The sequence below is a fragment of the Siphateles boraxobius genome, unplaced genomic scaffold, assembly GCF_051911475.1.
Source record: "Siphateles boraxobius isolate OS27281-9 unplaced genomic scaffold, OSU_SipBor_1 22, whole genome shotgun sequence".
Taxonomy (NCBI): Eukaryota; Metazoa; Chordata; class Actinopteri; order Cypriniformes; family Leuciscidae; genus Siphateles; species Siphateles boraxobius.
This window is the reverse complement of record NW_027508833.1, coordinates 32,018,744-32,090,832: the sequence shown is the minus strand read 5'-3', so window position 1 is coordinate 32,090,832 and position 72,089 is coordinate 32,018,744. Positions and strand designations below refer to the sequence as shown.

The following is a 72,089-nucleotide window of genomic DNA, read 5'->3' as shown; positions in this document are numbered from 1 at the left end:
TAACTGTTATACAAACATTATAAACTAGAATAAAGATCGATCGCTGGCTGGTTTCTGATGTTGAAATATAAATTTGGCTGTGATAAATACCATCTGCATTTGATCTTTCTGACAGCATAGGAAACTGTTGGAAGTTTTCTGATATGTGCATTTGATGAGGATCTGTCTTTGTTTTGTCTCGAACTATAAAGGGATTTTGTCAGATTGTCCTTTTTGTTAAATTAGGCAATATTTTTTTATTCTAGCTATTTCTATTGTGTTTGACAGTTAGTTTGATGAATCCACATGTTGAGTAGAGCAGGAGATGCATTGATCTGATGGTGCATTCAACTTTTACACATTAATGCCACCTCAAAGTTGTAATTGAGTGGGCATAATCTGGGAGTTGGGGAGGGGGCATCAGTGACACCCATCAGGAGGTAGCTGATGGTAAATCTGTTAATGTATATTTTATTTTTGTGCATTTACAATAAAACTAGCTAAATTGCCTGTACAAAATACAAAATGATTGTACAATTACAATATATAATAATTGAATTTATAGCACATTTAAAATTTGAATTAAAAAAATGCGAAACCACACCTGATGTGCATTATATTTATGAGTGTATTATTAAGTAATGTTAGAAAGGCTTGCTTTTTTGGAAAAGGTACTTTGGCATTTCGCTCTGACCAAAGTGATTTGAACGCACCTGATTTTGTAATTGGCTTCCCAACTTGTAAATACAAACTTCCCAGGAAGACTTGAACGCACTATGAATATTGTTCCTTGGGAAGCACTCAAGTTCCAAAATAAAATTTCCTTCCTCTCCTTGCTTTGGCTTACGCTTGTGTCCTTTTCATTAGGCTGCTGTAAAAAAGAAAAATTGTGGATGCTCTAACTTTCTGTATCTTTTGCTTTCCAGTGCAAAACGGAGCTGTTACCCAAAAGGATACTTTGAACGATGATGAGTTTGAGCCTTACCTGAACGCTCAGCCCAGACAGGTAGGTCTTGTTTCAGAGCTAAACAAAAGAACCAATAGAGACAAAGAGCAGGGCTATTGTTTTTGCTGCCTATTCTCTTGAGGGTTCGTTATGGCCTGTAATTGCATCCTGGTCTCTGTGCTTTGTTTTTTTTATTGGGGTGTCACCATGGCATTCTACACTACGGCCAAAGACTGTACGAGTGTTTGTTAATTAGGTGTGTGGACTTAGTCAAGTCATACATTATATTATTTACATAGGCAGATATTTAGTTGCAGCCTAAATCTTAGTGCACATTGACAAGTCATAGGAAATGGTGCCCAATACAGTAAAAGCTGTTTACCATGAAGTGATTAAGGAATTAGATAATTATCAAGTATTATGTTAGTTCCTGTCCAGAGGTTCCAGACATTCTATAATAGAATTTCTTTCAAATGAAAAATTCCCCAATTTATCAATCCTTGCACTAATGTATGCTGAAATAGTGGGTTTTCTGGCAATGGATGTCTTCACAGAAAAATGGGACACAAATGAATAAAGGGTCTAGTATTCTCTGTCAAAGGAATGCTGGGATCTTTTGTAGGGAATCTGTGCCACTGTTGCTCTAACAAAGCTGATTGCTGGTGTTGAAAATATGAGCATGCTGTGTACCTGGAGGGGATCTCGGTCCTTGACCAGTCCTAAATGATATTCTCAAAACATTTTCAGGGAGATGTTTTATTACAGATGTTAGTACAGTCTTATGTTATGGTTAGCAGAGCTCAACGATAAAGATGGCCTGATCACCCAAAGGCACTTTTTTTTTTCTTCATTCACATGCATTTTTATAGCAATTCATGCCATGTCAAAGCTGAATTTTCAGCATCATTACTCAAGTCTTCAGTGTCAAGTCTCTGTTGGTGCTTCAGAAATATCCTGATTTGGTGCACAAAAGGATACCTTATCAATGTTGAAAAGTTGTTCTGTTAAATTTTGTGGAAAAGAACAGCATTTATTTGAAATTGTGTATCTATAAATGTATTTACTGTCACTTTTGATATCAGTTGAATGCATCTGATAAATGTTTTTTTTTTTTTTTTAAATCTAACTGCCTCCTGTGAAAGTGTATATGTGAAACGATTGGAAGAAGTTTAGACATCTGTATTAAGTGTAAATTAATTTATACATTTTAAATTGTTGGCCAGTGAAATTGACGAGGCAAGTAGGAATCAGTACTACTGGCCTGATTGTACAAGCAGAATAAATTCGTATTGGTATTTAAGCCCTTGTTAGCCTCACTTCCTTTTATTTTTATTAAGCTTAACTTTTTTAAACCAGCAGTAATGTTAAGGGAAAGGGAAGAATATTTGGATGACAATGACTTAAATGGGCAGTACATATAATTGAAATGGTTGAAAATAGTTCCTTTTGCTGCTTTCACCCTAATGTCACTGGTCAATGTTTTGACTCCTGCTTTGACACTGCTTTTATATCATACTTGTTTGTATTTTCAGACTGCATCTCATGTTGATCAATATGAAGCTTATGTTTTCCTTCTTTTGCAGAGCAATGCTTATACGGCCATGTCCGACTCCTACATGCCAAGTTACTACAGCCCCTCAATAGGCTTCACCTATTCTCTGAATGAAGCAGCATGGTCTACAGGCGGTGATCCCCCGATGCCTTACCTGGCCTCTTATGGACAGCTTAGCAATGGGGAGCACCATTTTCTCCCAGATGCCATGTTCGGCCAGTCTGGGGCACTGGGAAGCAACCCTTTCCTGGGACAGCATGGCTTCAACTTCTTCCCCAGTGGGATTGACTTTCCTGCCTGGGGGAACAGCACCTCTCAGGGACAGTCCACACAGAGCTCAGGTTACAGCAGCAGCTACGCCTATGCTCCTAGCACACTAGGAGGCGCAATGATCGACGGACAGTCTCCCTTTGCAGCGAACGAGCCGCTCAACAAGGCTGTGGGAATGAATAGCTTGGATCAGGGCATGGCGGGGCTTAAAATTGGGACTGGGGACATGGCACCCAAAGTTGTTGGTTCTGGACTTCCTGGAGGGCCACTGAGTCAGGTGTCTGCAGCTCCCACCATGCCACCCGCCTCCATGGCTCCTGCAAAAGCTGCATCTTGGGCGGACATTGCCAGCAAGCCTGCCAAACCACAGCCTAAGCTGAAAACCAAGGGGGGTCTTGGCGGGACAAATCTGCCGCCACCTCCAATCAAACATAACATGGATATTGGGACTTGGGACAACAAGGGGACTATGCCTAAACCAGCAGCCCCACAACAGACTTCCCTGCCCACTAATGGACAGCCGTCCAATCAATCGTCTCCTCAACCGGGTGCTACTGCTGGCGGGGTGCCGCAGCTTCCCCTCAGCAATGGACAGCTAGGGCCTCATACTGGTCAACTCGGTCAGCACTCTCTTCCTCCAGGTGGCCAGCCGGGTGCTGTCCCACCTCCACTATCCCAGGGCCCTCCCGCTCCCCAACCCTCCCAGCCAACCCGCTGGGTGCCTCCACGTAACCGTGCTAATGGCTTTGGGGACGCAGCGGGTGGACCTGGCCAATCCCCTCCAAATTCAGGCATGGGTGGCGTTGCTGTGCCAGCAGAGCCCCACCCAGTTCTGGAGAAACTGCGCATGGTGAACAACTACAATCCCAAGGACTTTGACTGGAACCCTAAGCACGGTCGTGTCTTCATCATCAAGAGCTACTCTGAGGACGACATCCATCGCTCCATTAAGTACAATATCTGGTGCAGCACGGAACACGGCAATAAACGCCTGGACGCTGCGTACCGTTCTCTGGCCAACAAAGGGCCTCTCTACCTGCTCTTCAGCGTGAACGGCAGCGGGCACTTCTGTGGCGTGGCTGAGATGCGATCGCCCGTGGACTACAACACTTGTGCAGGTGTGTGGTCGCAGGACAAGTGGAAGGGCCGTTTCGATGTGCGTTGGATCTTTGTGAAGGACGTTCCCAACAGTCAACTGAGGCACATTCGTCTGGAAAACAATGAGAATAAGCCGGTGACCAACTCCCGTGACACACAGGAGGTTCCCCTGGACAAGGCGCGTCAAGTGTTGAAGATCATCGCAAGTTACAAGCACACCACCTCCATTTTTGACGACTTCTCACACTACGAGAAACGTCAGGAAGAGGAGGAGAGTGTGAAAAAGGTAACTTGCCATGGCCTTGCTCCATCAGGAATATAAAGCTGATTTTTTTTATCCAGTTCTTCACAAAGTTCTTTTGCTGATGTCAATTTCAAAATGTTACATGTCAATTTTGTCCTTTTGATATTTTCCATCTAAAACCATACCTTCATGCCCTTAGAAATTGAGTTGTTTCTTTTATCCAATTCAGAAGAAGATTAAGATGGTTTCCTCTGTCTCACACCCATTTATATAAGAAACACTTTTAAGTCTTGAAAATGCAACCTCAAATGTGGCATGTTGCTACAGGTCAATGAAATGCAGATTTGTGGTTTGATGCACAAATTACTGAACAACAAAAAAGAGCTAAATTATAAGTAGAGGTCGACTTCATCGGTTTTGCCGATATATCGGTACCAATAGTGTATTGGTGGAGCTATCGTTATCGGCAAAAATCCACACCGATAGTTTTTCTGGTTTGCGTCCGTTGCTGGAGCGGCTGAGAAGAGTGCTGTCATTACACCGTAGAGACTGCTGGCATTATACAGAGCGAGAGCGGCCTCTAGAGGACACATAAAAACTATCTCTGGCTGAGTTGTTTGTTAACACGTGATGCTGCGCGAGTGCACACACAGCACAGAGAGCGCTGACACTTCAGATGCGCATTTGTTAATTTGTTGACTAGATGCTGCATTAGCATAGAAAAAACACCAGTATGTTTAGACTAACATTAGTAGTGGCTACCTCAAGCGATTTAAAGCAATTTGACAAAAACACGCAAACCTGACCCAAATGTTTAATGTCGCAATTGTTACCGTCTATTTCCATTAGTTTGTATCCAGCTAGTCACTTTTATGCATTCAATAGCCCGATAAGTTGCATATTTAAAGCTAGTGTCGGGATTGCTTTCTCTACATTGGTATGTTTGTGCAGCCATCAGAAACGCGTTCATTTACAGTTCTTTTTTTTTATCGCTACAATACATATTTTGATTAAATAATCAATTGTTCTAAAATAGAAGCAAATAAAGTGAGAGACTATACATGTAATATAGGCCTACATATATGTAATTTTAATGCCCTGGCCTTTGCAGATATTTAAATATGGCCATCTTTAAGCATGACTCTTTGACATTTATATTAAATGGTAACACTTACAATAAGAATATATTTTTAACATTAACTAGGGTTAACACTTCGGAGTCTTGGGCTATTTTGGCCGCTTTTGAGTACTTTTTCTTTTTTTTCTTTTGCGACATAAACAAATGTTTACCATACCAATTGGGGGGGGGGGGGGGGGGGCTATATTTAAGGCATTGCATTCCCAGAGTACGAGGGTTCCCAAATAGTGCAAATACAACATAAAAAATGAAATTGCGATAAAATCAAACTATATACAGCAAAAAGCAGATGTGACAATAGGCATTTTTTTTCTTTTCTTTTTTGCTTAGAAACTACAAAACACTTCATGTATAATTACACAGATAGCTACATTACAGGGCTTTCATTCCTTGAGTAAGAGGGGTTCCTCAATAGTGCAAATATACCATACAAAAGGTAAAATGGACACAAAATCAAACTATGCATGCTACTTGTTTACAAGTAACTATTTACAACAAATATCAGGTGTTTTTTTATTTTATTTTTTATCTGTGCCACTCCTCAAAACAGTTTATCTAAATCTACTCCTAAACTATCTACAGTACTCCTAAACTACTCTCAAAACATCCTCAAACTTTCAAAAACTAGCAATAATCTCTCTCTCTCTCTCTATATATATATAACATATGTCTCTCTTTGTCTACTCCGTAAATCCTCTGCCTTTCAATTTCGCTTCTTTGCTCAGTTGGCTCCTCCTCCATTCCCTAAAATGTGCAGCCTGAAGAGCAGAGTTAGCAGATTCACACATTTTTCTTTGTCTTGTTTTATGTCAAAAACCGACGAAGTTATTAGAATAAATTCAACGCCTGTCGCATCCCATCTTGCGTTCTTTTACGAACGCGTCAATATTTTTTATATAACGTTTAAATGATCATATCTCCGTTTTTACTTGGTCTATCAAAACAAAAAGTAAAATAGAATTTCAAGCCAGCACTTTCGGCAGAAGTGCACGGCAGCGCTCAACGTGACTTTATTTTTATGCTTCGACGTCTTAAACTGGTCATGTAACTTGATCACGCCGGCGTGATCGGCGACCCCGAAGAGTTAATAAATGTAGAAGTATTATTCATTGTTAGTTTGTTAATTTCAACATTTAGTAATATATTTTAAATTGATTTCATTTTTATTTTATCTGTTATTACCTTAATGTACTATGAACTAACATGAATGATCAAGGTACTATTGTATTGCTCAAATGTTAATACATGCAGTAAAAACGTAAATTGCATTTAGTTCAGCTAATACATACTTGTTAACAAATGGGACTTGCAAAGTGTTACCTATGAAATCTACATAGCTATGTTTCTAGGTTATAGCTAAAGAAACATATTTGACCTGTAATATTTTATTTGTTTAAATTATATTATAGAACCGCTACAATATATTCTGTAGAACTTCTCATTTAAATATATTCATATTTATATATTGATTTCATTTAGCACATTTCAGTTCAGCACTGTTTTACTTGGGAGTATTATGTTTGTTTTTAATCCAGTTTCAATTCAAAAAAATATAGGTTGAATAATTGGTTATCGGCATGTACGGTCAAGCCTAGTTATCGGTATAGGTAAAATCCACCATCGGTCGACCTCTAATTATAAGTATACATAAAACAATTGTTTCCCTCCCATCATTTGCAGTTAGTAAAAGGGAACAAGCTCACTGTTTGCGATTTGCAAAATATTAGAAAAAATATATAAATATTGATTTGGGGTCGGGTGTTTATATGAATGTATTTCTAAAGGGAACTGACTGTCCAGAAAAGTCTTGATGGCATGTTCTTTTCCTCTTACCTCCCATAATGCCTGTTTGTAAGCGGTAACCAAGGAAATGCTAGCCTATATTGCTACTGATATATAAGTGCCACCTACTGTTTGAAAGTGAATTTGCCTTTACAGTCTGTCTGCTGTTTTTGGTTTAAGTTGTCTTATGTAGCATTATTAACAGATCTAAAGTTGGACCTTTCTGGTTTTGAAATTAAAGGTCAGTTTGGCTTGTTATAGAGCAAATAAACAACAAACAAAGTTGCTTAATGAAAATCGGCCTAGCCTATCTGCTTGTAAAAAGAAAGAAAAAGTATCGCTGCATCACTGTCATTCCAAACTTGGATGAATTTCTGCTGAACAGTTTTGTCCATGCAATCAAAGGTTGAGGTTCAATCATGGTATGTACAAATAATTTAAATATTCTGGTTTCCAGAAGATAGTCATACAGGTTTGAAATTAATTTTGGGGTGAATTGACCCTTTTAACTCATGCTGTGGAGCTCATGCAGTTTAAATCTTTAGAATTAAATCTGTTTTTTTTTTTTATCTCAATTTATCTCTCAGCTGAGTTTCTTGTTAGTGGGACAAGCTTGAATCCCTATAACCTCTCTTGTTTGACCAGAATGTTAGTATGTCAGATGACAAACTTTCGGTTAAGCCCACCTTAAAAACTCCCAACCACAGGTAGCACAGCTCTTGCAGTTACTTCTGCATTTGCAAGAGAACATCAAGTTACTTGATAAACATTTTGCTGCCCATATTTCAGATCTGCATACTACATTTATTTTTTTGCCACAGTCAAAACCGTGTGAGACCCAGGTTTAAAATGGCACATAAAGACTAACGTAATATATTGGTGTGATCACTTTTATTCTGTTTTATTGAATATTTATTGATTTATGATTCTACTTTGCTGTGTCTGTTTAATACAGTATATTTTTGGCTTGGTGTTAGTTTGTGGTGACCACTGACCAGCATTTATAGTTACCTGACAGCCCATAATTGTTAAAACAAATATAAGCCAAGCCCAGCCCAGATATCCATTGTTCTCTTTCATATGGTGTTTACACTTATGCTTTTTCTGCCACGTGTGTGTGTGTGGTGCTGTTGCATCAGTAATTTTTAGAGAATTCATTTCTTTACCGGGGTTATATGGATGACATGAATTATGGCTCTAAGATCCCGAATAGAGTTCTTATTACAGTTTTTTAGTAGTTATTCGGTTTTATAAGATGCAATTGCTTTGTGAAGTATTGCTTACTTAAATAATACATTATAAAGAGAACACATTCAAGTGAAATATTATGTGCAATTACATCTTTCTTTACTTTTGTCTCTTTTTTTCCTGAGAGATGCTAGCACTGTGGTTCCCCCTCACCTCCTTACACTCGATATAAACTTGTTTGACATTGGCTTAGAAAGTAGAATTTCCATTGTCATTTTTAGTGTATAATGACTATCAGAATAAACCAAATGTATACTGCTATTTTTTTATTTTGGTGTACGCACAGTCAAACGAGTAGCCTTTCAAAGTATACTTCATTTAATAGCATGAGGCGGGTCTTTGTCCAGTGTCTGCACTATTTTTCTCCAGAAGTTATTACCCATAAAAATGTCTGTTCTTTTAAACTAAAATTGTGACTATCATAACCCCCTCACACAAACTCTCGTCAATGCAGGTGCCTGATGTTGTGGCAATCTCCGGTATTTTGTATTTCTCTCTTAGTTTTGTTTTCTACTGTGAAACAAAGGCTCTGTTAAGTGTTGCCACCTTGTTGAACAACTGATTAATGGTAAATAAATGAAATGCACATGTGCAACCTGCACTTACAAAGAACTATTTTCCAGACCCTCACATGCGCGCAAAAAACAAAGTATGCTTTGGGCTTAAAAGAGCACAATTTCAGCATTTATTCTTCTGCACTTATCACTCTCCAGTAGAGTGGCACAATCAGTCGTTAAAAGATTGCAATCTCTATTCAAATGCTATTTAAAATGTTTCATTTGAAAGAATAATTTTTTTCTCGGTTTGAATAAATGATTCAATGATGCACTCATTCTTGTTTCATTAATGGACGAATCAGTGTTTTTAAACTAATCTCTTGAATGAATTATTCAGTGGCAAATACTTTTGTCACTTGTTGCCACTTAGTTGCGTAACAATTATTATTTATTTATTTATTTAAAGTGCCACGTTACTTTCAAAAAGGTGATTTGCTCCATTTTGATCGCTACCATTGACATCAGTGTTTATAAATGAACTAAACTTTTATCCCAGTTCTTTTGTGATAATTTTAATATTTGTAACACAAGTAATGATTAACCATGTGTTTTAAAAGACGGAAGCGGTTTCATATTTATACAACTGTTTTCTCTGCAGGGTTCGTACGGGTGCTTGAAATCCTTGAAAATGCTTGAATTTTGATGTTTCAAGGTTTGAAAAGTGCTTAAATTTTGGATTTAAAATGCTTAAATCCTTGAAATTGTAACTGTATTTCTCTCACAACAAATACCTATCTTACTGAATAGTTTGTTTATTAAATGGAAAAATAAAATATAGCCCTTCAGATACAGAGCGATTTGCGCTACGCTGGCCAGAGCAAAAGTAGGCCGTGTTTTCATTTTGATTTCTGCGCTTGTTTGGATGCCCCGTTTTTATTGGCCGCGCATGTAATCGTCACAGAGCGCAACGCCAAAAGTTGAACTATATTTAATTTTGACCGTGGCGTGTGCTCGAGCTCGCCAATGCTGACTCTGCAACAAAACGTCCATTAGTGACAAAGTACTTGATGTGATAATGTAATGTTAGCCCAGTGTATAACAATCGTTGATTGCTGAACAGAAATCTTGTTAGATGGAGTGTCAAGTAGCCTACTGTAAGTTTGAGGATGGCCTTATGCAATATTTACACTGCTCTATTCCAGTAGATAAATGTATAGCCAATGTATGTCTTGGCAATGAAATACTTTTTTCTTTCTTTTTTCAATTAATATAGGCTATTTATCAGGCAGGTGTCTGTGCACTGTCCAAGTCTTCTGGGTTAAAATTGAATTACAGGTGGTTGTTGCATTATCTCAGATTTTGTTCAAACCTTGTCTTGGCTATTTCAAGAATGTGTCCCAAAACCAAGGGATCCTGTCTTCATATTTTCAGCCCTTCAAATTTCTTCAGTTTTACAGCCTGAAAATCATATTATCTGGGAAGCAATATTTGGACATTTAATATAATGAAGAGTATTATTCATAGGCATTATCTACTTAGACAGTGATACATTTTGAAAAATAAAACTTGTGATTTGCTTAAATATCTGATCCTTCTGCTATTACGAAACACAATTTTGCCTGTTTATAGCATTATCTCTTTTAATGTGATAAAAACACTAAATAATTTTGACTATGTATTGGTATGTAATTTACGGTGGTGTAAGGTGCTGGAAAAAGCTTAAAAATGTACCTTGAATGTGCTTGAATTTGACCTTGGAAAAGGTGTATGAACCCTGTCTCTGGGTCAGTGGCAGAGCAAACGCAGATTTGAATGTTTCGGTGTGATTTGTAAAAGGTTTAATAGTTGTCATTAAGGAATGAGATTGCGTGGGTGTTTGATTAATCGTTAAAAGACCACGTTCTCGATTCATTCAACTATTTGAAAGTAACATGCCGCTTCAAATAACTATGGAATCGATTACATCTTTTACTCCAGCAGGTGGCGACAAGTGACTGTTGAAAAATGTCTGTCATTGAATCATTCATTCAAGAGATTTTTATTTATTAATTTAGCAAATTCTTGTCCTGTGATGTGTAACTGGACATTTCAATTGTTTGCTCCAAAATGATTGATATATTAAGGAATGGTCATTTTCAAATTAATCAATATTAGGCCTGGTATACAAATATTGTTCTCTGTAATTTGCATTTGAATGGTGTAATTTGGCATTCCAAAAGGATTTGACTAAACTATTTCTCTCTTGGACAGGTGGAGGTTCAGGGGAGTGACCCGTACTCCAGTAACTCCAGTCGGAGCCACTACAGAATGCAGGTGATGCATCTTGCAGATTCACCACTCATTCATACTTTCCTCTATATGTCAGCATGCTTGTAAATTATAGTTTATGTGAGCTTGTAAGTAATAGATTTAATCTTTTAGTTTTGGCAGCAGGCCGTGCCATTAGACACGTTTGTCAACCTGAATGTGCTTAAACAAGTCTTTTTGGGCTTGTCAGTTGACGCATTAGTAAAATATGCTCTGATAACATTGTTAAATGGATTCATGGCATTAAGTTATTATATACATATATATATATATATATATATATATATTATATATATATATACATAGTGCTGTAGCGGCGCTTCGACGTCAAAATTACGTCGACGCCATATTTTTGCGTCGACACTTTATTTATTTTTTGCACCGTTTCCGGCGGTACAGCTCGCCACCACACGTGGAAGACCAAAACATTGCAGAAGGGGGGACGAAGACAACTAGAAGTGAATGCGCTTTTACAAAAGAAGCCGTCCACACAGCCAAGCGAAATGGGGTCTTGCCGGTCTTCCGCACCCAACGCGTCATTTTTGCCACCCGCACCTTTGCGCTCGTGCGGACGCATAGTTTAAACAAGGCTTTACTCAGTGTCAGCGCACGCTCTGATCGGTACAGGGGCAGAGACCTCTCCCGAATCATCTCCAGCAGTAGCAGCCTCCGAAGCACCACTAACTCCGCCTACGTTTCCCTCGTAAGCTGATATTAGCATTTAAACATTCTCTATGATAAAAAAATATAAACAAAAATATTTTAATAATGTTTTTGGCGGTTATAGAGTTCTAATGACGGTGTTCAAATACATAACATTAGACTAACGTTAGCCAGCTTATAGTATCATGATCAAGGATTAAAGTTCTCCGTCGCTACGACGGATTTCCGTTAATTGCAGCGAGTCTATTGGTTCCCGTCTGTCCTTAATGTCTTAAATTCACTTTTCATAATGTTAAGGCCGTAAATAGGCTTTCATTTATCAAATAGTGTGATAAATGTCTTAATTTTAGTTTGAATAGGTCTTAAATTAAGGAAAGACGAGGTGTATTCACCTTGCTGAGGGGGATGTGATAAAGCCTGGATTGGAGCGAAAGCACGTTCCTCTCTCCACTCTAACATTCTGTAATCGCTTATGGTCCACTCCGGGTTTTCAATTCCCGCTCACGGAAAAACTGCTCCGTGTTCACTTAGATTTGGAGAAGTGCATGTAAGGCTACAGCTGGTTTTCTGCGGTCCGAATCCGAGCGCGTTTGTTCCCTGCGCCCCCCGCAGCGTTGGATTCTATCGAACCCTGGTGCGTTTGCGTGCATATTACGTCATCGCAAACGTGCACGGCGCATGATAGAAAACCAAACGCGGGTCAATATTGGCCGTTTCTCAATACCAATACGCAAACTTCGGACTTGTGTCCTTGATAGTTCGGACTTGCCAAGTTCGACTCAGGAGAAGGAACTCCCGAGGACGAGAGGACGCGAGTCCGGTTATTCTGCAAACGGAACCGCGGCGTTCTTGATCGCGTCACTCAGCTCCCTCTGGGTACGGTTATCTCTTTATGTAGGCTATATTTTAAGCAACAATAAAACGAAATATGGTATAAAATACAACTTTGCCTCTTTTAATCAACAATAAAACGAAATGTATACAAAACACCTCTTTTCATTTATAAATGAACATATTATCATAAACATATTAATGGCCACACAAATGTGGTTCAGACAACGCACATTGATTATCTTCACTCCATATATTTATAACAACACGACATATAAAACACAACCCTGATTCTTTTTGTTTTCATTTTAAAAATATGAAACATTATTGATCATGGGTTGTATCGTTTTATTTTATGCATGTACACATACAAGAGAATGCATAGTAAAATATATAAAGAATATTTTATATATTTTAGAATATATAACATTACACAACCCTGTCTCTTTTTGTTAAATGTCAGTTTTAATGATCAATAATATCCAGTATAAAAGTATAAGTAGCCTAATATAAGAAGCTATACAGCAAACAATTCAGTCAAACATAAGTCACCTCTCTAATAGGCTAAAAAGTTCAAGTTAAATAGCCTAAATATATAGTTATGAAACTTCACTTTGCCCTCAGCCATCTCCCCTAAAACGCTATTGGTCTCGACTATTTAAATAAAGTTAAAGGAATATGACTTGAAAAGAAATTTCAGTCAGAAGAATTTTTTTCACTTTAATCCCTGCATGATTCAGTACACTAGTTAGTATTTATTTGAGATACATTGTTTTTTTATTAATCGAGCAGCAGAAAAATTAGTCATTAGATTAGTCGACTAATCGATAAAATAATCGCCCAACTAATCGTTTAGTTAATAATCGTTTACCCCAGCCCTATATATATATATTACACACACACTAAATTTAGGGTCAGGTTTGTCAGATTTTAGTAATTTTTTTATATTGATTCAAACTTACAGTAAAGACACTTATGTTACAAAAAAATATTTTAGATAAATGCTGTTCTTTTGAACTTTCTATTCAAAGAATCCTAAAAAAAAAGAAATTATCACTGTTTCCACAAAAAATATTAAGTAACACCGCTATTGTTAACATTGATGTTGATGATGATAATAATAATGTTTCTTGAGCACCCAATCAGCATATTAGAATGATTTCTGAAGGATCATGTGACACTGAAGTAATGATGTTGAAAATTCAGCTTTGCCATCACATGAATTACATTTTAAAATCATTTATTTAATCAAAAATACTGTAAAAAAAAAACTCAGCATTGATTAGCATAAAAGAACTTTCAAAACATTAAACATTAAAAAAAATGTTCCCGACCCCAAACTTTGCTAGTGTACTTTAAAAATAGATCTGCAAGTAAAATGTATAATCTAGACTTTTTGATGTCATTTTTCTAATAATGGTAGGGCTGGTTTAATTAATAATATTGATTTCTCCATTTTAATTGAGTCACATTTTGAAGAACTAATATTGATTCTAGGGATTTAAGAATCAATCTTTTAGTCTATCCTATTTTCAGTTGATGAATGAATAAATCTTTGTAGCGTACCTACCATCCAACAATCGTTACAAGGTAGTTTGTGATGTCAGAAACGCCAGCGATTTCGAACCGTTTTTTTTTTTTAAGATTGTCTTTGGTTCACTGTAGCTTTAAAGAGAAAATACTAAGGCAATAGTGTTGACATGAATTTGCACATGTTTTTTTCTTAAAGCATATTAAAAACGCCACAGACATATTAACAACATTAAAAGATTGATTTTCACCACAGGGGGACTTTCACTTGATTACAAAAAGCACAACATATTTACCATTTTGGCGCTCTTTCATGTGGCGTGACAAACCACTCTAGTGCCTCAGTTCAAGCAAAAAGCGCACATGAACGGATCCTCTCTTCCACTTTACTACTAGTTACAGCATGAAATAAACATGAATAAACATCAGAAGGTATGTTGAAAGATACAGTAGAATTTACCGATATCCGTATCATGTCTCGTGTAATCGCTCAATCAGTGTTTCAACCATAGAAAGGTGCCAATAAAGCTGCTTGTAAACAATGTCAGGTAATTTTATTTACCTCAGAAAAGCCATCCAATGTCTATAAACTTGATAGTCAGCTAGAAAAATGAACTCTAGAGGACTATATTGCATATAGGGATGGGCATTTTTCAAAAAATATTGTATTGGAATATTTGAGCTCATAAAAATCGAATATTTGTTTATTTAAATGACGTTTAACAAGAAAGCAGATATTTAAAAAACAAAATACGCAATATACACCAAGCTTACTATATATTTTAAGGTTTTCTTTTAGTTGAAAACATTAAACAAAAAAAATATAAAGAACAAAAGCATTTAAGTTCAAGCAGAGCGAACGGGAAAAACGCAAATAAAGCAGACTGCGCAGTTCCTTGTGTGTTATTTAAATACCTAATAATTTAGGTACGCTTCATATTAGTTACTTTTAACGTTTGATTATTATAGTAATATTCCAACTGGGGTTCCTTTTATAGTTTGCAGCATTAGAGTTTTTATTTATTTTTCTGCAGGAAATTTGCCATGTACTGTACCTGATAGGCTCCAATTAATCTATATCGAATATAATAGCAAGCTTGTGAATCAAAATTGTATCGTGACATTTGTCAATGCCCAGCCCTATAAGAGTTTAAAATGTAATCTTTATAGAATTTGCTGTCAGTGACCTCTCAGCAGCCATTGTTCACAGTTGTGTGTTTATTCTCTCTTCCAGGATCGTCAAGGACGTGTGAAGTAATAGACACCGCTTTGGGCAAAAGACTGACAGGCCCCATTTTCTCTCCCCAATCTTACAACCAGATATTTTCAGAAATTATTTTGGGGAAGATTTAACCAAGGATTCAAAAAGAGGAAAAAAAGAAACTCGATGAAGACTCTGATTTCTGTTGACCTAAAAGACTTACTTCGAACTTGTAGTAAAAGAAAATGACACGATTATTCATAGGACTACAACTTAATTCTATAGGATTCTAATAGTGAACCCAGTACTTCCCACTTTTTTGGTCCCATTTTTGTTCTGCTGCCTCTTTTCTCCCAAAAAAATCTTTTCATTGTTTTTACAGTCCAAGCACATGGCTTTGCTTCTCTTACAATCTTGAGGTTTTTCTTTTTTTTTTAAACAAACGGAGTTCTAGTGTTCTATTATGTCATTTCTCTGTTAGCTTCTCCTCGTTATCGGAGCTGAAACCATCCAGTCAGGACTGATCGTCGCCTTCTCAGTGGATGTTCCATTGTTGGTTAATTGGCCACTAGTCCAGTACAAGTCTCATTACCTTCTGAGGGGAAAAAAAGAAAGTTTACCAAGATTATAAAATGGAAAAATGTAATTAAAAAAAAAAAATCTAATGAATGTTCAGGAATGTCCTGTTTTTTTGTTCCTTTTTTTTTTTTTGTAATAGAGGGTGTTTGGCAGGGTACGGTAAATGGACTAGCCAATTTGTTGAGTTAAGGCTTTTGCTCATTGGATCAGTTTTATAGTGTACAAAAGGGGGCCGTGTTTGAGAGTTATCAGCTTATTTTCCATTTACTCCTTTTCTTCTGCAAGTTAAAGAAATTTGTTGCTATGGGCTGCTCTCCTCCCGTCTTTTTTTTTCTTCTTTTTTTCGTCTTTTCAGTTTAAGTCTGCATTGAGGTGGGCCTTGCACCCTCTCTTTCTCATAATCAGTTCATTAAAAATAAATGTGGTATACTCGGCAGAACTTGTGTGTTGCATTTTCCCCTTGTTTGACTAAATACATCATCATGCACTAACCTATGTCCCAAACAGCCTGGTCCGCCCTCCACCCAGCACCCACACTCCTCTCCTACACTAGCTGCCTGCGCACTTCACCCCTTCTTCTACTTTGTTCATGTCAGTGCATTAAACAACTGCGGAACTGCTGGCATTTAGCAGTGTCAGAATAAAGATGCTGCACAAAACTTCAAGTGTGTTTGCTTTCTGAAGAATTGAATTGATAGTATGATCAGAATTTGGTGTAATGCTACCTTGTAATGGCACACTGTATTCATGGCCATCTGCTTAATTGTCATTTGTCAAACACAAAGTGTTTCTTTTCAGGAAGCAATGGCGAACCTTGAGGGTTTGCCACCTTAAAGAATCAATAGTTGGGTTAAGTATTGTGAACATACTTTTTAACTTTACATTTAAATTAATTCACAATAACCCCTTAACTTGGTGGTTAGCCAGGTCTCAAAGAAAAAAATGCTTGATTTGCAATTAAAAAGCTTTTTTTCTGTGGGGTAACCAGCTTTTCTCATGATCTCGATGTAATAAAAAATAGGCTACTTTTTGAAAAAAAAAAATTTTAAATTAATTTTCTTTATATAATAACGAGAGTGATTGTATGGTTTGGCCTTTCGATGGCGTTCTTTACACGCCCAATCTGAACGTGGATGTTGTGCCTCGAGTGTGTAAAAGCTTGTATGTTTTAAATCAAAAAATTCTTTAAAAAAAAAAACTACTCTATTTTCAGAAAATGATTATTGAAGTTGCATGTCTGTAACGGGATGCGCTGGGTATCCTTTTATAGCGCTAAAGTTGATAGGAGTTGTAGCATCCCGTTACATCTGTATCCTAAAATCACAGTAGGCTGACGGGTAAATCCTAAAATGGCGGCACCATAGAATTGAACATGCTTGTCCAACAGGGGGCGGTACAGATTCATTTTTCATGTGCATCCCTAAACTTTTCTGAACGACACGTTTGATTGAAGAAAAAGAAATCGCACTTATGACATTAATTGTTAATTTGATGTTTAAAATAATGTATTTATTTTATTCCCTTAGTCTGTGATCCAGGCCTACTTCTTTCAGCAAAACATTTTCTTCTTTTTTGTCGTCTTCTGTGGAATATAACAATTTGAGAAATATATCAGCTTTTTGTCTATACAATGATGAATGTCAGGAGTAAGCAAAACTGTTTCGTTACCAACATTCTTCAAAACATCTTTTTGTGTGTGTGTTCAACAGAAGAAAGAAAACAGGTTTGACATTATATCAGGGTGAGAATGATGACAGAATTTTAGGGTGAACTGCATGTCCCTTTAAAAACCTCCAACGTTTCCTAATGAATTCTCAGAACAGATACATTTAATATTAGGGAATGCATGTAAGAAAGACACAGCATGTTTGTTTCTGTATTAGCATTTATTTCTGTCTAATCTGACTTTACAACCATAAGTCAAAGAATATCACATTGGCCTACACACACTCCCAATCAGCCTATATTTTGAAGGTTTTGTGGTTTGTATTTCAGTGTGCAACATCACCAAACCTTTCACTTTGTTTTATAAGGTTAAATTACCAGAGACATTTCACACTGAGTATGAGACAATATAACTATCCCAACGGTTTTGAGCTTGGGTAATTTGTCAAAGGCTGCAGTGTCAGTGTGGTCACAACCATCAATCAATTAAACCCTTTAATTTGTGACAGCGCAGTAGAGCTCTGCCTCTTTAAGTGCAAAAAACAAATGTTTACAAGAAGCCTTATGTGCATCTGAATCAGTTTGGGTATAATGTGTGTCTTAAGTGCATTAAAAATATTAGCCTGCCTATTTGGTGTGTGTGTGTGTGTGTGTGTGTGTGTGTGTGTGTGTGTGTGTGTGTGTGTGTGTGTGTGTGTGTGTGTGTGTGTGTGTGTGTGTGTGTGTGTGTGTGTGTGTGTGTGAGAGAGAGAGAGAGAGAGAGAGAGAGAGAGAGAGAGAGAGAGAGAGAGAGAGAGAGAGAGAGAGAGAGAGAGAGAGAGAGAGAGAGAGATAGGTTTGGCTATACTTGTGAGGGCCAAATGTCCTCACCTATATAGTGAAATATTATGACAACCGACTAGTGAGGACATTTTACTGGTCGTCACTAGTTCAAACGATTTATAAATCGGCCAAAATGTGTTTTTATTTATATGTTTTGAATGATTCTGTGATGGGTAGTCTTAAAGAGGTAGGGGTTGGGTTAGAAAAATTAAAATATAATTAACCTAATATAAAATAAGAGGAAGTCTATGCAATGTCCTCACTAATATAGTGAAACAAACGTGAGTGTGACAGTGCACGGATGATATTGGGGGTGTTTTATGTATGAGGGGGAATAAGATACAGCACATGGCTCAACCTCCCGTCTGTCTATATCATGCAGCCTGAGGGGCCCTTCTCTGACCTCAGCCTCTCTCTCCCCAGGGACCCCAAAACCTCTTGGGATCCCCAGACAACATAAAGGTGGGGAGGGGGTGGCACGTGTCTCTGAGACCGTTAATGCTGTGTGCTTAAGACAGATGCAGTCTAGTCTGTCCCTGTGTCTAACGCTCTCTGAAAATAAAGTCTGCTTAGCTTCATAGCAAATCAGATAGTGGTCATCCCTGCTGATGTTTACACTATGATCTACATTCTGTGGAATAAAAACAGTGGGGTGCCTTAGGTTTTGAAGAAAATCACAACCTCAAAAATTATTTCTTGGGAAAATTCTTAAACTTGTGGACGAATAAAGCTAATGTATTTGTTTATATTGCATAGTTATATTGCAAGAAAATCACAACCTCAAAAATTATTTCTTGGGAAAATTCTTAAACTTGTGGACGAATAAAGCTAATGCATTTGTTTATATTGCATAGTTATATTGCAAGAAAATCACAACCTCAAAAATTATTTCTTGGGAATATTCTTAAACTTGTGGACGAATAAAGCTAATGTATTTGTTTATATTGCATAGTTTTTATATTGCATACAACCTCAAAAATTATTTCTTGGGAAAATTCTTAAACTTGTGGACGAATAAAGCTAATGTATTTGTTTATATTGCATAGTTTTGGATCAATCGCTATAACAGAGTAGGCTACAGGAAAATCTGCAGAGATTTTCAGGGTTTTGGACAAAATCCGTGTAGCGGCCGATAACAGGCAGTAGGCTACCTGAATAACAAAGAGATGCAGGCCTGAACACAATCAGTCTCGGTTTTAAGAGCAATAGATGTTGTGCATTTCCGATTTGGGTTCTTCTTGTATTCTAGACAGTATTATCGCTTTTTATCCTGCTGCCGTTGCCGTCCGGATTGTGTGCGGGGTGAGGGGCGAGGAGGAGCGCGCGCTGCGTTTATCAGTGTGTTGACAGTCGAGCAGCCGCATGCGTTCAGCGCATTATCAAGAGCGCGCGCGTGTATTTTTGCCATTAGTAACGCCTGGCCATGTCTGCAAAATATGCAATTTACATAATAAAATAATTTCTGTACTACATTGACGGACCAATTTATTTCAAACGAATATGTATACATATGGAGGCCGAACGAAAATATGAAAGGGGCCATTTAAATGTCCTTTCAATTGCATAACATATATTTAACTCAAGTTCGAAATAAAACAGATAAATAACACTATTTTAATTAAAAAAAGAAAAAAATCTGAATTTAGGATAATTATTATGCAAAGCCTTGCTCGTTTATAGTTCTCTGTTTTTCTAGATTTAAATAGGCTAATAAATTATCTCATAAACATCGGTCGTTTTCTTATGTTTTTAAATGACAAAGAAATTATCCAAATTAATTCATTCAGAATATTCATGATTTGTAATTTAACTCTTAATTGTTTCAAAATTACGTTAAGGTAGCCTATCCTATCATAATCTGACGCTAGGCCTATATTTGTCATGTCTGTGTTTTTCCTCTGTAGGATTTTGAAAGAATAGGGCTAAATAAAACTAATAATAAAAATATATAGGCCTATATTATTTAATAATTTTTTTTGGATATCTTTGATTGTATCTTGTCCAGAGACCGAATATTAGACATAGCCTGATGTATTTGACATTTTATCGAAACGTTTTCATTCAAATGCTTCTTTGTCAGAATTTGGATTATTCTTTGATCCAAAATAAAATTATTTTAACATTTATTTATTTTACTTAGCCTATTCGATGTGGTCGTTAAAGGTTTGTGGAATTCGACATGATTAAAGTGCAAGTTAACGTTCCTCTCAACCTACGTTCATAACTCCAATAATAAAATATTTATATGATTTTAAACAAGAAAAAAATGATATAGGCCTAGGCCACTGATTTGCAAAAGCGTCTTTGGTAACGTTAGTGATCGCGCAATTGTTTTTAATTTGAAGTCGTCAAGAGGACAAATCTGAAGTGTGGGGAAAAAATAGTGGGTCTTAAAGGTTTGTAAGTTGTACTAACTAAAACAAAATACTCTTGTGTAAATGTATAAAAGCGTAAAATGCAACACCAGCAACATCACGTGCGGTCTGAATGACTGTCAGAGTGATTAATATTTGCTTTTATTGTCTTCACAGTTGTGTGTTCTTTCGACAGAATTCTAGCCTGAGGGGCAGAGTCTCATCCCAGACCCTGTTTGCCTTTCTTTTGTGAGTAAAATTCATCATTAGTCATAAATAAATACTTAAACTTTAACCCTTCTAAACATCTGCGCCACGTGCCAAGAGCAGATAGGTGATTTATTACTGGCAGTTTGAAGGGGCATTATTTGAATGGCAGAAGCTGGACAGTTGGCCTCATATGTGTGGTGTTTGTGCTGTACTCCTGTTTAATATCTGCAGTAGCAGGTTGCAACAAACTCTAATAATACTTCGCTTAGGCTTTTCTTAACTTAAAGGGTTTGTTGCAACGGGCCCCTGATCTTACTCTAAATTCACTGCGTCACAGATTTGGATAATGCTGTCAGAAATGACAGAATTGTGAAATATTCTAGTATTTAAAAAGAATTGCACAATATATAGGTACATTTAAAAAGCCCTTAATCCCATGCTCACTACACTCCATTTGCATACTGCACTCCAGTGCTTGTAATGATAACTTTTGTTGAGAAATGTAGCCTAGGTCATAACGCAACCTTTGCAGTTTTTGCCTTCGAGCCTTTCTCAGAGCATTGTCACTTAATATAATCTAATGGTTTGGGAAAGTTACAGCCATGCCTTTCGTAAATCATTATATCCGTATTAGGCCCTGTGTTCATGTGTGGGGTTTTGTTTTTCAATGTGATGAATGTTCGTTGTGTTTGCGATGCAAGGGGAGCTGCTTTCATGATATTGCTGTGATTCAGGTAGGGGATGGCAGTGGGATGATGCAGTATATTATTTTATTGTGTACATATGATGTCTAATATGAAACCACAGTTGTAGTGACCGTACACAACATGACTCGGTCGCGTAGATCGGTCGCTCAGGTGAGTGCTGCTGTTGGCTTCTCTCTTGGCATTCACCGCGTGCCTTAATTGTATTGAAATTAAATCAAGGTCCACTGTGAACACAAAGAGCAAAAACCCAGGTTTCCGAACGTCGTCCACTTTGTCGTTTCATACAAACTCTCTCTGTTCCTCTTCATCCCTGCAGTCTGGTCTGTACTCACGGCTAACGGTTCGGTCGTGCACTTCAGCTTCCCTGTCGGTTCTCTCGTTGTCTGTATTTGGTCCCTATGCGGTCTGCACATCCTGTTCTCGTCCTTCAGGACAATACTGCGTTTCTGTACTGATCTAAAATCTATTTCTTCTCACCTGTCCTCCTCCTCTTGCATCTGATGTGGGCTTTGCTGGTGTTAGTGCAGTCGAAACAAGAAGTCCTAATCTCGCACACACACACACACACACACACACTTACACACACACACACACACACACACACACACACACACACACACACACACACACACACACACACACACACACACACACTCACACTCACACTCACAGACACTTACAAACGCACCATCGCACATCTTTCCGAGGATTCTCCCTGTGTGTGCAGTTTTAAATCGCATAATTCCCGTCTTCGATCGGCCTAGATGTGTGGTAAGAACAAAACATACATGACAATGCAACACAATGTTTCTCATGGTCATATTTTACACACATATGCACAAAAACATTCCAGTCAAATACATTCAGACCTCTTTTAGCTATGCTCTATACCGAATGCATGACCTGAGAAATTACAAGAGAGAGAGAGAGAGACAGTGTAAGAGATAGAGGGGAGATAAAGAGGATCTACCTTTTGTTGTACCAATTCTGCATGAAGCCCTGGCACCTGCTTTCTGTTTCATTCCAGCAGACCTTTTTCCACTCTCGGCCAAACAAAGAGGACCAGTTAATCTGTGCGTGAGGGATGTGCGAAGATGCAAAGCTATGCACTGCTCTTCCTCTCGTCCATTCAGCACGTCCACCGCCATGATGAGACGGCTGCCAGCATCGCAATGTAAAGCTAGCGCTTCCCTATGACAGTCTGTTCTCTCCCTCTCTCCCCCCACCTCTCTCTCTCTCTGTCTTTTTATTTCTCTCACTCTCTCTCAGCATAAGCGCACCTATACGGCAAGCAAAAACAAGTACGGTTAAAATCACATCACATAAATGAGTTGAAGCTGACGATGACAGTTGAAATAAATGCATACATATGCATACAGAAGATGTAAAGGTATTTAGGAAAATAACAATATTCCAAAACACATCAGTTACAGCCACAAGCATCAAATCACACAAGAATTACCCAGAAGCACCATCAATTGCTGCAAAACTACTGACATTAAGCAGCAAATTATCTTTAGATTGGTTCTTTCTCCTCGCATTCTCGCTCTAACGGAGAAAACAGAAGCGTATATCCTGGTTTTTCCCGTTCTCATAGTTCCGTCAGTTCTCGCTATTCTCCATCCAAGGGTGAACGGGGGGTCCTGCCGAAGCTCTCTCCTTTTTCTGGGGGCTGGAGAGCAGGGTAGCAAGGGGAGATGCTCTGGGGGGGTGGGGTGGAGGGGTAGGGTAGAGGTAGGCAGGTAGGAAGGTTTTCACGCATGCAGGAAGGGAAAATCAGGTGCTGGGATGCCGCAGTTGTTTAAAAACCAAAAAAAAATAAAAGAGGAGTATTCTCCCCCGTGCCATCAGCCTGAGAAAATCCAGCAGTGCGTGCCACTAAAAAAAACACAATTTTTTTATAAAAGGAAAAGAAAAGTAGAAAATGCGCATATACATATATAAGCACATCATATATGTATACATATCCAGAGGAAGAGGGAAGGAGCAGGTATGCAAGGGATAAGCGGTTCACACACATGGACACACACACACTGCGCTGCGCACACGCTCTGGCTCCAATTTATGCTCTCCGTTTGACACCACCCCCACCTCCCTGGGCACATACATACGCGCACACACACACACACACACACGTGCGTGTAACGTCCCAGCTGATCGTGGTAGAGAGATTAGATTGTGGGGACAGCTGGCAGGGATTACACACGCAGGGGGTTGACTGAGCAAGGGAGGGGAGACCCTCTCTGACCAAGATATATACACACACACATACATCAACACACAATAAATTGCACATAAATGCAGGACGAAAGTGTGCAGCATCATGTTTGCCTAGAAATATACTGATATCACATAAATGGCTGCTATATTTGGAAATAGGTGAGCACACACACATGAACTGAATGCAAGGTGCACCTAGTATCTAGACGTTGAGGGTTAATGTATGGTAATACATACTGACTGCTAGGGGGTGGTGGGGTGACACAGTTGACCTTTGACCCTGGACCACTCCATCTTTTCAGGGTGATCAGCTGATTGCAAAAGGGGGGCCGAGGGGAGGCAACCCAATATGCTCCTCTGACACGCACGCACACACATACACGCAGACGATACATCATGCATGATATAACACACGAGCGACTACTTCGCTAATGCGCAGCATCACTGCGAAACAGTAGGACGAGAGCTTCAAATGCAAAAGAAATTTTTATTGTAAATCGTTTTTTCTTAGTTCGTCCAAATCACACATGGTGTTAAATCTGGAAGCCTTTCAAAGCGTGAAACCCCAGCGTACGAGTTGTACAGAGGAGATCAATACTGTTTAGTCTTGGATTTTGAGCAGCGTTTGAACTATATTTGACATTTAAATCAATTCTATGCTTCAGCATTTTCTGATCTAGAAAGCTGCAAAAACATTCTGTTCTTTGATAAATCATCATCTTAAAATTGTATGCAAAATATGCACGGCTATTTAACAAATACTAATTTTTTTAATGCCTTATTTTTCTCTATTATCCTCTGATTTATTGTAATTAAAATATATATATTTTTTAATTTAAATATATTTAAATATTATGAATATATATATATTTTTTTATAATAAATATTTAAATATCATCAAACAGTGACAGACAGAATGTTTTTTTTTAAAGGAGCTAAAACATAAAAGGGAATATTGTGGGCGCGTTAACATCCACAACGTCTTTAAAACTGTGTGTTTGCGTGTAGCACTATGAAAATGTGTCCTCGCTCTATTTATGTCTCATTATTGTATATTTTTTGCATTGTATGTGTGTACGCCCCAGGCAAATCAAACAGAAATTAAGTGTATATGGAAGAGATTAGGACCAGTGTGTGTGTGTGTGTGTGTGTAGCACTAGCCTAGCCTGCATTCCTCCTAGCAATAGCGTCCTCTGAGTGCACTTTAATCTGTAATCTGACAGATTAGCAAATAGGAGCGTTTGAGCTGGATTATCGCCTCATTACAAATGACGAGCATCCTAGGACCTGCTCCTTCTGTGTGTGTGTGTGTGTGTGTGTGTGTGTGTGTGTGTGTGTGTGTGTGTGTGTGTGTGTGTGTGTGTGTGTGTGTGTGTGTGTGTGTGTGTGTGTGTCTCTCAGCATATTTTGTATTTTTGTGTTTTGTGTCTGTGTGTGCGAGTGCTTTTGTGCGGTGAGAGCTTAATTTAAATACACTCCCATGATAGTGTGGGTGTCTTCATTTATTGATAATAAATGTATATATTTATTGCATTATATTCAAATCTGAAAGTTAAATGGTTAAAACAGAACAGAATTTAATTGGTTTAATTTTGTGTTAAAATTCTGTCCTTCAAAAATGTCTAATTTTCAGCCTTCATTGAAAGATTTATTTGTTTTTTATTTTTTACTTTAATCCCAGAGTTTATATCTTGTATGTCAGGATCAGATTAAAATTTCCATCAAAAAATAAATAAACAAAAGCAAAGCAACCAGATGTTCTGTTGAAGCGGACGGTCTTTGCGCTGCATCATTTTAAAGAGGTCACATAACAGATGGGTCGCTAAAACGTCCTCAACGATGAGCTGAAACGGGACATTTAGAAGATTACAAAGACTAAAGCTAAATGAGTTTAAAACCTAAACCTGCAGTATTTAAGGGTGAAAGATCACTATTTCAAACTAATGCAAGCTACAGCATGCAAGTGGAAATAATGAGAGCAGTGCACGTTAAGTTGTGTGTATTGTGTTTCTTAGTTTTTGTGTGTCCCTGCTTTAAAGGTATGGTTATAATGCTGAGTTGGCCATTATATGTGTCTCAGGAGTGTGTGTGCCTATGGGCTATGCACATATGTGTATGTGAGCGAGCACTAATGCATGTGTGTCTGTACAGAATGCTTGGTAGGACATTTGGTAAATCCGGCAGCATGTGCTATTGTGTTCGCCTCTGCACTAAAATGCATGCACACATATAAAAAGAAAGCATGAAATGCACAGATGAATGCAACAAAAAGTACAATTTGTTGTTAAATCAATAAAGGAATAGCTCGCCTGAAAATGAAAATCCTCTCGCCGTTTAATCACCCTCGCGTTGTTCCCTTTTGTTTTTTTGTTGATTACAAAAGAAGATTTTTGAACTGTCTTGCAAAAGAGATTTTTCTAAATATCTGCAACAAAATGTACAATTTGTTGTTAAATCAACACCTGAACAAAACATTATAGGGATAGTTCACTTAAAAATAAAAATCCTGTTGCCATTTATTCACCCTCATGTTGTTCCAAACCTGTATGACTTTCGTTCTTCTGCGGTCCATAAAAGAGATATTTCGAAGAATGTTGCAACTGTTTTTCAAAATATCTTCTTATGTGTCCCACAGAAGAAAGAACGTTTTAGAATAACATGATGGTCCCGGAATTTTCATTTAATGGGTGAACTGTGCCTTTAACACAATAACTACGTATATATCACAGTCAGAGGATGCTCAGTTATTTCTATAAAATATTATCCCATAGATGCAAAAGGAACATGCAGTTTTAATTTGTCATTTAGTAGGCTACATGAATGTTGCATTCAAGGTAAACCGTTGGCATACAGTACAGGATGTGATACTAGTTATGGCAGTGCGCAGTGTGGTCTCCAGTGTACAGCTGAAAGCGTGAGCTCTTGGTCATGAGCACTTCATTGTGGATGGATCGATGCCCTGCTCTCCCCCTGGGTCACTGGTGTCCTCCAGTGTCCTTAATATTAGTGGCAATTTCATTAGCTCTGACCATATCACTCTGATAGAGAGGGCGGCTGATTAAGTAGAAGTGCATAATTGTTTTTGTCCCATTGAAATGACATCCAATGGTGCTCCATTTTGCATTTATTCATATCTCAGATCATTATTAGTTCTCTTTGTAGTCGAAACTCTGGAATACTGCATTTGGAATGGGATCTAGCGTCTTCGGTTGCTTCTTGAAATAATGATGCTCCTAGACCCTACAACATGACTAATTCCAAAAATAAAGAAAAAAAGAAAAGAAAGCAAGGATGGGAACTTCTCTTTCTGTCTCTCCCTCCCTCTTTTCTCAATACGCCCCAATAGTCAGCCCAGCAACAGCACACAGAAGCTCCCAAAAGCAACCCCCCTCTCACCGCCTCTGCATCCAAGTGACCCAGTTTCCACCCCCTCTCTAAAACAAATCACTCCATGACCCACTTCTTCATTTCGCACCACTTTAGCATGCGCATGTGCTTTGCAAAATTATGCATCTGTCTTCGCTCTGAGGTTCAGAGGCATTTCATCTGTGCGTTTGGTTACAGAGAAATACTGCTGGCAGAATAAAATCCCCTACATTAATAATAAACGCACTGAAGACTGGAGATTTTTCTGCCTTTTGTATGTAGCATCAGTATGTCTGATTGTGTTAAAGACAGTCCTTCAAGGTCAGCATTGCCTCCTGTCCTGACAATCTCTAAACAGGATTTTTGCAATCACAATTATTTTAATCTGCCGCTTTTTGTGGTTCCTCGTTGGATAAGTGCGTGATTTGTAATTAAAGTACTCCATCAACAGCTGAATTCTTTTCTGATTAATGTATGTGATAATGCTCGTACTGTTGATAATAAGAACATGTCAGTGAGACAGCAACAGGAAGGCAAATCAATTTTGCGGCCTATTTAAGCAGAGAGACAAATGGTAATTTTTAATAATCAGCTACGCTCAGACGATAGGCCACACATACAAACAGACTCAGTTTATAAGGATTAATAGGTAAACATTTGTAATATTTAATCGTTGTGTTTTTATGTAATGACAGCTGCATGCTGTCAGACGGTGGGGTAGAATTGATTCAGGTTTTTTTTTAATGAGCAGTGGGCCACACAGTCACCCATACAATCTCTGACTGAAAGGTGCATCATTTAGAAAAAACATGTGGAAAATGTGCATTATTAATTAATGCATCTGCGTAAGTGTGTGCGTGCCCTGCAGTAAATGAATGGCAGTGATTGACCCTGACTGACTGGTGACAGGATCCACATAACAGCAATTAATTGTCCTTAGTTAACTTCCTCCACACCTTTTTCTTCCGATTTCTTTGGCACTTCACATTTAGATTTACTGTACATCTGGCAACTAGTAGAGATGCATGCAGGCATGTTTACTGCCTTAAATATCAGTATTTAAACATTTTCATGTTATTAGCTAAGCTGTTATAGCTACTATGTATACCCAAATTATAAATGATCAAAATAAATTATGTTTATCCTATCCCATCACAGACTTTGCATTGGAATCGGCCTTTCATGAGCTGATGGGTAAATCTCCCATGACACAATCACATTATGCGCAGATGAGGGGAAAATACTGCGTCTATTGTTTTGTCTTGGTTTATAATGTCTTTCTGAGCTCAATGCATTCATTCAGGAAGTTGCAGATGGATTCTGGGATTGAAGAAGGTTTATTTTATTAATAAACTGCATTTACATTATACAGTTTGTTTTCAATATTTGTATTATATTCAAAACATTTATGAATATAAAATACTCACATTTAATAATATATTATATAATACAATGTATTATAAATGTTAAAAAAAAAGAAGTGCATTATGGTTTCCACAAAAATAATACGCAACACAACATTGTTCCACATTGATAACATTTGATTTCACCAAATCAGCATATCAGAATGATTTCTGAAGGATCATGTGACACTAAAGGCTTTTGAAAATTCAGCTTTTCCATCACAGGAATAAATTACATTTTAAGATATATTACAATAGAAGACAGTTATCTAAAATTGTTTATAATATTTCACAATGTTACTGTTATTACTGTATTTTTGATCAAATATATGCAGCCTTTGTGATCATAAGATTTGTTTTGTACAATACATACACATACATGTATTCAATGTGAGAGAGTAGATTATAAAAAAGCATGCTTGTGTGAATTTGGCTATATTTCTATAAATATTATTTATGCGTTTCATAGCGTCTCCCCTTTTTTCCTTGTGAATTTTGCTTGGAGTAAAATGCCTATAAGAGACACTAAAAGCCTACAGCCACAGATTTCTGCACAAGAGCGGGGTGGAAAAGAAGGACTACGAGGGGGAGGGAGGGAGGCCCGTGGCACGTGTCCAGATTAAACATAATCCCAGCACAGGATGCCAAACAAGGCTTCAGGTGAGAGAGGAGCTCCAACGGGACAAGAGAAGGGTGGGAGGAAAGACAGGTGGCCAGGAAGACAAGACGAGAGAAAGAGAGGGGGAGCTGTGTGCGTGGATTTACCCTACAACATAATAATGCCCACTAGAATTGTTGTTGCTTGGGAGTTAGAATCTGTATGTATAATATGTATTTACCTTCTTGGTTGTGCATAATATGGGAAAGAATGGGCATGAAAAAATCAAATGAATAAACGAGGGGAAACAGAAGCTGTGTTCCGAAGGTCCCTAAGCAGTGTTCACCATGCACACTGAGCTGCGGACATCTGTGGAACTTCACTTTATAAAGACAGACTTTATATAAGACTTAATATAAATAATATTTATATAATATATATTTATTTGTGTAATATATATTTGTATAATTATAATATATTTTTGTATAATAATTATATATATATATATATATATATATATATATATATATATATATATATATATATATATATTTGTGTGCATATTATAATATTAGTATTAATTACAATATAGTTGTCACGATTCCTGTCTTATGTTTTCCTTGTCTTGTGTGGACTTTTGTTAATTCCTGTTCTGTGCCATGTTTTGTAGTCCTTTGTAGTTTTTCTTGTTTATTAGTCTCTCCAGGTGTTTCTATTTAGCCCCGCCCCCTTGTTATCTTGTTTAGCTTGTTTGCCTGTGTATTTAAACCCCTGTGCTTCAGTTGTTGTTTGTCGGTCGTTGTTTTGCTGTTGCTTGTAGCTGTCTCCTTGTTCTTGTTCTGAGTTCCTGTTCTGAGTTTCTTTGTTTACCCTAGATTACCTTTTTTGTATTATTATTAAAATAGTGCTTGCATTTTGATTCGCTCTCCGCTTCATTCCTGCTCCCACGTTACAGAACGACGACCTACAAATGAATCCAGTAGCACAAATTAGCCGACCCAGAGACTGTTCACGTCACTTCTGCCGACCCAGAGACTCTTCACGTCACTTCTGCCGACCCAGAGACTGTTCACGTCACATCTGTCGACCCAGAGACTGTTCACGTCACTTCTGTCGACCCAGAGACTGTTCACGTCACTTCTGCCAGCCCAGAGCCCTCACCGCTGGCGCCGTCCAGCCCAGAGCCCTCACCGCTGGCGCCGTCCAGCCCAGAGCCCTCACCGCTGGCGCCGTCCAGCCCAGAGCCCTCACCGCTGGCGCCGTCCAGCCCAGAAGCCTCACCGCTGGCGCCGTCCAGCCCAGAGCCTTCACCGCTGGCGCCGTCCAGCCCTGAGCCCTCACCGCTGGCGCCGTCCAGCCCAGAGCCATCACCGCTGGCCCCGTCCAGCCCAGCACCCTCTCGGAGACGGAGGAGGAGGAAGAGGACTTCCTGCATCCTGCAATGCCCGGAGGCCCTTCCTGAGCCTCCGGTCAGTCCAGAGGCTGTCTCCATACTCCTGGCCCTGCCGGCACCGCCCAAGCTGCTGGCCCTGCCGGCGCCGCCGAAGCTCCTTGCCCTACCGGCACCACCCATTCCACCTATCAGGGCCAATACTGCCCAGCCTGAGCCGGTGTCTGTTCCGGTGCCTGAGCCGGTGTCTGTTCCTGTTCCTGAGCCTGAGCCGGTGTCTGTTCCTGAGCCTGAGTCGGTGTCTGTTCCTGAGCCTGAGCCGGTGCCACCCATTCCACCTATCAGGGCCAATACTTCCCAGCCTGAGCCGGTGTCTGTTCCGGTGCCTGAGCCGGTGTCTGTTCCTGTTCCTGAGCCTGAGCCGGTGTCTGTTCCTGTTCCTGAGCCTGAGCCGGTGTCTGTTCCTGAGCCTGAGCCGGTGTCTGTTCCTGAGCCTGAGCCGGTGTCTGTTCCTGAGCCTGAGCCGGTGTCTGTTCCTGAGCCTGAGCCGGTGTCTGTTCCTGAGCCTGAGCCGGTGTCTGTTCCTGAGCCTGAGCCGGTGCCTGTTCCTGAGCCTGAGCCGGTGCCTGTTCCTGAGCCGGCGTCTGTGCCTGTTCCTGAGCAGGCGTCTGTGCCTGTTCCTGAGCCGGCGTCTGTGCCTGTTCCTGAGCCAGGGTTTGTTCCTGTTCCACCGCCCTGGCCGCCCGAAGGGTCTTCACCGCCCTGGCCGCCCGAAGGGTCTTCACCGCCCTGGCCGCCCGAGGGACCTTCACCGCCCTGGCCGCCCTGATGGACTTTGTTTCGCCCTGGCCGCCCGACGGGTCGTCTGCTTCGCCTTGGTCGCCTGCTCCACCCGACCGCAGTCTTCAGGTCCTCTTCCGCTCCACGGGCCTGGCCCTCCATCCCGCCCCCGTGTCCGCCTCTGCTCCACCTCCCTCCTGGACTGTTCATGAGGAGCGTCTGGAATCCGCTCCTTAAGTGGGGGCTATGTCACGATTCCTGTCTTATGTTTTCCTTGTCTTGTGTGGACTTTTGTTAATTCCTGTTCTGTGCCATGTTTTGTAGTCCTTTGTAGTTTTTCTTGTTTATTAGTCTCTCCAGGTGTTTCTATTTAGCCCCGCCCCTTTGTTATCTTGTTTGCCTGTGTATTTAAACCCCTGTGCTTCAGTTGTTGTTTGTCGGTCGTTGTTTTGCTGTTGCTTGTAGCTGTCTCCTTGTTCTTGTTCTGAGTTCCTGTTCTGAGTTTCTTTGTTTACCCTAGATTACCTTTTTTGTATTATTATTAAAATAGTGCTTGCATTTGGATTCGCTCTCCGCTTCATTCCTGCTCCCACGTTACAATAGTGGTTGGGTAGGTAAGATTTTTTTATATTCTAAAATAAGTTTCTTATGCTCACCATGGCTGCATTTATTTGATCAAAAACACAGTAAAAACAGTAATATTGTAATTTATTAATATACAATATATTGTATTGACCCATTACTCAAGTCTTGTTGCATGATCCTTCAGGAATCAATCTAATAGGCTGATTTGGTGCTCAAGAAACATTTAATAATATTATAACAGTTGTATTGCTTTATTTTTTTTTGTGGAAACCATGATTAAGTTTTTCAGGAGTCTTTAATAAATATAAAGTTTAAAAGAACATTTCTTGTAAAAAAAAAAAAAAGTTTTTAAAGGTCTTTAATGCATTAAAAATATATTCTAAATTTAATATCATTACTTATATTCCAGACCCCTAAATTTAATGATGACAATATTAAAATAAAAGTAAAATGATTTGGTTATTTTGTATGTCTTCTAAACTGCTCTTGATTATGGCTTTGTTAGGGTTGCATCTCATGCACTTCATACCTACAAACACCTGCATTAAAATAAACTAAATGCTGGGCCATTTTTTATCACGTCTGTTTGAACTAAACGATGTGTAGAACTGAAGTAGTGCACAATGACTAAGGTAAGTTTCCCTGTCCACTTCCTGTGCCATGATACATTATTCCACAATTGTTTTGTTTCCAATGCTGTTCTGAATATTCACACCATGCAAATTGAAATATCTCTTAATAGGGTCGAAAAATCAAGCGTAGCATTAGTGGCAGTCAGTCAAGCTCGCAACTGCTAACTCTCATCTGATCCACGTCTACCTATAGGAATACGACGCCTAGCACAGCATTCCAGTATATAAGTTCCATTCAGTATTAAAGCAGATTAATCACGTTGCTCAAGAGCTAATTACACTCCTGCATCCCCAGCTCCTCCTCTCGTCAAGTCAGGACTTGGCCTCTGATATTCCTCTTCTAATCCAGTGTTGGGTAAATTACTCAAAAAAAGTAATCCGCTACAAATTACTAATTACTACTTTAAAATTGTAATTTGATTACATTACTGATTACTGCATGTAAAGAGTTATCAGATTACTAATTACTTTACTTTCAAGTTACTTTTACCTATTAAAAACCGATTAAAACTACAAGAATACACTACAAAGTGAAACTCAGTTCTCTCCGTAATTAAATATTGCAGACATCCCAAGTCTCCCGCATAGCGGCTCACTGATGCCCGCAAATTAGTTAAAATCTCCCGGAATCTAGAGCGAGTGAGCAATATTAGCACGCAGGGTTACTTTGTAACACGTTATACCCAACTCTGTTCTAATCAGATTAATTTTTCTAATTATGATGTACATTAAATTATTAAACATTAAATATATCTGCAATTGGGGGGGGGTATCGCTGCTCTCCCTGCTCTTGTCCATGCTAGGCTGCATGATGGATGGGCATGGAGTTCTTGCCCAGTGCAGAACCATACCGCCAATCCAAACTGTATGCTAACTGTCAATCATCCTTGACAATAGTGGTCCTGACAGAACCCTCTGTCTACTGCATGGGACACTTTTGAGCGATTCAAGCGTATCCAGAGATAGAAACAGAGAGAGAAAGAGATGCAGAGATGTAGTCTGTGCATGGAGGATTATGGGGAAGCTGTAATCTGACCATCCCATGTGGGGTAAGAGTGTCTTACTCAAGGCTGCTCCAGGGTAAAAACAGCAAGGGTGGTGGGGGAGGGGAGGATGATATCTGCTAACCAGTTAACGAGTTCACCAGCTAATCCTGAAGTGGGATTGGGTGGATGCGGGTGGCCCTGGATTGGACGCAGTGGTTGCAGTGTGACCTTCACCGACACACTGGCGATTCGTTTTGAGTGAGTGAGGGGGCAAAGAAAAAAAGGATTTCTTTAGTGGTGACGCAGAAGTGTGATTTATTATTTTAATTAAGCATCTCACTCGAGTGAGACCAGCAAAGCCACAATTATGCTAAAACACCCAACAGTCGACTGCCTATTTTCTTTTTCATGTTAATCAGAAATAAATGTGTGTGTATGCCGTAAGCAGTCAAAGCTTAACAACACTCTCAAACTTTGACGTAAATGCCTTCACAAAACAAATCAATGTTTAAAACTAACCCATCAAACCTGCTGCCAATAACACTATAAGCAAACCCCTTTAGAAATGGCCTTAATTAATCTCTGATTAACTCTGTAAATCCATTTATCACTTGCGCTCACCTTTTCTCTCTTTGAATGCATACCTATTTTAAATTTTCTCTCCGTTCTCAACCTGTATTTCTGCATCATATCAGACTCCTTGGATCTGAAGTGGTACAAGAAGCATCTGCAAAGAGCATAAATGTTAACGAACAGTCGTAAATGGCCCTCTTACGGTAACAAGGAGAAGGCAAATAACTGCAAATCTACCCCCTCACTCCTTTTGAGAGACCTTTTTTCTTTTTTGCTCAATCCACGAGCCATCTTCCTAAGAACAGTTCTGTTGCCATTCAGAAACACCAGTTAAGCATCCCGCCACCCACTAAGAATTTACAGAGCTCAGGATAAGAATCACAAATACCAAAACCACAGAGAGAGATTTCTTAAAAAATAAAGTTGTAAAGTTTATTACAATCTATTTTGACAATATGTTGCACCAAAACTCCTCTACAGATAATGGAAACACAATTTGTTGAATATATTAATATTTGCTGAGAAAAGCCTTAACATAAAAAAATATCTAGAAAAGAGAAGTATAAGAAATATAAGAAAAGAGAGTGATAAGACTTCACTGAATATGTATGGGAATCGTTTTCATTTCATGACTCTTGGTATTTAACTGTTTCACGGCTTCCATGAACCAGTGATTTTTCCCTCAGGTTTTATTTTAGCACTGCATGCTGCTCTTGCCTGCCCGCTGCCCGCATTTAGTAATTATATCTAATTTGCAAGGTGATTTCAAAGCTACAGGTGCACCAAACCTACTGTTTTGCTTAGATAAGAGGCTGTAAGTGAACATAATAAGCAAAAAATGCCCACCTTTGTCTTTGATTCATTCCTCCAGTTTGAGCATAGGCTATATGAAGAAGCCTAATGTTTATTTACTTTCGAAAAACTGAATAATTCCACATCTTTTACAAATGTTCTTGATGTTTACACTATGCATGTATGTAGGCTACTAAGGCTAGGCCTACCTACTGTATCTATCCATCCATAGTTAAAATATGGTTGAAACAACCCTGTTGAGGAGTATTCAAACACACAGAAAAGAAAGGCTACACATGCCGACATTAGCCTACAGCTCAGCTACAAATCTTGAGCTTATGGGATTCTGTGGATCACTGGTGGTCTGTGTTAACCTTGTTTAATATTTTAAAGCAGGGAATATATTTGGATTGAAGGTTAATCACAGCATACATACAGTGAATTAAAAGGTTAGACAATGACCTAAATTGACAATTTCGTGTTATACTTATTTTTTATGGAACTGTCAGCAATTAAACGAGGATTTGAATGTTTCAGGAAGGCATAGCATCCTTTCTTTGACAGGCTAGGCAGGCAGTGCCTTTATTTTGACACGTGTACCTGAATGAATCAGCCTGCAATGGAAGGGAATAATGCAATTATTTACATGCACAGAAATAGCAGTAATCATGATGAATGGATTCCAGATGCTAATTTTAATGTATGCAGCCGCGCTCCTCTAAGACAGTAGCCTACACAGATGCTCAGTTTTGCTATGCCGGCAGTCAGACGTAGTGACGCTCATTTGCATGCCGAACTGCTATCTTAATGTGGATATTTATTTTAATTCAATTTCTTACCCGCACATACCGCACGGGAGGCTTCTGTGGCAAAGTCACATTAACCTCTGGCTAGTTAATATTCATCTAGCGAAGTCCCCCATCACTTGATGAATATTCATGAGGTAGGCGAGGCTGTCCCCTCACCCCTCCTTTCAGCTCCATGGCGCCCGCGCGGACATGTTTATTTCTGCAAGCAGGAGCGCACACGATCATCATCATCATCCTCATCGTCATCGTCCTGCAGCTCGATCTGCGCGTGACAGTCGCTCAGCTCAATATGGCAAACAAGAGCATTTTGACCGCCAAAGAGCGCTCACTGAAGGGCAGGGAGGAGAAAATGGTCGTGGCAGGTAAATTCTGTCTTTCGTGAAGTTCGGCTGCCACGCAGTGGGTCATGTCACATGTGAAGGGACCATAGACTGGAAGGGACACTGATGTAAAAGCAGGTGGATGTGACACTCGTGCGTTTCTCTATAGCGTTTCTCATAGAATAAACTCTCCAGTGGCACATCACATCTGGGGACATACGACAACTTCCGCATTCAAATAAAAACCATAGTAACCGAAATTCCGAATAATGCCACAGTTAAAGTTACGTCACAATAAATGTATATAAAATGTCCTTCATACAGTGTAGTGAAGAATTATTCAGTGTTCTGTCATTTTGTGTAATATATTTTTTTCTGATGGAAAAGATTATATATATAACCTTATAGAATTAATAAACTAAAACAGGCTACTTATTTACTTATACACTTTTTTTTTAATAATCGAGAGAAAATGTGTCCTTCAATCTTATTTGATACTATATCTTTAAAGCTCCAAACCATAAATGGGTAGACAAAACACCAAATTAACAGTAACATGTTATTTCAAGTTATTAGTATAACATTAAACAGATCTCACTTCATTTTACACGACTTTCATCAAATTAATGCCATTGTCTGATGAGATATTGTTGGGAAGTAAACCAAGTAAAATCTGCTTACCACCTAAATCTATGTATCTATTTTTTTTACAAGTATTTAGATAAACATTGAAAGATGGACAGTAACTCAAAACAACTTCACTATTAATATTAATATTGTAAATAACTAATTTTTTAATTATTTAAATGGATAAAAAAAATTGTTTAGGCCAAAAGTGTGCACTATAAAAAAGTATTTATTCCTTTTAACCCATTAGAATTGTAATCTATTGAAATTTAATATTATTAATATCAATTTGTATTGAGGACATAAAAAGTAGTAAATTGTAGAAATTACCCAGAAACAATAGCTGAACTGTTGTAAATAAAGTCAAAACTATGGTTACCTAGGAAAGATTAATAAGGCAAAAAAACAAAATGTTTTTCTTTTTGTCAGCAAAAGCATAGTGACTAAAAACAGAATAACGAGAAAATGTCTCTTTTGGATATTTGATTGATTCTCAGTGACGTCAAACTCTCATTAGGCTGGGATGATTTGATGAGAAGCAGCATTGAAACAGTTCAGAACTAAACATTTAGTGTGCTAGTGAAGCCCACATTCACTTATTTTACATGTCTGATACTCTGCTATGGTTAGATGAAAGGGGTCATACAAAATTCATCAGTTCTTGGCTTACTTGGCAGGACTGAGTTCTTTTTAGAGTAAAACTCGGCACAGTTGACTACTAGGCACTCTCTGGGCTTATTCCAAAAATGGTTGTGGAGTTCCTCACTGTAAATAATCAACGAAACTATGTAATCACCAACAAACAATAAATCGGGTGACTGTGCCTTCAGATATAACCATGACAGTTTTGCTGGCCTGGTGCATCCTGGGAGTTCTGGTGCCCTAGCAGTGTCCAGGGGCCCATCTGTGCATTATGCGCATGAAAGCTCCGCCCCCGTCACGCGTTCCCGGCCCTTCTGTCGAAGCAGCTCGCTGTCACGGCATGGCGGAAGCTTCCGGGCCTCTGCATCCATGGGGGGTGGAACAGGGTTTTGGGGAGGATGATCAAACCATACCTGCTGTTGCCATGCTGGCACAGCCTGAGAAAATGAACTGATGTCATCGCCACAGTCACGCCTCTCTATTTAAATGTCTTTATTAGCAGTGTATTTAAATGTGACGTCAAAATATGCATTTCATTTGATGTCATCAAATGAAATCTCTGAAAAAAAACATTTTTTAGTATTGTAGTATGTAATCACTTTACTAGCATGACTTGTGATTCAAATAGGCCTTATTATTCTTTTATTGTGTGTATATCCTTGGAAATAATGCACATTCTACATCAGTGCCATTAAAGAGCAATTTCATGCGACCTTGGCAAAGAAACAATTTCTGTAAAGAGTGTCTGGATGACTGCTATTGGTTTTCCATCACTCCCACATACTGTACATAGAAGTATTAAGCACATGCTTTTTATCCAAAACAACATAGAATACACAAATAGAAGGCTCGGTCCGTCGTGAAACAGGCAGTTAAGAGCTTTACTCAAGGGCACAGTGGTGAAAGGAGTAAAACTGAAATCAAAGTAGCTTCTCCAGATCCTCAGCTTCCCCTTTCTGAGATTGAAACCGTAACATTTGAGTTAGTGGTCGAGATTCCAAACCCTTCGTTTACAATACACTGACCTTTCAGTATAAATCATGAGCTTTCTGTCATTTTCTTTTGAAACATCTATAATATAGACTATATTATTGGGGTCTCCAAGCTGAGTACAGCTATCAGTGCATCTGTGAACACTTTTATACTGGCATACAATACTTCGATTTAGCATCATCAAGTCTTTCAGAAAGTTGACGTTTGTTTGCTTAGGTTCTGAAAATACTGTCTTTTCTAAAACTATATTATGTTAGCTTATGTTTTGTCTCGGGCATCAGAATGCTGGAGGTGTTCCACAGATTAAGTGCACTATCTTGCAAACTGTAGTGTTGAGGGGGGGCCATTCTTCACCATAGCAACAGAAAATGGTTGCTTGGATACAGGTTTGAATAGAAAGTATGGTATGAATGCATCAGCAGTCGCCTCCAGGGGACATACAGGCACTTGAACTTGTCGGTGACTCCAGTGTCTCAGCTGATTGAAGTTGACCCAGCATGAGGTGGTGTTGTTGCGTTCCAACAGAAATGGTCTTGAATATGCCATGTTTAACAAGAACGTGAAGACCAGTTGGTTAAGACACTTTTAGACTGATATTACTTAGATTTTTTAAGTTATAAACTCCGCAGGTATAGACCGTTTCTCCGCAGTATATTTGTTTATATAGTCATACTTGAAGCTGGAGACATGTTTTACCATCAAGAAAATATGCTTGGACATGGAATCAGGTGAATCAATATTTCACCTAACTAGTTGGGGTTACGAATAGTGAAATCTTTTCCAATTGACCTATGGCTAAGCCACGCCCCCTCCACTCACTCAGACAAACAGTCAACATTCGGTGGCAGGCGCTATATTTAGTTATGTTGAAGAGGAGTGAAAAGGCTACATGTTTTGCTAAAAAAAAAACCCACAAAGTTCCCCAGTTGTTTTGTTAGAAAGTTGTCTAAAATGTTGTGCTTTAATATGTAATTAATGGTTCATGATCAAATTAAATATGTACAGGTCTAAGTTGCATACGTTTCCAGGACAAGCCTTTTTACCATCTTTACCAAGAGTTCCTCTCCATTAGTTTGGTGCTACAGTATTTACATGAATCATTCAGCACAACACTGCTAACATTTGTTATCTCGGTTATTTACAGATACGTTAATGAAGCTAAGTGACATGATGTACAACGCAAAATAACGTGCAAATACGTTGTTGACTTAACGTTACAGAACAGATGTAGACATCCTTGTTTAATTTATCCACGTTTAGTTGGTGTTGTGGTCTACCACATAACTTAATCCAGAGCAGACACTTATCTCGGTTGAGATGTGGCTTAATTTGGAAAAGGTAAAAAATACACACTGTCACCCAGCCTCTCGGGATACCTAGTGTCGGAGTTGCATGTACTCCATGCACACCGTTTGATCATTTTAAACTTAAAATGACAAGTAAAAACATATAAAAACGAATGGAAACTGATTAACTGCAATGCATTTCAATGGAAGTGGAAGCAGAGAATGTCCGAGTCTATTGGGAGCTATGCGCACTGTGATTGGCTCATCGCGTTTGGGGGCGTGGCTTAGTCATAGGTCAATTGCTTGAAAACCTAGATTCTGTTGATTCTTTTGTGACTTTGTGTTGTCTGAATTTTGCAACCAAAATCTAATCATTTTTGCATCATGTCTGGTTTGTTAGTAACATTTGAGCGACTGCAAAGACTAAGGTGCCACAAAGTAAACATGGAGTCCTATATCCAACACCAGTGATATGCATCCAACCAATCACAATTAATTCATATGCCAATGTTACAGAGGAGTTACAAGTTTTCCTTTCTAAAGCGTCGGCGGCACCGTTGACAACAGAAGCGTGCTGTAAAAGTCCAGATTAACATTAGATCCTTGGGTCACAAGAAAGTTGTTGTGTGGAGCGATTATGAAGGGTCATTCCAATAACAAAAGTTTTGGAGAAGAAAGGTCCTTTTTCCAATCTTGCCGCTCCAATAAAAAAGTCCTCTTCTGGTTCTTTTGTCAGGCTCACCCGCCTTCCTTTGCCTCACTTTCTTTTTTCCTCTTTTTTTCCCTTTTGTTTTCGCTGTCCTTTTTTCGGCAGAGCGGTTTGTAAGGTGTTGTGGTGTTGGCGAAGGCGTCTTTTGGCACAGTCACGGGGCACTGTTAAAGGAGGCAGACTGGCACCTCCTGGAGCCATGCCAGAGCTCCTCGGGAGAAATACCCACTGCTGTGGTTGGTGTGTGAGTGTGTGAGAGAGAGATAGATAGAACAGAGAGAGTGAGAGAGAAAGGCATTATGGGAAGGTGAAGGGAAGAGGTTGTAGAATGGTAGAGAGAGAAAACACTAGGCTTGCGGTGCCAGAGCTTTTGTGGATGTTGGTTATGTTGGCGCGTTCTTGGCTAGGTTCACTTCATTCCAGTTCGTTTGTTACGTTATTTTTTTTCTTCACTTGATTGAGCGGCTGTGTGTTCATCTGCTGCCAAAAGGAATGGAGGAATGAAAGACAAAAAATTTGTAGCTCCTTATTTCCGCTGCTCTAATCTGTTGCGCATCCCTCGCTTTTATTCCTCTGCCCAATCCTGTCTTCATCACTTACTCTGAAATTAATTTATCTTCCAATTCTCACCTTTTTTTTCTTTGGAAAATGTGTTTTTTTTTTCTTTTCTTTTCAGATCCTCCCTCGCAGAAATTAGAAATGGGATAATTGTACGCTTGGCTGGCAGGTCAGTGCCAGGTGGTCTGTTCGAACATAGTGAGATTTGGCAAATGTGACTGTAGAGGTGTGTGATGCACTAGTCCTCACTTCGACAAGAAAAAAAGAAAGCTTTGCTTGTCAAGGTGACAAAACAAGTAGCTCTTTTTTTAACTTGATTTGGTTGCATGGCTTTTGCCTGCCTGTCTTCTTTGTCTCTCAGTTGTTTGCTTGTCATCTAATTTCCTTGTATGTTAAATAGCATTCTTTGTTGTTAAATATGCTCAGTGTGCAAAACAGGTTAAAGTTTCGCAAAAGAAACCAAACACACTTTGTGCTTTAAATTCTGGCCTGCATGTTTTGTGGATGCAGTTCCAATGGATAATATAATTCACTGTGTCAACTTGTCATCTAACAACTGGCTAGTTTATATTGGTTTATTTTATTTGTTATAGTATTTTTAGTGGCAATGGTTTAATTAGCATGACCCCACCCCCCCCCCCCCCCCCCCCCCCCCCCAAACCAGTTTCCCTCCCTGCAGGTTAAAAGGTGAAGTTGGTTAAAAGGGATAGTTCACCCAATATCTAAATTTTATTTCTTCTGTTGAACACAAAATAAGATATTTTGAAAAAATGCTGGTTACCAAACAGTTGACGGAAGCCATTGACTGACATAGTATTTTTTTCCCATACTATGAAATTCAATGGCTACCATCAACTGTGAGTAAATGATGACAGAATTTTCATTTTTGGGTGAAATATCCATGTAAGATTAGGGTGCAGGATGGATATGGTTGGGGTTAGTTGTTAGCAAAGTGTTGGCAATCAGCACTGTGATTGACATGGCCAGTGACATATTTAGAATCAGCTGTGAAGTATAGTACAAATAGTAGTCCCATGTTATGTGGATTACGTCCGATCAGGAAAGGAAGCGAATAAAACGGAAAAGGAAGCTGCGATTTTAAATGCAATCCATGTGTTTTAGCACAAAGCAGCAAAGTTTGAATTGCTTTGTGGGCTATCTTACACAACACGTCCCACGATGATTACGTACTAGTTAGGTAGGCTAAGAGTAGTCCTTTGTTCAAAAGAGAACTAGCTCAAAGCGTTTTAGACCCCATTTACACTTGTCATCCACTTGTAATCGGATCAACGAAAATGCATAATACCAGGCGTAAACAGGGCCTGTGTCAAAATTAAAAACTTTTTTTTTTTAAATGAAAAAGTCTGTTGCACTACATCTAGCTGTTTTTGAATGCAAAATCATATAAATAAAGTGCCTTTAAAATTAAAACAAAACTTTAATTGTTCAGGGCTTCCGATTAGTTGACTAGTCATTCAGACAACACACCTACTAGTAGATTTTGAGAATATATAGGTTTTTACCTCTATAGATTCACGATTTTTACATTTTCTGAACAAAATGTGAGATGTTGTTGTTCTTGCAAAATGTCATTGCTAGCTGATTGCTTACTGCCCTAAATCAAAGGTACCCACCCCTAAGTCTCTATTATTTTCTGGTTTCTAGAAATGGCTTGGGTTCCTTCTTCAATACACATCTATAAGGTTTTGTTTCACACATTTTTGTCTGTCAGGCAAAAATCTGAAGTCTTAAAAAAGTAATGGCACACCTCTCCTTACCAAGCCACAAAATTTGAGGCATCATTCATGTCCGCAGCCAAAGTTTAATACTTAGGGATTTAGAGCAACGCTACGCTAGGCTAACTTTCATACTGAGCTTTTGCAATCAGTAATGGACAGATTTTCAGTATTCAGGTCATTATCATATATAGTTTAAACTTTAGGAAGATTAAAGGGGGAATGGGGTGCATGTTGCCCTAAATGCACTATTGTGTGTGTTTGTTTGTGGGGCCATGACACATCTCTTCATCCATATGCTAATATTAGTGCGCTGTGTGTAAACCACTATCCTTTGCTGCCTGGAGATTTAGGTGGTAAATCACTTCAGTCTTCTTAGCTCTAATCCTCCCCACATCTGTGCCCCTTTTCTCTTCCTCTTTACTGCTCTAATTCCAGTATGGCACAGTTGGCCTCATCCATCCAACTCAGGAAACATTTTGTTTGTCCACCCTCTTTTTTTCTCCCTGTGGCCTAATCCACTGCAGCTCGTTCTGTAGGGCTTTCAGAGAGCTGGTGTTGTCTCCTTCCGATGCGTTCACGTCACTCATGGTTTGTGACCTTCTCTGGATGGTTTAGAGGTGTGTGTGTGTGTGTGTGTGTTGGGTGAGGGAACGCACAGCAGTGTAATCGGCTAAGTGTCTCCCACTGCAGAAACAGCAGCACTGATTCAGCTTAGCCTGAGCAAACCAGGCAAATCTGCAATAATCCTCACCAGTCTGACAGTCCCACCATCTGGAACAGCGCCACCTTGTGCACACGTACACCCCATTGATAACAGAACATTTATATTGCTGTTTTTCTCTCGCCTATGTTTCTGCAGTAAAGCACACCGCCATTGGGAACCCCACTGTGGAACCATTTCCTGACAGTATGGAGATGATCATGTTTGGTGAGTTTGGAGAAGACCATATCACATCCTCGGGTGCAATTAATTCATTGCTTCTTAAAGTACCACTTGTGTTAGAGTGATGGCTCATGGGAAACCTGGGTTTGAGTCCAGGCTGGGTCATGTTCTATCTAATTTCTCCCCCTCTCTCCTCTTGATTTCCCGAGCCAATAAAAATGTAGCTAAGAGCCAGTTTAAATTAACAGAATCAATTGAAACAGAACAGTAGTTCTAATAAGCTGCCTACATAGACAGCATCTAAGACAGTATTCAAACTGGAATGGAACTGTAACCGTAAGTTATTACAATTTAAAACAACTGTTTCCTATTTTAATATAAAATGTAAATTAAATTTAATAAAATGTAATTTATTCCAGTGATGGCTAAGCTAAGTCTTCAGTGTCATATGATCCTTCAGAAATCATTCCAATATGCTGATTTGGTGCTCAAGAAATATTTCTTATTAATACCAGTTAAAAATAGTTGCTGTTTAATATTTTTGTCGAAAAAGGTGATACATTTTTTTCAGTATTATTTGATAAATAGAAAAGGTAAAAGAACAGCAATTATTTGAAATGAAAATCTTTGCTGTCACATCTGATCAATTTAATGCTTTCTTGTTAAATAAAAGTATTATTTTTTATTTCAAAATCTTAGCTTTTAAACTGTAGTGTAAGTGCTGTACATAGGCCATAACTTTCTCAATGGACACACATGAATAATTGCTTTTCACACAAATCATCTAAAGCTTGCAGTTGATTCCAGTTGAGATTTATGTTACCATGGGACTATGCTAAAAGGTTATACTCTAATAAACACAAAAATAAATAAAACAATATAAAAAGAATATTTTAAAAAATAATAAAATGTCATTTTGAGGTTTTATATATAATTTTTTTGGAGGTATCAACAGTGTCTGAATTTGACTTTTGTTTGATGTCAAACAGCTGTGGTTAGGAAGGCTTTGTATTGGAACCAAAAAGACAATTGTGTCTCTTTTTAAGACAATCCTATAATTATTGCCGTTTAATGTCTGTCCCGTTTCTGTTCAGGTATGGGATGTTTTTGGGGAGCAGAGAGGCGCTTCTGGAGGATTCCTGGTGTGTTTTCTACACAAGTGGGCTATGCTGGGGGCTTCACACCAAACCCCACCTACCATGAGGTGTGTTCAGGTGAGTCTAACTGTTCGTTCACCTCACATATCAAAGAGGTTTCCCAACCGTAAGGCCAGCAGCAGCTTCACTATACCCAAATTAATGCTTTGTTGCAGCCTTCGCTAAAACATTCCCTTCATCTGCAGTGAACTACCCAGAGTGCACTGCTCTCTCCCAGATCCGCAGCCCTTCCCCCTTCCTCTGTATGACCTACTTGTAGCCAGACAGTTCAGAAGAGATGAAATGGAGGGAGGGATGCAGCTGCTGTGATGTTGCAGTTTCTCAACTGATCCCAGTGAGAAGGTTCTGACTGCAGCTCTGCAGAGGGTTGGCTTCACACACAAATTCTCTTTTAAGTGTGTAGTTTGATGAAGACCTGCGGATGTCAGAACTGTGTTGGGTGTTTGGGTTAATATGTAGACAGGCTTTGTTATTTGTAAGAGTAGCAAACGCATATGCAGATACAGTTTTGCTCAGTAAGTGCATGCTGTTTGAGTACCAGTCAAAAGTTTGGATTCATTTGACAGAATGGTTCTCATGATCTTAAAAACCTTTTAAAGGTTTATGCTTAAAAGCTTGAAATTATGGTTTTATTATTATTTTATAAAATTATCATTGTGGCTTTTTTGTGTGCCTAAAATTGTTCTTGAATTTGTTTACAAAACCTATCATAACCACAAGAAATACAATCAAATAAACTTACTGTCCGTACCAAGTCAGTTAATTTTTAAAATGTTTTGAAGAAGTCTCTTGTTCACCAAGACTGCATTTATTTAATCAAAAATAGTCATATTGAAATATGGAAGCCATGATAATATTTTTCAGGATTCTACTTTATTTGTAATATAAATATTTCTATACATTTCTTTACTGTCACTTATGCTCAGTTTGAAGGGATAGTTCTCCCAAAAATGAAAATTATTCCATGATCTTAGGGTAAATCATTGGCTAATTTTAATTTTTGGGTGAACTATCCCTTTAATGCATCACCTTCCATTGCTAAAAAAATTTTTTTAAATGTCTTAATGTCTTTGTGAGATGAATGGTATTGTTTTTTGTGTATATTTGTTCAGTGGTTGTGTAATGTAGCTAAATATAATTTCTATATTTTTTAGCCCTTTTAATGATATTCGATATGTCATTATTAATATTTTTTTTATCTTGTGAATTAAATGAGCACACTGAAGAATATTTAATCTTTTCATTTAAAGGTGATATATTATGCCCCTTTTCACAAGATATAATATAAATCTATGGTGTCCCCAGAATGTCTCTGTGAAATTTCAGCTCAAAATACCCCCCCCCCCCCCCAGATCATTAATTATACATTTTCAAATTTGCCCCTTTTCCGGTGTGAGCAAATCAAATAGTGTTCTGTTCTTGTCTGTGCAGCCAACGACAGAGCAGTTTGCATGCTTTGCTCAAACTTTTGCCATTGCGTTAGAACTGGTTACACCGTTGGCGCTTGCGAATTATGCAAAAACCAAATGGCTTATTAAGAAACAGATTAAGGGGCGGTAATATTATAATAAGATCCCCTTCCTACGTCAGAAGGGGAGCGAAATCTGATCGGCTTATTTTTTTACATACTTCCCGAGAAAGGCTTACTAAAACAAAATTACTAGGTTGTCACTTATCACGTTTTCTGGGTTGGTAGATGCACCGTGGACCCGATTATAGCACTTAAACATGGAAAAAGTCAGATTTTCATGATATGTCCCCTTTAAAATGTTCTGTAAAAAAACGTAATAGACAATAAAAAAGTCATTAATTCTTAATATCCTTTTCTATAGCCATAATTTAATATAGACTGCAAAATCACTCAACAATTGTGCAGTTCTATTTGTGTTAATTCTTTTTCCTACCATTTCTTTAGGTCTAACGGGGCACACAGAAGTAGTGCGAGTGGTCTTCTCTCCTAAAGATGTCAGTTTAGAGAAACTTCTCAAAGTCTTCTGGGAGAGCCATGACCCCACTCAAGGTAAACATACACACCTATTCCCTCACATCTACAAACATTCACTCACACAGATGTCCATAGAAAGACCCCTGGGTTTGAGATGCAGTGGTCCAAAAGCAAACGGCCTCATGAGGTTAAAACATGGCTGCATCTGTCTGTTCACACTGCCCTGTGCATGTGTGTGTGCAGGATGGTCAGGATGATCTTGCGGGAATTGGAACAGCCTCAGACTGGCTATGTTAATGTGTCTGAGACCAATTCAGCCATGAGAGGAAAAGAGACATTGTGCATGTGTGCATTAGTGCAAGCGTCACCTATTCCTCCAATCCACTGGAAACAAACCCAATCCTGAACACACAGCTGATATTTGCCGTCTGTGTTGTCCTTCAGGTCTTCGTTTGAGAATTAGTAAGCCTTGCTGTCTGCTTGAAATCCAGCGCTAAAGATGAGACCCCAAAACCCCAACATATAAATACACAAAAATGAATTCACTCCATTCAGTTAATTGGTTGAGCAGAGAGACTTAATGTGTATCTGATCCCAAACAGACACACAAATAGATTAAATTATCTATCTATCTATCTATCTATCTATCTATCTATCTATCTATCTATCTATCTATCTATCTATCTATCTATCTATCTATCTATCTATCTATCTATCTATCTATCTATCTATCTATCTATCTATCTATCTATCTATCTATCTATCTATCTATCTATCTATCTATCTGTCTGTCTGTCTGTCTGTCTGTCTGATGTAACAGTGTGGCTGCAGCATGAAGCTGTTGTTTGGCTCTATGTGTTCAGTCACCCTGAAACAGAGAGAAAAGAGAGGAAGAGACAGTCCTCTGAAACATTCATAAAGCCTGACCCCGAGGACCTGAAGCAGACACACACACAACTCTTCGGCTCTCCTTCATCGCTGGACTGTGGGACTACAGTCTCTGCTTGAATAGTTTATATGACGTCTGTGGTTCGTTCAGTCAGACCCTGTAATAACTTTTCTTGTTTGTATTTTTTTCTTACTGGAAGGTACACAAATTCCATTTGGAGATCAGTAATGCATGCCTATAGATCTGCCAGTTGAAGACACGCCCCCTAAAAGTCAGAGTGTGGTTTTAAGGACCATGGAGTGGTTTTCTACTCTGAATCTTTCATGTGTCAAATCATCAGTTTGAGCCAACATGATTACCCTGTGTGTTTGGTTCTGTGCCAGCTCTCTAATTCACATCATGTTCTGAAGGTGTTTGAACTTTAAAAAGTCACTTGGAACACCGTCACCCTGTCAGCCAGAACGCCCCAGAAAGTAGAGCTCAGAAAATTACTCATAGAAGCCAGGGTTAGTTGTCAGAAATGGCCTTCAAATGTGATTAAACATCTGCCTTGCTCTGTTTTCCTTTACCTATGAGAATACAAGGGATGTGCAGATACATATTTTCAAAATCGATTAGTCTGTGGGTTGTCCGAACAAGTAAATGACTAGCTGGTCTTAAAGGGATAGTCCACCAAAAATGTAAATCTTTCATCATTTACTCACCCTCATATTATTTCAAACCTGTATAACTTTCTTGTGCAGAACACAAAATAATATATTTATAAGAATATTGAATAAGAATATTTATAATATCCAAACAACATTGGATCCTATTGACTGTCCACACTTTCATTGTGTGGAAGAAAAAATAAATCATACAGATATGGATCAGATTTGGATGGCAGACTTTTCATTTTTGGATTACTATCCCTTTATAGATGTCTTGCATAATTAGTCTGGCTGAGGAAGATGTCTATCCAACCCGATCTGATGTGTTTCTTAGGGGGTGTTTGCATAAGATCCATTCTTGCTTTAGAAAACAGGTAGACAGAGTGCAACAGAATAAAACGCTGAGAAGAGGTTTTAAGGTGCTTTTTTTTTTAAAGCTGAACTGTTTTTAACTTGACACTTTGTCTTAAAAATGTGTTGTATACATAGCATTTTAGGAAATAGTGTAGACTGAAAAAGAGAACTTGCAGCCTTTTATTCCAATTCCAAATAACAATTAAAATAATTAAATTCTATATTTCCAAAAGGGTTTATACTTCTACACCAAGGAATATACATGAATATACATAGTCATTTGTGATTACAGGTTTTAGAAAATATTTTTTTTACTCATGAATAGCAATTTCTACCCAATAAAAACTTTACAGCTTGACATAACTACAAAATGTATATTCATTATAAAAATAAACCATTACTTTTTAGGATTTTATACATTTTCATGATTTTTTTCAATGTCCAGAAATCACACTTATGAAATTCCCTCATATAGCCCAAGTGACCTTGGTTAAGAGTCTAGATAGACTAGTCAACCATCGTGACCCATCGGTAATGAACACACATATTCAGAGTCATGTGAGAACATGTATTCTGCTTGTATGAAACATACTCACCTAGGTTGACATTTAAATGTGCACTTTGTAAATATGAGCATCTTCTAAAGCAGAATTTGTCGCTGTGTCCCGTTTGGCATTTTTAGGCCATGTTTCATGACCCTGCAGGAGTTTGGGTAGGGAACCAGGATGAAGAGCATGGCCCATGTGCGTGACAGAAGCGTCAGATTGTGTTTTTTGGCGCAGGCCGCTGCACTGCAATTGGCTGTCGAGAATCGGGAACGTCTCTGTAGGCTGTTCATCCATGCATGCTTAACGCACACTCCATTTGTCCGCACCCGAACGCTCACATCATATCAACTATGAATCTGTGCACGTGTATGTGTGTGTTCGTCATTACTCTGAATCACGGGTAGACATATATGTATAGTGTGAAACTGCAAATGTGTGAGGTTTCATAGGATACATACATGCACGATTGTTCCCGTTGTGCACGGAGACCTGTGTATTCAGCTGCTGTCTCACAGTTCAAAGGGTTCTGCTTTCAGCAGCATGATTTAGAATCGTCCAATCACGGCTGGGATAGCAACATCTACAGCCAATCAAACACTCCCAGCACGCTCCTCTTCGTACCCCCGTCTTATACCCAGCAACACTTGCTCTGGCTGAGTCTTTAGGTCATGGTATTGAAAACGTGTGGTGGCTTCCTTAAACCCTATGCTCATTTTCTAAAAATATAGGCTGTATTTCGTGCCGCCATGCTACATCTCTGCGTGTGCTGACAAAGATAGTGCAGGAAGCCAGGGTGGGGAGAGGCGAGTTGGTAAAATTGGGTTCCTGGATGGATTTGACGAACAGGAAATGACTGAAGCCAGTGTAACAATTCTATCGCCTGTGGCAAACCATAGAACGGAGAAGTGTAGTGCGAACACACACATGAGAGAAACGCGCACATGCACGCTTGATCACCTCAGCAGTTTGTTACTTCCTTGTTTAAGAAAGACCCCCCCCCCCCCCCCCCTCCCTCCCTCCCCATTCCCAGCGGACCCCAGGGCTCTCAGTCTGTCTACAGGATAACAGCATCTTATCTTCTCTCCTCTCCTCTCCTCCCCCATTACCAGCTCCTTTTCTCCATCTTTCGCTCCCCCTCACCATCATCCCATCAGCATTTCCGCGGTGACTCTTCATTCTTACCCTTCGCTTTTATCTCTTAGTCACTTTCTTCGTTCCGCCATCCCTCGTTCCACTAACAGTGAAAGGCAAGAGGGCGGGTTTCTCTCCTTCTTTGTCCTCGTCTTTCTGTCTTACCACTTTCATCTTTTATCGTGTCATGTTTTTTGTTCTTGATTTGCAGTATTTATGTAGCTGCTGCGTCAGAGAGATGCGTAAATGCACGCTTCAAGGGGTAGAGACAAGATGGCTGACGCAGGCGCTCAAATGTAAAGGCTGAGCTACAATCTTCCAGGCCTGTAAATGTTAAATCTTGTTGTCTACCTGCCTTCAGTGTGTAACCTGTGACTGACACGTTTGCTATGATTGAACCTTGAAGAGCAAAACATCAATACACACAAGCTAATTATGTGCCGAAATTGTTTGGATCTCCAAAATCCCTCAGCAACACTCTTGATTTGTCGTTGAAAACAAAGGTTATTGGGTTCATGAACACCATTTTGTGCACAAGCCACCAAATGGGACAAATAGAAAAGACCCCCCCCCCCCCTTCTTTTTGGGGTTCAGTCTGCAGCGGGCACGTGCCTCTCGGGGTGGGGGGGGGGTGACCTCAACCCCTGCCTCTCCCCGTCGAGGGGGGCTCATTACAGTTTGTCAATCAGCTATAGCGGGAGGGGCTGACAGAGGTCATTTATGGAGAGTAGACGAGAAACGGTTGAAGAGATGCTTCTGTTGGATGGAAAAAAAGGCTAGAATTTGCTTTAAGAAAACATTGTTTTCTTTAAATAAAGAAACTGAGCTTATTTTTCAGGCATATTGGACCGATTTGGATGTTTTGTTGTTGCTTTTTTGAAGATGCTTGCAGTAAAAAACTATTCGTTACAAATAAATGTTACAAATAAATGCCTTTTACAAAAAAAATCTTTCGATACATCTAACAGCACCAAATCAGCATATTTTGATATTTGAAGGATCATGTGACTGAAGACTGAAGTATTTAGTGCTGAACATTCAGCTTTGTCATTACAGGAATTAATTAAAATGTAAACATATTAATTGAAAACAGTTGTTTAAAATGATTTTGCTGGAGTTTTTTTTTTTAAAATAAAATAAAAGCAGCCTTAGTAAACATAAGAGACTTTTTCCAAATACATTAAATACATTTTTCTGAAAGCTGGTCACCTCGTAGGGGCTGATATATTAAGACTACCCGCTTTATATCTGTAACCCACCTGCTTTTGGCCACTTCTACTCATGAAATTATGAATTTCTATTACATTATCACTGCATGTATTTAAGTTCCACACAGCTAGTCAAAGGTGACGGCCAGCACAACATAACATAAACAAAAATTATTAAATGCACCTTTAAAACCGTAGCATTGCTATTTTATTTAATTTTATTTAATTTTACAGGCTATTTGCCTTTAAAATTATGGCAAAAGGAAAGTGTGAGAAAAGGACTGAGATCAGAATATGACCGCCTAGATTCATACCTGCATCTCTGTGAGGACAATGGCTCTCAGTGTCATGAGCATGTGCACTACCCACTGTGCCATGGCCTCCACACTTCAGTTTGGTTTTCTTCAGTTTGGTTTTCTCCACACTTCAGTTTTGGTTCAGAGTGCGAGATTATTTGTGGTGTATAATTAATATATATATATTTTTTCATCAGTCAAATAATAGCGGCTACATGTTAAAAATAACAAACACACATGTATTAAACCATATTACATTTACTACACATTTTAAACACGTATTTTTATTCGCAAAGAGAATTGTGTGTGTGTGTGTGTGTGTGTGTGTGTGTGTGTGTGTGTGTGTGTGTGTGTGTGTGTGTGTGTGTGTGTGTGTGTGTGTGTGTGTGTGTGTGTGTGTGTGTGTGTGTGCACGTGCGAGAACAAGGTTGTGTGTGTATGTGTGTTACATAAGAGGTGTAAAAATAGACCCGGCTCTGCACCATTCCTCTTAGTTGGCTGCTCTCGCACGCACACTGCTTCACCGTACCCACAGGGCACACACAACAGTGCTCTGAACAACCCCTCACACACATACACACTCGCATCATACACCCTCAAATGCCCAAACATACACTCGCCAAAACCCTGCTAAAGCGTCACACGTGCACCTTCACAAACACATGGACATTCTCCATCAGCTTAGTAAACAAACACACAATAGCCAAACTGTTTGTGTGTCGTTTTGTTGGCTTACATTTGAGCCTCCTCAGTGGTTAGAATAAGTTGTTTTATCCGCAGACATTGAGAGGCACTTCGGTTGTCGTAAAGCAACAAATCCATCCGACTGAGATTTGGAGCCATCAGTATGACACATGATTGACATTTTGTATGACAGTGAAAATGTAGCTTTTGAAAGACCTGGACAGATCTCGGGAGTAAGTCCCCGGGCTTCATAATCCAGTCATACTGCTGATGTTCACCATTTTAATTTAAAAAGATAGTTCACTTCAAAATAAAAAAAGCTGTGATTACTTCCTCGCCTTCTTGTTGTTTCAAACCACCATGTTTAACCACCATTCTTTTTTTCACGCAATAAGATTCACCAAAAATGTGATCCATGTAGTTTGCGTTCTTCTGATTACGGATAAATGGCCAATTTCAAAGTTCTGTACTGCTTTGAAAAGTTAAATCAGTCATTTTAAATGCTATAAGTGAATCTAGACATCACAGCATTATAATGCACAGTATGAAAAGTTTTTTTGTCTTGAGATTTACTGAAGAATATATTTAACTGCATTATTAAATTATACTGTTTTATAAAGTAATATAATCAATTATCATCAACCAGTACTGACATTAAAAAATCTTGAAAAAATAAAATCATTAAAAAAATAGAGGCTGATAATTGATTTGGTATTTAAGGGTTATATTTTGAATACTTAAATAAAGCTATTGGCTGTGAACTAAAATTAACAGTCATTTTATGGAAAAGATCTATGTGAAGATTCTTTTTAAAATTATAGTTTATGATAAGAGTTGATGGGAATGATAGAATTTTAGGGGTGAACAATCCCTTTAAAATTCTGTCATTATTTTCTTACCCTCATGTTGTTCCAAACCTGTATGACTTTTTTCTTTGGAACAGAAAATAATATATTTTTAAGATATAAATACAGTTGTAATCGAAATTATTCAACCCCTTTTGCAAATTAGGTTTATTGGCAAAATGTACAGACTTTCAGCTATTTGCAATGAACTAATCCAACAAAAGTAATTGAAATAGTTCAACACAACAAATGTGTAAAGGGGTTTCCCTAAATTCAACTTAAAATGCAACTTTTAATGACTTCTGCAGTCTCAAAATTATTCAACCCCCTGAATAGAATCCCTCACTATAGCACAAATCAGCAAAACAGGTGTTGTCTCCAGCACACCAGATGTAACTAATCAAGGGCTTCATTAGTTGCACTAGGTGTTCTTGAGCTAGAGCACATTAAATATCTGAACTGGCTGGGTTTGAGTATCACAATTGACTGCATATTAGAAATATGGCTAAGTCAAAAGAATGGTTCAAAAAGTTAAGAGAAGATGATATCGCCCTTCACAAACAAGGAACAGAATACAATACAAAAATATAGCGAATGCACAAATTGTTCCTAGAGACACCTTTTGAAGCATAGTTTGCAAGTTCAAAAGTGAAGGAATAGTGGTTACACTACCTGGACGGGGCAGAAAAAGGAAGCTATCAATGACCACGGCCAGATTTCTGAGAAGGCAGGTTCAGAAAACCCTTGGGTGACTGCAAAAAACCTGCAGCAAGACTGAGGTTTCAGCTACACAGTAAGACGCTTACTAAACGCATGCCAGAACTCCAAGACGTTCACCACTACTGACCCAAAAGCAAAAGAAAAGTTGGCTCCAATTTGCTCAAAATCATATTAATACGCCACAGACATTTTGGGATTCTGTTCTGTGGTGCGATGAAGCAAAACTGGAACTTTTCGGCCCTATGGATCAGCGTTATGTCTGGAGAAAGAAGAATGAAGCAAATGCTAATATAAACACTCTGTCTACAGTTAAGCATGGTTGTGCTCGTGATGCTCTGGGGCTGCTCTGCATCCTCTGTCACTGGAAACCTGCAGCGTGTGGAAGGCAAGATGGATTCATTTAAGGATCAGGAAATCCTAGAAGAAATACGTCATGCAGTCAGTGAGGAAGCTGAAGCTTGGGCATCATTGGACCTTCCAACTGGACAGTGATCCCAAGCATACCTCAAATTCCACCAAAGCTTGGTTGCAGAAGAAGTCCTGGAAGATTCTACAGTGGCCATCAAAGTCACCTGACTTGAACCCCATAGAAAATCTCTGGTGGGATTTGAAGGCGGTTGCAACACGCAAAACCAAGAATTTTATTGAACTGGAGGCCATTGCTCACGAGGAATGGGCTAAGATTCCTCAGAAACGCTACCAAAAGCTGGTGTCTGGTTATACTTCTCGTTTACATCAGGTCATAACTGCAAAATGGTGTTCTACTAAGTTCTAAAGATGCTTACCATGAAGGGGTTGAATAGTTTTGAGACTGCAGAAGTCATGTTGCTTTTTCAGTTGAATTTGGGGAAAACTTGAAACATTTGTTGTGTTAAGCTATTTCAAAAACTTTTGTTTAATTTGTTCATTGCAAACAGCTGAAAGTCTGTAAATTTTGCCAATAAACCTGATTTGCAATGGGGGTTGAATAATTTTATATAGTTAACCAAAAATCTTTGGTAACCATTGACATCAATTGTATGGAACAACATGAAGGTGAATAAACAATGACACGTCTGTGTTTCTTACTTGTAACTTGCAAAATAATGTCCTCAAGCCCTTTTCATCCACCCTTCCAAATCTTTCCCTCCCCTCCTTCCTCGTCATCCCACCAGGAGAAGCCACATAAGTGCTGATATTTAAAATGCCTGGATTGGTCAAAGTATCCTTAGAGGATTGGTCTCTGTCAGGATGATTGTGTGCGTGCATGCGTGCGTGCGTGCGTGCGTCAGGCTTGTGCAAAATTCAGAATTTCAGAATTGGCCTCGATTCAATTCATGAATTGGAATTTGAATTGAATTGACTCCGCCCCACAGGAAGCTGAATTTGAATTGGAATTGGAATGACAGAAAGTGGAATTAAATTCATGGCGATTCAAAGAAATTCCACACAGTCACACATAGGGTGACCACCATCAAACAAACCAAATGTGGGACGATTACTAAGTTTGTCTGGGACATGTTACCAACACAAAAACATAACCTGAAACTGTTATATAATGTCCATTTAACTTAATAAAAACATTTGTATTCTGCATTTCAGCTGATAAAAATACTTTGTTATTTAGTCCATTCCAGACAACACAATTACATCACAATGTAACATAACATGTCTTTATTATACAGCCTTATATATTGAGATTATATTACACCAAACATTTTCATATTTTTAGAAAGGATGTGAATTAAAACAACTACAGCAGGCAATAAGTTGATAAATTCTGTTAAATTAATTTTAATTTACCGAATTATCCATTTGTTTTCTGACAGGGAACACATGGAACGAATCACCGCTCAACATTTTGATTGACAACCTACTAGTGACCGTGTTTACTCCTTTCTTTTCAACCATTGGATATGATTTTAAAAACGGCTGTTGTAATTGTACTTCTGACAAAGCGCTGTTAAATATAGGTGAAAAACTACGGCGCAAAAAGAATAAATAAAATGCTTTCTTAAAAAGGCAAAAGAACGCATGCACATTTTCTTAATATGATAATTAAAAACAAACAGACTGATAAAAATGCGAGACATTTTCTCAATATGCGACGTGGGGAACAAGGGGTGAAAATGCTGTGCGGTACAACACAAAGCGTGACGGGTGGTCACCCTAGTCACACAACAGAAAGAATATGTTGAATCTCACATACATTCAGCGTTAGGAAGGTTACTTTGGAAATGTAATTGCTTACTGTTATAAGTTACCCATTATAAATGTGGCTTGGATTATTTTATTTGGATTACTTTATCAATGTAAATCAATTTCCTTTAAATTTGATTAGTAACTAATTAAATTACACATTTTACCTCAGTAATACAACTAAATACAATTTCATTAATTTTGTAATTCAATAACGTAATTTCATTACAGTTAACTCACTCCTCAACCCTGCATACATTTTGTTCTAATATATATATATATATATAACAAATGTCCACCTAAAATTGTTTTTTTTTTTCTAAAGATTTACTGAAGTAATTCTGGGAGTCATGTTCTATCATGTTCTGAGTCATGTTCTATCATGTTCCGAGTCATGTTCTATCATGTTCCACAAAATTACAATTACAATAAATCAAACTTAATCATTTGTTCTGTGACTAGAGCTTTTAACATTCATTTCCGGGGGGAAAATATTTCTTGTTAATGTAATCTGTACAAGTAGTTCAAACTAATATCATTTATAGAATATGTAATGCGATCATATCTGACATATACTCTAAAGCTTCATTGTTAAACACTTCACTAAAAATATCTATATGAATTTCTTAGAATTTGTTTTGAATTGCAATTCTGCTTCCTTATATTCAAATTCGAATTGTAATTCTAGATCCTGTTTTTGACATCAATTCAAATTCAAGAATTGAATTGGAATTTAGGAGTCATTCTCAATTCAATTCTGAATTGTGCACAAATCTGGTGTGTGTGTGTGTGTGTGTGTGTGTGTGTGTGTCTGTGTGTGTGTGTGTGTGTGTGTGTGTGTCTGTGTGTGTGTGTGTGTGTGTGTGTGTGTGTGTGTGTGTGTGTGTGTGTGTGTGTGTGTGTGTGTGTGTGTGTGTGTGTGTGTGTGTGTGTGTGTGTGTGTGTGTGTGTGTGTGTGTGTGTGTGCGCGCGCGCGCGTTTTCACATGCATGTACAGTTTATTCACTCACAAGTACACATAGTAAAGCTTTCCTTTCTTCCCTCCTTCTAAAGCAAAGGGTGAAGCTTCTTGAACTCTGCATTAACAGAAATAGTTTTCCTGCGGGAGAGCCATGTTATGGGGAGAGAGAGACTGCGTGTGACATTTATGGAGCGAGTTTCTGCCCAGCTCTCCGCTATCACCCTGTTTGTGCGCTGACAACACATTTGCAGCGTTCTCCACTCACGGTTCATGTGCGTGTGTGCGTGTGTGTGTGTGTGTGTGTGTGTGTGTGTGTGTGTGTGTGTGTGTGTGTGTGTGTGTGTTGAGAGGAGAGATTCTGTATATTATTCAGCTTGAACAGGGAGGATCATCAATAATAACTAAGCGCTGTGATGGAGGCTGTAAAAAGAAGTGCTCCACTGTCTCGGGTGGAGTACATTGAGTGCTCGCTGTTTCCTTTTTGTTTTCAACTCTTTTTTTACTTGACATACAGTGGCCCTAAAAAGTATGTGGGCACTTAAACTTCACTTAAAAATGTCTGAATGCCATTTAATTAAATAACTAAATTTCCAGTTTCCACTAAAATACTAAGCAACAGACCTGTTTTCAACATTGATACTAATAATGTTTCTTGAGCACCAAATCACGGTCTGGAATACTATTCAAAATGCAGACTAAAGGTATGTGGTCTCTGGTGGTCAAACGTTAGTGGATTATTTCCATAGTTAATTCTGCGTACCCCTATGTTAACTTGTGGGGGACTGACTTTGTAGATCTACTAGATGTTTAAAAGACATTGCAAAAATGTCTCAGAAAAATCAGATTGTAAATGTTTGATTTGATATTGGGGTATTTGCAGTGGCATTCAGACGCTAAGTGTTAATTAAGTGTGCAAATACTTCTCTCTAGAAACATTTTCTTTAATTTGGCTGTGTGATGTGTTTGGCGGCTGTGATGACACACAGGCCTCAGGGTCACAAGGAAGGTCAGTGACTGTCGCTTTGGCTTTGTAGGATCAGCCAATCAGAACGCAGTGTTTTGGCCTTTGAAGAGAGAGAGAGCTACAGAAGTCACCACGTGGTAGAGAGCGCACAGCAAGATGGCCGACATCCAGTTCTACGGAAAGATGGATGAGAGACAGTAAATTCACTGTGGAGGTTAAATGACAGGAATGTACTGAAACACAAATAGCTTTCCATATATTACCAAGGGGCAAATGATTCCAAGACTGCTATATTTTTACATTTTTTAACTTTTCTCTTTCTTTCAGTAACATCACAGTAGAATCGAATGTTGCTTGCTAATGTTTGAAACATCATTAAAAATATTGGCATGTCCAGTGTGTCTGACATGACTGCAAATTCTTGAGGTGTGAGATTTTAAATGGGTCTAAAGCATGTATATGTGTGTGTATTTTTTAGGAATGGCACAGGGGAATGACCATGGCACACAGTACCGTTCTGCCATCTACACCTACAGCCCAGAACAGCAAGAGCTGGCCATGATGAGCAAGCATGTGTACCAGGAGGTGCAGTATCTCGAAACACACACAAACTTTACATTGAATTCCGTTGCTTTAAAATGAGTTAATGATATTTAATAACCCCTAACACTAGCCCCTTCAAACCCTTCATTAAGATTCTGTTATTTATTACTATTTGCTATGATTATTAAGATATTACTTAGCTAAAATAAGGATATGTCATACTTTGGGATATGGCATACGTCTACTTTTATTGTGTTTATATAAAGCTAAATTAAATGTAATTGCTGTACAAAAAAGCCCTACAAGATAACTTTTTGCATTTTTATATATTTTTTATTTAACAATTATTTTTACATTTGAGAATGTCCCCAAAGGGAGATTTTTTTTTAATCAGATTTTGCTAACTTTAGGGGACAGTTTTGTACTTACAGTGCTCATTTGTGTAATTTTTCTAAATTATGTATTAGACGGGACATTCATGAGCAATTAAGTACATTATCGTTCAAAACATTGGTGGCCAGTAAGATTTGTTTTTCTATTTTTGAATATACTTAATTTTTGCATCAAGCAATTTATGGATTAAATTGTTCAGAAGTGACAGTAAAGACATTTGTATTGTTACAAATTATCTATATTTCAAATAAATGCAATGCAGTTCATTTGAACTTTGTATTCATCAAAGAATCCTGAAAAAAAATGTCATGATTTCCACAAAAATATTAAGCAGCACACCTTGAGCAGCAAATCAGCATATTTAAAGTATTTCTGAAGGATCATGTGACAATGAAGACTGCCGTAATGATGCTGAAATTCAGCTTTGCCATCACAGGAATTAATTACATTTTAAAATATATTAAAATAGAAAAGTTATTTTAAATTATAATAATATTTCACCATATATATTTTTAGTAGTTTTACTGTATTTTTGATCAAATAAATGGTGAGAAACCAAAACTCAGCCTTGGTGAGAAATGTAAAAATAAATAAATAAATAAAAATACCAAACCCAAACAGTAATTTACATGAATGCATTATTAAATTTAGTGTAGAAAATATAACCACAGATTTAGCCAATGATTTGCTTTTTCTTCCCCATCACATCTCCAGAAGCGCTTCTGTCCAACTGTCCACTGTCAAACACTGTCCGCCCACAGCTGTCAGAAAGATGCGTTTGTGGATGCTCATGAACGCTGCTCATCTGAGTGTCTGGACTGTTAGCCCTGTCGAACTAGCGTGATGAGGCTTTGTTTTGTGAGGTGCAGGTGCTTGGGTAAACATCACCGTCATCTGTCTTGCTTCTAGGGCTCAGATGTGATTTGGGTGAGAGGGGAATGAGGCGGTGGCAGGGAGGTTGGGTGACCCCTCTTGACCTTGGCCTTGTGCGCATCAGGGGTGAAAGGTCAGGCTTGCGGGAGACAGCTGTGGTTAAAGGGACGCAATCAGATCAGGGGACCGAAACGGACATGCTGTTGATGGCCCTAGTGACCCCACAAGCTTAAATGAACGCACACACACACACAGATGTAGTGAGGACGAGGGGGTGCACGCCACAAACTGCATGTCAGCAGGGGTTAAAATTGACCAACTAAATTTTATGTGTATCAAAGTGTTTGTATTTATAATGTATTTATAAAGTGTTCTTGCTAAATAAAGAAAGGAGAATACATGGATGAATTGGACAGACATGCCGTTATTATATATATATATACACACACATACATTTTTTTTAATGTTTTTAAAGAAGTCTCATGCTTACCAAGGCTGCATTTATTTGATCAAAAATAGTAATATTTTATTAATAGTTTATTCCTGTGATGGCAAAGCTGAATTTTCAGCTGTCATTACTCCAAATCGGCGTTACATAATGTGCTAAAGATGCTGATTAGGTGCTCAAGAAACATTTCTTATTATTAGTAATGGAGAAAACAGTTGTGCTGCTTAATATTTTTTGTTGAAACGGTGATACTTTTTTCAGGATTCTTTTATTAGAACGTTCAAAAGAACAGCATTTATTTGAAACAGAAATATAATTTTATTTCCCTTTTGATAAATTGAATGTGTCCTTGATGAATGAAACAAACAAAAAAAAATGTTGCCTAAATAATGATCGATATATGATTATATACGAGAACTGGTGTTGATAGTATAGAACTATTGTGTAAATAGTATTACAAATAAATGATGTTGTAAAAAAGTTGTACAGTGGGTGATATGACCTGAATCCTGAAGGCCTTTTGTATGGAACGAATGGCTCCGGATTGCATGAAATCTATTTTAATTATGTTTATTAAAAGTGCGACACATCTCCTAGACTTTATAGCTTTTCCGTGCTGTCGATTCTTGTGCTTCTCTCCTGATCCTTCTCTCTCTGAGGGCAGAGCGAATCTGAAGTGGTTTCGAAGAGCAGCTTGGTTACATAAGCAGCAGTGATGAGATTAGACATGTTAGCCCAGAGTCTTGTTAAAATGTTGAGGAATGTGCGTGTGTGTTTGCGTTCATCTTACTACGGAAAAGCACAACTGATTGTGGAGAGTGAGAATTTTGAAGAGGGACAGTAAAATGAAAGACAGACGTGATGAGTGTGAAGAGATTGATGAGGCCTTTTTGAGGACTCTTCCATCAGGTCAAACTCAGGTGATGAATCAGACACCGACATCACATGCAGACAGGAAATGAATTATTAGCACCCGCTGAGAGTTGCACTCCATCAGAGTCTCTCAAAACTCTGCCATCAGTGAGGGCAGTCAGGGAGAAGGAAAAGCAGGAGTGGGAGAGGAAGAAGCACTCTTTTAAATGCTGTGGATGAGGACGGGAGGGGTGCTGTAATAAAATGTAGGAATTTGCAGAACATCAAAGAGTTTTTATTCAGTGGTGAAAGAGAGCGAGACGCAGGAAGAGAGAATGGAGGTACAATTCTGCTGCAGTGAAGCACTTTCTCAGAGGAGTTATTTTGGGGATTTGAATGGAAGTTTATGAATTTTCTTTGTTTATCTGCTTGTGTTATGCTGCAGACATCAACATTCTATTCATTTATTTATTTATTATGGATATGTTATGTTCTTTTCATGGCCCATATCAAATAATGTGGAGAGATGAGGGGTTTTTTTAAGAAAAAGGCAATGCACAAATGGGATAAAAAATCTTTTTAAAGTCAAGATTTACATTTAGAATAATTATATTTTTCGTCTTTTGTGCAATCTAATGCTGTAGTTCTTCCCACTTCAAAATTTTATAATATTAATTATCAAAAATAAAATTTTGTAAAATTAGATTTTTTATGAAATGAATAGACCGTATTGATGTAGCACCCATATGCGTCTTTTTTTACTTCATTATTATTTTCTTTAGTCATGTTTTCTTTTGTTTGTTCCCTTTATAACCCATGTAAAAACAAAATAAAAAGTTTTATTTGACATTAACCGATTAAATTCACAATCTAATCAATTTCCTTTTTAGGGGGGTGGGGGGGGGGGGGGTTTCACATGTTTTATTGTGAAATATGTCAGTTTATGGAAACCAAATGCGTTTTTTGTTTGGTTGTGACTTTAAGAAAAAAGGAAATCGATTTAATTATCATTTCGACCATGTTAGCAGATTTTGATCATGAAAAGAACCATGTAATAATCATAAATGTAATTGGCCTTTCTTCCGAAATGCTAATCGCTAGTGATGCCTATCTCAGGTTCCCAAAAGCTCTCTATCTAGAAACAAAATCTCTCTCTCTCTCTCTCTCTCTCTCTCTCTCTCTCTCTCTCTCTCTCTCTCTCTCTCTCTCTCTCTCTCTCTCTCTCTCTCTCTCTGTTCTTTGTCATGTAATCTTAAACACATAGATGCTCATGCTCTCACACTTTGATCTGTCTCCTCTCACAGGTCACATGACCCTCCGCTGTCTTATTCCCTCTCACAAAATGCAGGAACAGCCAAGTATGACAAAATGGATTCCTGACTATATCTCATGCACACACACACACACACACACACACACACTCATGCTTACATGCAAACTACAGAACATACAAAGAACAGGCTTGGCCTTTACACTGTTTTTTTTTATATAATGCTGTCGTCCTCTTGAATGTTTAGCCTAAAGTGAATCACACATGTATATACAGATGTGTGTATATATACACCTACACATGCTTTTCTATTTGTGCATCAGAACTACTACTTCTGATATATATCTCAGCTTTCAGTAGAGACTCCAGTTTAAACCAGAAACCATAAGCAAGATAGCTAGGCTAAAACACTGTCATGGTTTCCATATTCAGATATTTTGCAGCATAGCTTTTTAGTTCATAGAAAGAGCTGCATTAATATCCATTATTTATGTTGTAATGTTAAAAGTAAGACAAGATGTTGCAGTTAAACGTACACGGGGATTGTGTGTGTTAGTGTGGACGTGCGGATTTGTTAGCGTGTGTGTAAATAGTCTTATAAGGTGAGATTGTGCCAGAGACCCAGAGAGAAATTCTGCTTGTGAAACAGCTGTTATGAAGACAGTATATACACCAGAAAATAGTTGGACTAATAGTAACATGAGTGTGTTTAAGGATGCAGAAACCCTTTTGTGTTAGTGGCATTAGTTGAGTCATCAGAGTCACATGAAGCATATTCAGATATGCAAATTCTTATGTAATATCTCTCTCTCTCTCTCTCTCTCTCTCTCTCTCTCTCTCTCTCTCTCTCTCTCTCTCTCTCTCTCTCTCTCTCTCTCTCTATATCACTCTTTGCTTGAATTCCCAGCGAAGTGTTCTCCTCCACCGGAGAGACACAGACCACCGAGCTTTGACCGTGCAAAGTTTCTGACACCTTTTCCACACACACACACACACACACACATACAATTTCCCCAAATGTACATTTCCTCTGCTTTTAATGTACACTATTTGAAATAATTTGCACAATTTAAAGGGTCATAAACAGGGCTCAACAATAAAGATTTTTCTCTGTTGGCCCATCCAGGCCAGGTACATTAGATTTGTACTTGACCTGCCAATGTAGGCCTAGACCCAAAAAAAAGAATTTAAAAAAAAATGATATGATATATATATATAATATTTTTTTTTGTGAAAAAATTTTTTACGTGTGCCAGAGGTATTAATTAATCATTTAAGAAAAGGGGAAACCTATGTGCTCTTTAGAACCACAGAAAAATGTCAATTTATTTTATATAAATTAATTTTTTTTACAGAACATTTTCTTACTAAAAATAACAGCATTTTATTTATGAGTAATTGTAATGATGATAATAATAATAATAATAATTATTATTATAAATATCATTATAATAAATAATGATGAAATGATGTAGCACTGTAGCAAGTGTAACCATGTAATAATCCAGTAAGATCATTCTCACCTTTTTGCCTTTTAAAAATATTAATTTCACAGACCATATTTTTAAATACAAAGCATATGGGGAATGTTGAATTTATGTTGTTGTACAGTTATCTTTGTTTTGTTTATGTCCCGGCTGTTGTTAGGATATCAGGATATTATGGTGCACATACCGCCTCTTTTGTTCGACATTAAATCAGAAGCGGAGTAAATGCAGCAGACTTCTGTCACCACCTAGTGACTGAGATCGAAAACTACATACAATTCAAAAAGGACAGTTGCGATGGCTCAAAAACCAGCACAATAATTATTTTCTCTTTTTCTTTCTGTTCTAGAGACATGTGAGCTTTAGAAATACTGTGATTGATGTTCAAAGGTGTTGTGTTTTCTATGTTACTACCTAAAGCTGTTGGAGTTTACAGAAGTGACCCCTAGAGGGAGACAGAACTTCAACCATGTCCCTTTTAAAGAGTTTTGGACACTATGCCTGGCTTTAACATCTCTCACACACGTGTTGTTTCAGTTCACATCGAGTTACTTCTCCCTAGACAGCAATCACGTTTACCCTCTTGATATCAAGAATGTGTCATCATTTACCGTCTCTTTCTCTGCCCTTCTGCTAGGCGCTGGCAAGGAAAGGCCTGGGTGAGATCACCACAGAGATCCGAGAGCACACCGATTTTTACTATGCTGAAGACTATCACCAGCAATATTTGCACAAGGTGCCTAAAGGATACTGTGGGTTAAAGGGCACAGGTGTCACCTGTTCTTTTGGAGGAGAAAAAGATGAACTCTGACTTCGGGCACACAGACATAATTGTCTGCTGTTTTAAATTTTTTCATAATATATTCACTCTCATGTAGTTCCTTTTTTCTTGAGGAAAGACATATTTAATATTCTTCTGAAAATATTAAAAATATGAAAATATACGTTATCTAAAACCATAACAAAACATTTTCATCACTTGAAATAAAAAAAAACTTTAACTGAATTTTAATTAAATACTTTTTTTCTTTTTATTTTTTTTATTTCAACTACTTGCCAAGCAACATTTTTCATTTTTGCTAATCTTCTTTTAGTTACTTTGGCCTGGTTTCACAGACAGGGTTTAGATTAAGCCAGGATTAGGCCTTAGTTCAATTAGGACATCTAAGTAGCTTTTATAAACGTGCGTTTAAATGCGTTTAAACATTGATGTGCCTCTTGAGAAAAATGTTAAATTCAGTTAAAGCAGCTCAAACATGCATTTAAGTCTGGGACTAGCTTAAGCCTTGTTTGTGAAACTGATCGTTGAAGAACTAAAATAAAAAAGGCTTACATTGGCTTGTATACGAGCCTGTATATATCGCTCCATTTTCTGCTGAATCAGTTTCTGGTTCAAACATATATGGCTGAATTAAACCAATATTTCCACTTGCCGTTGTGTAGCATTTACTACAGTTGACTGAGTGGATCAGGTAGTCCGAGCTGGTGTGAGTGAGTGGAGGCGGGGACCAATTTGTAAAATCATGGGTCCAGGTAAAATGAAGCAACTGTGTAGTTACATTTAAGCTATATATTTTACGGCACGAAGTAAGTGTTTTCACAGGAAAAAAGCATTTAAATATGCCATTTTGATTATCAAAGATGAGTTTTAAGGGATACAATTATTGACTGCAGGGGGACTTGAACTGTATAATAAGAACAAAAACCAATAAAAAAGAACAAAACTACTAAATTAACATGAAAACAAAAAATATGAAAATATTAACAAAAAATATGATAGCATATCAATGAAACTAAAATAACACTGCTGTAAAGCACAGAAAATGATGGCCACTCTTTTTCATGCAGTTAAAACAGGCTATAGCTTTTGAGGTTTAAAAGGGAGGACACCATTTCTCACCCAAAACTATTGTATGGGATGACTTCAGAAGAATATCGTGCACTAATCGCATGGGCTATTTCACTGTGCTTTTGTGTTCTTTTTGTAAAGCCGCCCAAAAAGAAATTCAAACCTTTTTCCTTTTGGAGTGAATTACTCTTTTAACATATGGGAGTGCTGTTTTGCCAGTGTATGTGTGATCCATGTATAAAATGGTACATACATGTGTAGTATGCATGTAAAAATGGATTTTTTCCTGTAAAATTGTCCATAGTCTACGTTGGAGCTTCAAAGCTAGCAACAACCTTCTGCCAGTGATATTTCCTGAAGCTAAATCTGTCATACGTCTGCTCTAGAGGATCTGCTCTGTGGGTGCCTTGTGCTCTGGCCAGTTGCTGATCTCTATGGACATTATAGTTCTGCAGCATTCTAATACATCATCCCCTGATTTCAAATACAAATGACAAATTCTGCCTCATGGTAACATGCATTACAACGCTTGCTTTGTGACATCCAGAGTTTTTATGACCACTCGGAAAGGTGTTAATAAGACTGTTTACTTTAATCTGCTTTAGAATAATTGTAAGAATAGAATTTGGATTGTAGCTTATCCCAGTGACCCAAACCATAGACAGAGACAACGTGGATGGATTAATGGCCAGTCATCCTCATCATCATTATTATTATTATTATTATCATCATTATTATTATTATTCAGGAAAAATTCAACAATTATTCTTTTTCTTTATTGAGCCGTCGAGTTGCACATGTAATGTCTTTTTACCACTAGGAGGCAGCACATGTAAATGTAAAAAGCATATCTCATCTCTGAATAGATTAAGGCAAATTGTAAAATGTGTAATTTCTGTGCCATTGGCAACACCAAACAACAGCAGAAATTACTAGAAAAGAAATATTTGTCATTGCTTTACAAAGGCTTGTGAAGGTAATTTAGGCCTTAGTTTAAATACGTGGGTCGTTTGAAGAGAGACTTGAAAGCTGGAAAGAAATGTGGCTGGTTGGCAGTTGGTTTCTAGATGGTTTGTATGTGTTGGGTTGTGGGGTATTTAGGTGTTGTGTCCTTAAAGCTTTGGGGGAGCCAGAAGACATTTTTCAAAATGTACTTTTCCGTGTTCCACAGCAGAAATAATGTCATACAGGTTTGGTATGAGATGAGGGTGGGAAAATGATGACAGAATTTTCATTCTGGTGTGAACTATACAACCCTGCTTTAAGTGTGTACTTGTAAATATGCTGGTTTCACACCTCAGCTGTGTAAAGTGCTACACATGAGTCAGCTGCTCCTTTTTAGAAAATGAAAAAGAGCTTGACAATAAGCTGAATCTGCTGACTTGGCTGACCAGAGCCGCATAATTATAATGCATTGATCTGTCAGACTTGAGCAGCGGTAACTGCCCTTGTTTACCTCTTCATTAAGTTGAATATGAAGTACTGATGGACTGGGCCTGACTTTGAGTGAAGTTTAAGTGATATGGACTCTAAAACAAAGGCTGTGTGCTTTAAAACTGTGTCAAGGGGTTGTAGAATCGTCAGAATGGAGGATTCTGGGAGCCTCATGTGGTGTGTTGCCGTCTTCTCCTCAGCTGATGATGTCACTGTTATCTATCATCTCTGGCTGTGTCTCTGGGATGAGACACACATGATTCACACAGCACCTGTATGAGCAGACAGATTTCTGGGAAATGATACATTCATCTTTACACTCCCACGTGTGTGCTATATGCACCTACCTGTTTTCACCGCCAGACATGCATAGGGGTTACATACACACATTTCTGCTATGTATGGTTCAACGCAAACATTGGCGAAGGTCAGATTACCAAGATTCGTTAAACAACTGCTTTTTTTCTCTCTGTGTAAATTGATCTTCATACAGTGGTTAAGAAAAGTAATTTGCACACTTAAGTCACAATTAATGTCTGAATTAAAATAGACATTTTCTTAGAAGTAACTTGTATACATTGCTTTATTATTTGAATATTTCATTTTTATTCTGTACATATCATACATATATGTATTTTAACTTGTCCCTCTTTTTTATTATTGAAGTTATGGTGAGGTACTTTCAATGGAAGTGAATGTGGCCAACCATTTAAAATATGCACTGTTTCAAAATTATATTCACGAGAAGTAATTAGTGCTATAACATTATTTTAGTGTGGAAAAAAACCCGCTTACTAAGCATTTCTGTAAAGATGTGTCCAATTTTACAACACTGTTGGCATGATAACATTATGCCTAAAACCCTATATATTGACCATAAAAGATAATGTGAGACACTTTACAGCTCAAATAATTTATTTGACAGGTTTAACAGAAGTATTAATGTGATTGTGTTTATAAATTCTAAACTCCAAAAATTCTCAGTTGAAAACTCCAAACTAAAAAACGATTGTGCGTGTGTGTGTGTGTGTATACCAAGTTTTTTACCAATACCAAGTTTTGTATTAAAGTCGGAATATTACTTTAAGTGTCCAACCTTTTTTTGGACTGCTGTCTATTTTCTTTAGTTGAATTACTATGTCCAGTACAGCCGCACATCTACCAACATACACACACAGGTGTGGTGGCATGTTCACTGAACCAGACACACACACGCATGTACACACACACCCTGACACACTGACAAATCTAGAAAAAGCTTTTTGTTGACCGCAGTCTGATTTCCTCTGCTCTATTTTCTCTTTTCTTTTCTTTTTTCTCTTTGTGTCTATCTCTTCCTGACACCTGTGTGTAGGTGTGGACCGTGCTGCAGGTGCTCTCTCTCTCTCTCTCTTTTGCTTTCTCTGTCTGTCTCTGTCACTCTCTCTCTCTCTTTCTTCCTCCCCTTTTCCCCCTTCATGAGGTTATTTTGGTATGATGGTGATATTTTTTGCATTTATGCACACGTTTCTCTCTGGCTTGTATGTGCCACATCTCTATAAAAATCAGCTTGACTCTGGGTATGTCCCCTTGTGGTTACTGCTGCCTGCCTATCTGATTGATCAGCGGGTGAAAAAGTGTGTTGCTGGAAAAACGGCCTCACTTGTATCTCAGTGAAATGAACTATGGGACAGCAGTTTACCTCTCTTTAGCTCTTTATGTGGCTGTTAGTGTACAGACAGGCTCCAAAATTACGAAAATGAAAAAAAAATTTGTCGTTACATTATCTGTTGTCTGTTATATGCGTCTTGTGATATTATGTGATAATATGTGTTAGGTTATTTTGTGATGTGTACTTATTTGTGTAATGTTGTGTTTTGTGCTATTCTGTTCTGTTTTGTTAGGCTATTTGTTCTATATTTTTGTAATGTTATGTTTATTTAGGTTATTATTTTATGTTGTGTGGTGTTGTGTTATTCCAATGTGTTGTGTTAGGTTATATGTTTTGATGTGTTATGTTGTGTGTTTTTGTGTTCTCTTATGCTTTTATTCTTTTGTGTTATTGTGATATGTTATGTTATGTTATTTTATCCTTTTGTGATGTTACATGTTATGTATCACATGGATGTGCTTTTTTATGTTATGTTTGTTTATATGTTGTGATGTGTTAAGTTGTACAGTATATGTTGTTCTATGTTTTGTTATGTTAAATGGTGTGTTGTATTATTTTGTTTTATGTTTATGTTTTGCTATTTGTTGTGTTCTGTTTTATGTTATGTTGTATGCTGCGTTGTGTTATTGTGTTATATGTTATATGTGATGTGATATGTTATGTGATACGTTATGTAATATGTTATTTTATATGTTATGTTATACGTTATATATTTTATACGTTATATGTTATGTTAAATGTTATGTCATATGTTATTTTAAATGTTATATGTTATGTGTGATGGTAAACTAGGCCATTTTGTGAGGCATATCAATGTCACAAAGTGGCCAAATTAATCAGAATTCACCCTAGATGTATATTTATAACATAATTTATTATTATTATATTTATATCATAACATATTTTATTTATAACATAGCATTATATATATATGTATATGTATATATATATATATATATATATATATATATATATATATATAAAAAATTAAGTCATTGGCAGGTGAGGCCAAAAGTTAATTTTGGACCTTGCTTACAAAAGATCAGCTACTCTTTCTCGTCTCTGTGTCTATATTATTCCTCCCTCTGTCTCTAATCATATTGGTGACTTTGTGCAACAGTATGAAGGCAGTAAGTGTGACAGAGCCAAACTGTCCAGGTGCAAGTGTCTGACTCCTCCCTCTCACTTACACACACACTTCAGCACAGGATGAAGACACTCGGCAGTTATTTCTGTGTTTCCTGTCTTGAGTCTCTCTCACACACACACAGGTGCAGTGGAGAGTCACTCAGTGATGAGGCCACCAGCCAGTCACATGCACGTGTGTTTTGCGACCGGACACGATGACACACTTTGATATTCCCCTCCCAACCCCAGAGAGAGAGAGAGAGTGTGTGTGTGTGTGTGTGTGTGTGTCTGTGTGTGTGTGTGTGTGTGTGTGTGTGTGTGTGTGTGTGTGTGTGTGTGTGTGTGTGTGTGTGTGTGTGTGTGTGTGTGTGTGTGTGTGTGTGTGTGTGTGTGTGTGTGTGAGAGAGAGAGAGAGGGTGGGTGGTGCTGTTACTACAGGGGCAGAGGTCAGAAATCCCTATAAGGAAAGATGTGTAGAACAGAAGAAAAAATAAAAGGCAGAGAGAATGTGAGAGAGGGAGAGACACCGGTGCTCCACACCGCCCACATCTCGCAGATGTGCTGTGCAGCGAACAGTGAACCTTACTGGGCAGCACAGAGACAGCAGTGTGCCCTCAACACACACACATACGCGCTCTCGCGACCAGGCGTGATTGCTCCATTAGAAGGTTTCTCAGCTGTGGCCGTTTCTCACACACTCACATACAGCTGCGAACACACAATTATAGCCTACTTTGACCCTCACGCACAGACGCTCGCTCGCTTACGCACAGACGCACCTTTGAGTCTATAGTTCACATCCCCATCAGACCCCTGGGTATTTTGAGAAAGGCCACAGGCACATATAAAGCTTTTATAGGTCATTTGGGTCAATGAAACGCTTCGTCCACTGCTATCAACCCATCAACTGATGAGTAAACAGGAAGACGAAATGAGAGAGTGATAGATATCAGTATTTTTTGGTTCACGTCGACAAACTTAATCTCATTAGAACATCAGCAAACTCTTCAGATCTTTGATAAAACTCAGTTTTGGACTTTTCAGCTGACTTTACCTTTATCTTCTTTCTTAAGTTGCAATAACTCTCTTTTTGCACAAAAGAAATGTTTAACTGGTTAGACCCATGATTCTCAACCAGAAGGCCTCAAGATGACTTTAAAATAAAGAAAAACAAGAATTAAATGAGCTAAAGTAACTAAAAATCTAGATTTTTTTTTTTTTAAGAATTATATAACTGTGAGTTCTAAACTTGGAAAAGTCATGTAAACTAATAAAATCTTAATAATGTATCTTGTCATGTAAATAAATAAACTCTGTGAATATACATTTTTCTAGTTATGGCAAGTTTTAAAATATTTTATCAGGGATAAATTGTGAATATATATATATATTTTTTTTTAAATACTTGAAAATCATGAACCACTGGAAAAGTATTGGGGCCTTTGAATATTTTTGTGGACAATGGGGGGCCTTGGAGTCAAAAAGGTTGAGAATCACTGAAGGTTTTATTGCTCAAAACTTAAAACCAAAATGAATTCAACATGTTTATTCAGTGATAGTGTAATATCCTTTGGCATCCACTGTTCTGGTGACTGATTCATGTATAGCCTACATGCTCAAACTGTCAGATCCTTCCAGAGAAAAATGTTCAATCAGAAGTTAAAACGCTCATTCACTTTTACTTGAGCAGGAACTTTGTCTTAGATGTTTCTTCTGAAAATGTCCCTTTACTAGGCCGATTGTATATTTCTTTCATGAGTGGCTCCTTTTATATTTTTGAGTGTGACTTGGTTTTAAGCTGAACGTCAAATGAACAATCAGGAAAACAGATCTCATTGCATCCGCTTGTCAGAGAAAGTGTTAACGTTAACGGCAGTACAAACTGATGGTGTATGAATATGTACTTTTAAGGAAATGTTTTGAGGAATCAATCTGCATATGCGATGGACATTGTTTATGCTAATCTGTGCTCGCTCCTTTGAAGGAATCTTGAGTAAAATGGCTCAATATTTAACAAAGCACATTTAATAGACCTGTATCAAAAGTGAAGTGACCTTTTTTCTGTTCTTCTTCTTTTTTTTTTTTTACAATATACAGAAGTGTGTTGGCATAACCCC

The 72,089-nt window shown here is 38.2% G+C and overlaps 2 protein-coding genes across 3 annotated transcripts in view; both read left to right on the top strand.

Moving 5' to 3' along the window:
• ythdf2 (YTH N6-methyladenosine RNA binding protein F2) overlaps nucleotides 1-16,524 on the top strand; it is an 18,083-nt gene extending 1,559 nt beyond the window's left edge. Inside the window, exons 3-6 of the mRNA XM_077239715.1 lie at nucleotides 906-985; nucleotides 2,509-4,131; nucleotides 11,005-11,067; nucleotides 15,320-16,524. Of these exons, the coding sequence (XP_077095830.1) occupies nucleotides 906-985; nucleotides 2,509-4,131; nucleotides 11,005-11,067; nucleotides 15,320-15,343 (1,790 nt within the window). The 3' untranslated portion in view covers nucleotides 15,344-16,524. The remainder of the gene's footprint in view (nucleotides 1-905; nucleotides 986-2,508; nucleotides 4,132-11,004; nucleotides 11,068-15,319) is intronic.
• A 19,370-nt stretch (nucleotides 16,525-35,894) lies between these two features.
• msrab (methionine sulfoxide reductase Ab) lies at nucleotides 35,895-65,096 on the top strand. 2 transcript variants are annotated; one of them, XM_077239713.1, is made up of 6 exons: nucleotides 35,895-36,119; nucleotides 43,491-43,559; nucleotides 44,609-44,728; nucleotides 46,587-46,691; nucleotides 58,523-58,629; nucleotides 64,548-65,096. In XM_077239713.1, exons 1-6 carry the CDS (start codon nucleotides 35,930-35,932, stop codon nucleotides 64,719-64,721), a joined length of 765 nt encoding a protein of 254 aa, XP_077095828.1. In that variant the 5' UTR covers nucleotides 35,895-35,929; the 3' UTR covers nucleotides 64,722-65,096. The 2 variants fall into 2 exon arrangements, with proteins under 2 accessions (XP_077095828.1, XP_077095829.1); XM_077239714.1 differs by lacking the exon at nucleotides 35,895-36,119 and adding an exon at nucleotides 43,165-43,248.
• Nucleotides 65,097-72,089: the final 6,993 nt, after the last annotated feature.

What these genes read in the sequence shown, in the direction of transcription:
- msrab (XM_077239713.1), top strand. Translation starts at nt 35,930, where the DNA reads ATGGCGCCCGCGCGGACATGTTTATTTCTGCAAGCAGGAGCGCACACG. An exon ending in TATGGAGATGATCATGTTTG is followed by an intron (nt 43,560 to 44,608) that starts GTGAGTTTGGAG and finishes GTTTCTGTTCAG; the next exon opens with GTATGGGATGTTTTTGGGGA. An exon ending in CTACCATGAGGTGTGTTCAG is followed by an intron (nt 44,729 to 46,586) that starts GTGAGTCTAACT and finishes CCATTTCTTTAG; the next exon opens with GTCTAACGGGGCACACAGAA.